Source organism: Salmo trutta, chromosome 40 (genome assembly GCF_901001165.1).
Source record: "Salmo trutta chromosome 40, fSalTru1.1, whole genome shotgun sequence".
Taxonomy (NCBI): domain Eukaryota; kingdom Metazoa; phylum Chordata; class Actinopteri; order Salmoniformes; family Salmonidae; genus Salmo; species Salmo trutta.
The window spans coordinates 18,390,628-18,462,716 of NC_042996.1; the positions used below are offsets into that span (position 1 = coordinate 18,390,628).

The 72,089-nt window shown below is 42.4% G+C and overlaps 3 protein-coding genes across 3 annotated transcripts; all 3 read left to right on the forward strand.

The window, feature by feature from the left end:
* Positions 1-5,974: 5,974 nt before the first annotated feature.
* Positions 5,975-18,185, forward strand: LOC115180261 (macrophage mannose receptor 1-like). Its single transcript, XM_029742205.1, has 6 exons — positions 5,975-6,021; positions 15,651-15,712; positions 16,160-16,245; positions 16,347-16,712; positions 16,875-17,219; positions 17,535-18,185. The coding sequence occupies exons 3-6, from the start codon at positions 16,209-16,211 to the stop codon at positions 17,897-17,899; spliced, it is 1,113 nt and encodes a 370-aa protein (XP_029598065.1). The 5' UTR covers positions 5,975-6,021; positions 15,651-15,712; positions 16,160-16,208; the 3' UTR covers positions 17,900-18,185.
* A 4,346-nt stretch (positions 18,186-22,531) lies between these two features.
* LOC115180262 (macrophage mannose receptor 1) lies at positions 22,532-34,903 on the forward strand. The gene is made up of 6 exons (XM_029742206.1): positions 22,532-22,566; positions 26,074-26,135; positions 26,582-26,667; positions 26,769-27,134; positions 32,671-33,006; positions 34,287-34,903. The coding sequence occupies exons 3-6, from the start codon at positions 26,631-26,633 to the stop codon at positions 34,643-34,645; spliced, it is 1,098 nt and encodes a 365-aa protein (XP_029598066.1). The 5' UTR covers positions 22,532-22,566; positions 26,074-26,135; positions 26,582-26,630; the 3' UTR covers positions 34,646-34,903.
* Positions 34,904-46,203: 11,300 nt separating this feature from the next.
* LOC115180177 (C-type lectin lectoxin-Lio3-like) lies at positions 46,204-55,278 on the forward strand. The gene is made up of 3 exons (XM_029742056.1): positions 46,204-46,470; positions 54,459-54,659; positions 54,920-55,278. The coding sequence occupies exons 1-3, from the start codon at positions 46,383-46,385 to the stop codon at positions 55,276-55,278; spliced, it is 648 nt and encodes a 215-aa protein (XP_029597916.1). The 5' UTR covers positions 46,204-46,382.
* The last annotated feature ends 16,811 nt before the right edge of the window (positions 55,279-72,089 follow it).

The following is a 72,089-nucleotide window of genomic DNA, read 5'->3' on the forward strand; positions in this document are numbered from 1 at the left end:
AGTGAACTGATGTTTGAGATCCGAAAATGCCCGGTCAGCAGCTGGGGACCACGTGAACAGAACCTTGGGTGAGGCGAGTGCAGAGAGGGGGGCAGTCAGGGTGCTGTAGCCCTGGATGAAGCGGCGGTAGAAATTAACAAACCCCAGGAAATGTTGCAGCTGCACTCTGGATGTGGGTTGGGGCACTCCACCACCGCTCTCACCTTGTCCGGATCCATTTTAATGTTTCCGGCAGCGATGACGTATCCCAGAAAGGAGATAGGGGAGCAATGATATTCACACTTCTCAGCCTTGACAAACAACTGGTTCTCCAGGAGGCGCTAGAGGACTTGTCGGACGTGGAGAACATGCCGAACGGGAAAAGACAAGGATGTCTTCATGGTCATGGTGTTCTGCCAATGTGTGGATACGTAGTAACTCCTTGTGTCCAATGTTGGCTCCTTGTGAAGAGACAGTGTTGCAGAGCTGGTCTGAGTCTGCTGGGTCAGCCATGGCCAGTTCATACTATCATGATTTAAGATGAAACCCAGATGCAGACACGTGAGGCAGATGGTTCAAGTCCTAGTGATTTATTGAATATACAGGGGCAGGCAAAAGGCAGAGGTTCGTAATCCAAGGTAGAGTCAATCAGGGACAGAACGGCAGGCGGGATCAGGGTCAGGACAGGCAGAAAGGTCAAACCGGGAAGACTAGAAAACAACACTTGACAGCAGGAGATACGGGAAACACTTTGGTAAGACCTGACAAAACTAGACGAACTGGCTAAAGACAAACAGAAAACGCAGGTATAAATACACAGGGGATAATGGGGAATAATCGAATGAATTAAAATAAAATGATATTTGTCACATGCGCCAAATACAACAGGTGTGGACCTTACAGTGAAATGCTTACTTACAAGCCCTTAACCAACAACGCAGTTTTAAGAAAAATAAATGTTAAGTAAAGAATAGATAAGTAAAACATTAACATTGAACAATTTGAAAATAACAAATAATTAAGGAGCAACAACAAAATAACAATAATGAGACTATATACAGGGGGTACGGTACAGAGTCAATGTGAAGGGGGTACAGGTTAGTCGAGGTTGTTGTGGTAATATGTACAAGTATGTATAGGTAAAGTGAGCAAGCGTAGATAATAAACAGAGTAACAGCAGAGTAAAAGAGGGGGTGAGGAGGGGGGACAATGCAAATAGTCAGGGTAGCCATTTCATTAGCTGTTCAGGAGTCTTATGGCTTGGGGGTAGAAGCTGTTTAGAATCCTATTGGACTTAGACTTGGCGCTCTGGTACTGCTTGCCGTACGGTAGCAAAGAGAATAGTCTATGACTAGGGTGGCTGGAGTCTTTGACAATTTTTAGGGCCTTCCTCTGACACCACCTGGTATAGAGGTCCTGGATGGCAGGAAGCTTGGCCCCAGTGATGTACTGGACCATACGCACTACCTTCTGTAGTGCCTTGCGGTCGGAGGCCGAGCAGTTTCCATACCAGGAAGTGATGCAAACAGGATGCTCTCGATGGTGCAGCTGTATAATTGTTTGAGGATCTGAGGACCCATGCCAAATATTTTCAGGGGGAATAGGCATTGTTGTGCCCTCTTCACAACTGTTTTGGTGTGTTTGGGCCATGATCGTTTGTTGGTGATGTGGACACCATGGAACTTGAAGCTCTTAACCTGCTACACTGCAGCCCCGTTGATGAGAATGGGGGCGTGCTCGGTACTCTTTTCCTGTAGTCCACAATCATCTCCTTTGTCTTAATCACGTTGAGGGAGAGGTTGTTATCCTGGCACCACACGGCCAGGTCTCTGACCTCCTCCCTATAGGATGTGTCATCATTGTCGGTGATCAGGGCTACCACTGTTGTTTCATCTGCAAACTTAATGATGGTGTTGGAGACCCGTCAGGAAGTCCAGGATCCAGTTGCAGAGGGAGGTGTTTAGTCCTAGTGTCATTAGCTGAGTGAGGAGCTTTGAGGGCACTATGGTGTTGAACCTGAGCTGTAGTCAATGAATAGCATTATATGTAGGTGTTCCTTTTGTCCAGGTGGGAAAGGACAATGTGGAGTGCAAAGAGATTGCATCATCTGTGGATCTGTTTGAGCGGTATGCAAATTGAAGTGGGTATAAGGTTGATGTGAGCCATGTCCAGCCTTTCAAAGCACTTCATGGCTACAGACTTGAGTGCTACAGATAGGTAGTCATTTTGGCAGGTTACCTTAGTGTTTTTGGGCACAGGGACTATGGTGGTCTGCTTGAAACATGTTGGTATTACAGACTCTGTCAGGGACAGGTTGAACATTTCAGTGAAGACATGCTCGGAATACACGTCCTGGTAATCCACCTGGCCCTGCGGTCTTGTGACTGTTTACCTGTTTAAAGGTCTTACTCACATCAGCTACGGAGAGTGTGATCATACAGTCGTCCGGAATAGCTGATGCTCTAATGCATTCTTCAGTGTTGCTTGCCTCGAAGAGAGCATAAAAGTAATTTAGCTCATCTGGTAGGCCCGTGTCACTGGGCAGCTCTCGGCTGTGCTTCCCCTTGCAGTCTGTAATAGTTTTCAACCCTGACGAACGTCGGAGCCGGTGAAGTACGATTCAATCTTAGTCCTGTATTGACACTTTACCTGTTTGATGGTTCGTCAGAGAGCAAAACGGGATTTCTTATAAGCTTCTGGGTTAGAGCCCCCGCTCCTTGAAAGCGGAAGGTCTACCCTTTAGCTCAGTGCAGATGTTGCCTGTAATCCGTGGCTTCTGGTTGGGGTATGTACGTACGGTCACTGTTGGGACAACGTCATTGATGCACTTATTGATGAAGACAGTGACTGATGTGGTGTACTCCTCAATGCCGTCGGAAGAATCCCGGAGCGTATTTCAGTCTGTGCTAGCAAAACAGTAATGTAGCTTAGCATCTGAGTCATCTGACCACTTCTTTATTGAGCGAGTCACTGGTGCTTCCAGCTTTAGTTTTTGCTTGTAAGGAGGAATCAGGAGGATATAATTATGGTCAGACTTACAAAATGGAGGGCGAGGGAGAGGTCTGTACACGTCTCTGTGTAAGAAGTAAAGGTGGTATGGAGTTTCTTTGCCTCCGGTTGCACATTTAACATGCTGGTAGAAATTAGGTAAAACTGATTTAAGTTTCCCTGCATTAAAATCCCAGGCCACTAGTAGCGCTACCTCTGGATAAGCGTTTTCCTGTTTGCTTATGGCCGTATACAGCTCATTGAGTGCGGTCTTAGTGCAGCATCGGTTTGTGCTGGTAAATAGACAGCTATGAAAAATATAGATGAAATCTCTCTTGGTAAATAGTGTGGTCTTCAACTTATCATGAGATACTCTACCTCAGGAGAGCTAAACCTCGAGACATTCTTAATATTAGATTTTGTGTACCAGCTGTTGTTTACAAATATACACAAACCGCCACACCTTGTCTTGCCGATGCAGAGAAAACCCCGCCAGCTGTATATTATCCATGTCGTCATTCAGCCATGACTCGGTGAAACATAAGATATTACAGTTTTAATGTCCTGTTGGTAGGATATTCTTGATCGTTGCTCATCCATTTTGTTATCCAATGATTGTACGTTTGTTAATAGGACTGATGGTGGAGGCAGATTACCCACTCGCCATCGGATCCTTACAAGGCACCCCGACCTACGTCCCCGATATCTCCATGTCTTCTTCATTACGAATGAAAGGGATTTGGGCCTTGTCGGGAGTCTGAAGTAAACCCTTTGCGTCCGACTCGTTAAAAAAAAAATCTTTGTCCTGTACGAAGTGAGTAATCGCTGTCCTAATATCCAGAAGCTCTTTTCGGTCATAAGAGAAGGTGGCAGAAACATTATGTACAAAATATGTTACAAATAACGCAAGAAAACACACACAATAGCACGATTGGTTATGAACCAGTAAAATAGCAGCCATCTCCTCCGGCACCATTCTGTTTTTTAGGAGGCACCTGGTGGAGAGTGGAGACAAGCACAAGACACGTGAAACAGATCAGGGTGTGACATAAGTAATGTACTTTATCTACTGGATATTGTAAGGGAAATAGTGAGTTTATTTTATCTCAGTACATGTCATCAGTTGTAACTCAGGTTGTGTGTCTGCTTCACAGTACAGTACTGTTTAGATGGATATAATGGCTATTTGTTGTTGGGCACGGAGGACTCGTACTGTTTTGCCCAACTCAGGCCCAATGTTTTGGCCGTGTACAGTGAGCATGCACTCACTTAATCATTCATCTGACAGCGTTTTGTATTTTTAATAAGTTCCTAGTTCGACAGAGCTTAGCTTTAGAATGCTATTACAAGTGTACAGTATGTGTACATATATGCCTGAGTTCCCACTATACTCCTTCAGTCTGAAAAAGTTATAATCTTATCTTTAAGTGCTTCATGAAGGCTCGGCGTATGTGTTTAAATGTGGTTTTTACCAAACAGCGCAACTCTTGCTACAATGAAGGTACTCACAATACAGTGAAAGTTGGCAATGAAATCCGACACCTCCATATTCTCACACAGGACACCAACCCATCACTGACCTGGTCGGCATCAGGACAAGGGAATGGAGGAGGAGATGAAGAACAAAGGGAAGAACAGCGCCACTCCTTTCTGGATCGGCCTGCTGTATGATGACTTTGTGTGGGCTGATGGTGGGAGATCTGCCTACCGAAACTGTCCCTCTATAACCGATACTAAACACTTGTATGTTCGTAAATGTTTAATATCAATCATTTTTATGATTATTTATTTTAATTGCGCGCCCTCCAGTTTCACCGGAAGTTGTCCCGCTAGCGGGACCCCTATCCCAGAGTTAAGATACCAGCTGCCAAATCACAGTTGGTAGAGCATGGTGTGTGCAATGCCAGGGTTGTGGTTTCGATTCCCACGGGGGGCCAGTACAAAAAAAAAATGCATGAAATTAAATTAAATGTATGAAATGTATGCATTCACTACTGTAAGTCGCTCTGGATAAGAGCGTCTGCTAAATGACTTTCAAGTGTGTTGACGACAAAATGCCGTTGTCTACACCCGTTGTCTACGCCCTACACCCAAACAAGCGCACTGCGTTCATCCACCTCTGGCCTGCTGGCCCCCCTACCTCTGCGGAAGCACAGATCCTGCTAAGCCCAGTCAAAACTGTTCGCTGCCCTGGCACCCCAATGGTGGAACAAGCTCCCTCACGACGCCAGGACAGCGGAGTCAATCACCACCTTCCGTAGACACCTGAAACCCCACCTCTTTAAGGAATACCTGGGATAGGATATAGTAATCCGTCTAACCCCCCCCCCCCCCCCCAAAAAAAGGATATAGATGTACTATTGTAAAGTGGTTGTTCCACTGGATATCATAAGGTGAATGCACCAATTTGTAAGTCGCTCTGGATAAGAGCGTCTGCTAACTGACGTAAATGTAAATGTCTATTTACTACATGGTTGTGTCAACTACAACATGGCTCAAGTGTTACAACATTCATGATTGTAGATTATATGCAACGTTAAATGTACAGTGCTCTGCCCACCCATGGGTACGTCCCAAATGGCACCACATTCCCTATGGGCCCTGGTCAAAAGTAGTGCATTATATAGTGGATAGGGTGCCATTTAGTACCCATCCCACACTACACTTCCTCAAAGTCGGTCTCTGTGGGTGCTACAGACAGTGAACAGATAGACAGCTGCCTGTGAAAGTAAACAAAGATCCTATTTGAAAGTCAAGTTTTTCACTTGGTTTGGATGAAAAGGGGTCTCTCTAATTAGGACCTCTGCACACCTACACACACCTCATCTCACCTGACCTGAAACAACTGATCCCTGTCTCTCTACCTCTCTCTCAAATATAATAATATGTAACAACATAATAATAATAAATGCCATTTAGCAGACGCTTTTATCCAAATCGACTTACAGTCATGTGTGCAGACATTTTATATATCCATCTCTTCCTATTTCTCTCTCTCTCTCTCTCTCTCTCTCTCTCTCTCTATTCAGAGAAGCTAGAAGAGGAAGACATTTGGTAAGACATCTTGATCTCTCATTGGAAAACACATGCAGCACAGTACACAACCTTATTTAATGTACAGTGCTAGGATAGCTTCACTGTTTAAACAAACATCAAGCCTTAGTAAGATAGAAGGACATATGCAAAGATGGTGTGTCAGTGTTATCAGTCTACAGCCTTGACTCAGTGTATTCCTATTTAAATATATATTCCCTGGTTCTCTTTGCAGCTATTCATGGCTAATCATTTACATACCTGGATACAGTAATGTTTGTTTCATTTGAAGACCAATAGCCCTTCATCAACACACAGAGGCTACGTCCCAAATGGCACCCTATTCCCTACATAGTGCAATACTTTTGAAAAGTAATGCCCTAAAAAAGGACAAGGATCTTATTTGGGATGCACCCAGCATCTCTGTGTCTGGCTACTGCCAGGGCCATGACACAACTGGAAGTCTGGTCAAAAGTCCTCTGCTCCACATCAGGATTATGTTCAGTTGGCACAAAACAGGAGAAAACGTTTTCAACATGACAGCTATTCAAGGCAAGCAGATATTCATTAGGTTGTGAAGTAGTTACTATATATTAAGCTCAACATTATCTTAGCGGGGAATGAATGCATGCACAATACAACAACTCTATATTAACCTCCGCTGCTTTTCGCACCATGTATCCTCAACTGTCTCTGAGGACCAAGAGAGTGCCAACTAATACCACATACACAATATACAATATTTACATATCTACAATAAGGCATCTTCATGAATGTGCCGACCTTGGAAGAACAAACTCTCCTGGGGACAATAAAACTCCAAATAAACAACAAAGTGTATCATATTCTGTTGTATGGTGAATCTCTAGGCCTCTGTATCGAGATTCACAATTTTAAAAAACTCCACTCTGTTGTAGATAAACAGATGGGATCTCCTGCCCTGTAGCCTGTACCCATGCTAATATACTTAAAATTTTGTAGTTTGTAGTTTATTTGAAAATACCAACTTTTCAAATACTCGAGGTAGTCGAATATACTGTAGTTTATACATAAAGTCCTATTCGTGTGTTGTAATTTGTGATTATTACAACAGCAAATTCTTAAGTGTTAAGGTCATGAAGAGTCAAAATCATGTTTTTCATGAAATTGGATGATACTTGAAGGAAACCAGATCAAAGTATGAAAAATGACTGTTGCTTCTACATTGATAAAGTTGGATCAAAAAGTTACTGGTCCCCTCCCCCATGTCAAACACTTGGACTCATTAATAAGGGGACAAGGTGACCTTAACTCTCCTTTTAATACACTTGCTGTGTATGTAACAACAATTTTGCTTTTGTAATAATCACAAAGTTACCAAACATGTATAGTACTTGATGTACAGGACTTGATGTCAAGTGTTACTGTATTATGTCTCACTCGTTATGTAAATATATGTTTTAGTCATTTTGAAGCTGCAAAAGTGGTCTGCTCTAATGTTGAGGTGATTCCAGTCCGTCATGTATTTCATACTAGCTATAGGCTATATTAAGATTCATATCTAAGAGCCCTCCAAACCATGTGCTTATGATCATATATTTAGACTATATCAAGATTTGATTGTTCATAAAATATAATAATATATATGTTTTTTCAAATAACTTGCATAATATTATTTGGTTTTCTGAGACCTGTATTTATATTCAAAGAAAATAATTACATTTTAGTTGAACCTCTATATAAACTATATTCAACTACGTTGAGTATTTGGAAAATGTGTATTTTCAAATAAATTACAAAATACAACTATTTTTTGCCTAGGTCTGAAACACACAGAGAACTGGACTCTGATAAAAAACTATTCACATCAAGATATTTTCTCTAAGATTATAGTGATTGATGTTAGGCAGAGTACCTAATATTATATTCCAATATTTCCAATATGACCAAAATGTGTTAAAATGGGACATGGTCAGTGGTTGCCTGTATGGCTCAAAAGCATGATTGTACTCAGACAGACCTAGGTCTTCTCAAACACCTATTTTGATCAATTTTGCATATGCAATGTTGTTCAGAAATGTGGAGTCCAATATGTACCAGGTAAACAAGCTCACATAAATATCCTTTATGATTTTAATTTTGGAGTGTTATTCTTTTGCAAAGCGTTTTACTCAGTTAATGTTTCTATTGCATCTCTCTGCCTAAATGCTAAATTAGACCCAAAAAAGCTGATACAGAGCTTTATAGTCTCCTCTGCTGCATAACACACAATCATCAATGTATGAAGTCACTACAGTAACTGAAGGCTATTACTGGAATCTATTTGCATGTGATGCAGTCATTCAAATGTGTGCTCCAGGAAGACTGGAGGTGTTTCTATGATGGTGAACCAAAACAGTTCATGACCTCTGCATGGTGAATAGACAACGTTATAGTTTGCCAAATACTGCACTATACTAAGCATTTACTGTATACTGTACAAATAATAACAAATAACCATTGGCATCACTGTGATAATTTTAATGTTTTTTTAGTTCTAATAAATCAACTCTTTGTTAAGTGCAACAAAGTTAGTGCAAAGTTAGGGTACCAGAAATGTATACCATAGAAAAAATGTATGTGTAAGCGGTGTTTAACTGGCGGCAGAGAAGTCAGACGCAGGAGAGAAATAACTGTGTTTCCAACGGCGCAGTTTATTACAAAAAAACCCACCGGAAAACATAATAATCAAAATCAATGGGTAAACATAACCCGACGCACACCAGTACAGACGTACACAAACACTTACAATAAACAATCTCCGACAAGGACATGAGGGGAAACAGAGGGTTAAATACACAACATGTAATTGATGGGATTGGAACCGGGTGTGAAGGAAGACAAGACAAAACCAATGGAAAATGAAAAATGGATCAGTAATGGCTAGAGGGTCGGTGACATCGACCGCCGAACACTGCCCGAACAAGGAGAGGGACCGACTTCGGCGGAAGTCGTGACAGTACCACCCCCGAGGTCAGCGCGTCGGCACCGACCTCGGGGACGACCTGGAGGGCGAGGCGCAGGGCGATCCGGATGGAGACGGTGGAAATCTCGCAGCATAGAAGGATCCAACACGTCCTCCACCTGGACCCAGCATCTCTCCTCCGGACCATACCCCTCCCAGTCCACAAGGTACTGAAGGCCCCTCGCCTGACGTCTCGAATCCAGTATGGAAAGAACAGAGTACGCCGGGGCTTCCTCGATGTCCAGAGGGGGCGGAGGAACCTCCCGCACCTAAGACTCCTGGAGCGGGCCAGTCACCACCGGCCTGAGGAGAGACACATGGAATGAGGGGTTAATGCGGTAATCGGGGGGAAGTTGTAACCTGTAACATACCTCGTTCACTCTCCTCAGGACTTTAAATGGCCGCACAAACCGCAGACCCAGCTTCTGACAGGGCAGGCGGAGGGGAAGGTTTTGGGGCGAGAGACAGACCCGGTCCCCCAGTGCGAACACCGGGGCCTCACTGCGGAGACGGTCTGCGACAACTTTCTGGCGCAGTACGGCGTGCTGAAGATGGACATGGGCGGCGTCCCATGTCTCCTCCGTGCGCCGGAACCAGTCGACCACCGCAGGAGCCTCGGTCTGACTCTGATGCCAAGGAGACAGAACCGGCTGATACCCCAATACACACTGGAAGGGAGAAAGGTTAGTGGAGGAGTGGCAGAGCGAGGCCATCTCTGCCCAGGGCACAAACGCTGCCCACTCGCTCGGCTGGTCCTGGCAATAAGACCTCAAAAACCTACCCACATCCTGGTTAACTCTCCACCTGCCCGTTACTCTCGGAGTGAAAACCTGAGGTAAGGCTGAGCGAGACCGCCAGACGTTCCATGAATGCCCTCCAGACCCTCGACATGAACTGGGGACCCCGATCAGACACTATATCCTCAGGCACCCCGTTGTGCTGGAAGACGTGTGTAAATAGAGCCTCCGCAGTCTTTAGGGCCGTAGGGAGACCGGGCAAAGGGAGGAGACGGCAGGACTTAGAAAAACGATCCACAACGACCAGGATCGTGGTGTTACCCTGTGAAGGAGGAAGATCAGTCACGAAATCCACCAACAAGTGCGACCAAGGCCGTTGTGGAACGGGTAAGGGTTGTAACTTACCTCTGGGACGGTGTCTAGGAGCCTTGCACTGGGCGCACACCGAGCAGGAGGTAACATAAACCCTCACGTCCTTAGCTAAAGTGGGCCACCAGTACTTTCTACTAAGACAGCGCACCGTCCGACCAGTACCAGGATGACCAGAGGAGGGTGACGTATGGGCCCAATACATTAGCCGATCGCGGACAGCAGACGGTATGTACAGACGCTCAGCCGGACACTGAAGGGGAGCAGGCTCTGTACACAACGCCTGCTCAATGTCCGCGTCCAGCTCCCACACCACCGGTGCCACCATGCAAGAGGCCGAGAGTATGGGAGTGGGATCCATGGGCCGCTCCTCTGTGTCATACAGCCGGGACAATGCGTCTGCCTTAACGTTCTGAGAGCCTGGTCTGTAGGAAAGGGTAAATACAAAACGGGTGAAAAACATGGCCCACCTTGCCTAACGAGGGTTCAGTCTCCTCGCCGTCCGGATGTACCCCAGATTACGGTGGTCAGTCCAGATGAGAAAAGGGTGTTTAGCCCCCTCAAGCCAATGTCTCCACGCCTTCAAGGCCTTGAAGACAGCCAACAGCTCCCGTTCTCCCACATCATAGTTTCGGACGCGTCCACCTCCACTAAGAACGCCAAAGAGGGATCCGGATGGGCCAACACGGGAGCCACGGGTAAACAGAGCCCTCAGCTGACCACTGCAAGCGCACCGGGCCCCCCTTCAGCAGTGAGGTAATGGGAGCCGCCACCTGACCAAAACCCCGGATAAACCACCAGTAGTAGTTGGCAAACCCTAAGAACCGCTGCACCTCCTTTACCGTGGTGGGAGTCAGCCAATTACGCATGGCTGCAATACGGTCACTCTCCATCTCCACCCCTGAAGTGGAAATGCGATACCCTCTGAAGGAGACGGACTGTTGGAAGAATAGGCATTTCCAAGCCTTGACGTACAGGTCATGCTCCAACAGGCGACCAAGCACTCTGCGCACCAGGGACACATGCTCAGCATGTGCAGCGGAGTATATCAAAATGTCATCAATATACACCACTACACCCTACCCGTGCAGGTCCCTTAAAATTTAGTCTACAAAGGCTTGGAAGACTGATGCCACATTCATCAACCCGTACGGCATGACGAGGTACTCATAGTGCCCAGAGGTGGTACTGAAAGCCGTCTTCCACTCGTCTCCCTCTCAGATACGCACCAGGTTGTAAGCGCTCCTGAAATCTAGTTTAGTGAAGAAGCGCGCCCCGTGCATTGACTCTATCGCAGTGGCTATGAGCAGTAGCGGGTAACTATACCTCACAGTGATCTGATTCAGACCCCAATAGTCAATGCACGGGCGCAGACCTCCCTCCTTCTTCTTCACAAAAAAGAAACTCGAGGAGGCAGGTGAAGTGGAGGTCCGAATGTACTGGTGACGCAGGGATTCGGAGACATATGTTTCCATAGCTTCCGTCTCCGCCTGTGAGAGGGGATACACGGGACTCCTGGGAAATAAAAGCGTCTACCAGGAGGTCTATCACACAATCGCTCCGTTGATGAGGTGGTAATTGAGTCGCCTTCTTTTTGTAGAAGGCGAGCTCCAAATCGGTATATTCAGGGGGAATGTGCACGGTGGAGACCTGGTCTGGACTCTCCACCATTGTAGAGCCAACGGAAACCCCTAAATACCTACCTGAGCACTCTTGCGACCACCCCGTGAGAGCCCTCTGTGGCTAAGAAACAGTGGGGTTATGGCAACCTAACCAGGGTAGGCCCAGCACCACGGGAAGGGTAGAAGAGTCAATGAGGAAGAGACTAATTCTCTCCGTATGACCCCCCTGTCACGGTTGCCGTAAGGATGGACCAAGGTGCAGCGGGAACGTGTATACTTATCTTCTTTATTTATTGAAAAGAAGGAAAAAACTAAAGAAACACGTATACAAAACAACGAACAACACTAAACAGTCCTGTCAGGTGCACAGACACAAAACAGGAGACAACCCACAAATCCCATAGAAAAACACCCTTCTTAAATAAGACCTTCAATTAGAAGCAACTAGGAGCAGCTGCTTCCAATTGAAGGTCAACCCCATTAACTAAACATAGAAATAGAAAGACTAGAACTAACATAGAAATAAACTAACCAGAACATAGCCCAACAAACCCAGAAACACTCTAAACAAACACCCCCTGCCATGTCCTGACCAAACTGCAATAACAAATAACCCCTTATACTGGTCAGGACGTGACACCCCCTGCGTCACATTTACATTTACGTCATTTAGCAGACGCTCTTATCCAGAGCGACTTACAAATTGGTGCATTCACCTTATGATATCCAGTGGAACAACCACTTTACAATAGTACATCTATATCTTTTTGGGGGGGGGGGGTTAGAAGGATTACTTTATCCTATCCCAGGTATTCCTTAAAGAGGTGGGGTTTCAGGTGTCTCTGGAAGGTGGTGATTGACTCCGCTGTCCTGGCATCGTGAGGGAGCTTGTTCCACCATTGGGGTGCCAGAGCAGCGAACAGTTTTGACTGGGCTGAGCGGGAACTGTGCTTCTGCAGATATAGGGGGGCCAGCAGGCCAGAGGTGGATGAACGCAGTGCCCTTGTTTGGGTGTAGGTACTGATCAGAGCCTGAAGGTACGGAAGTGCCGTTCCCCTCACAGCTCCGTAGGCAAGCACCATGGTCTTGTAGCAGATGCGAGCTTCAACTGGAAGCCAGTGGAGTGTGCAGAGGAGCGGGGTGACGTGAGAGAACTTGGGAAGGTTGAACACCAGACGGGCTGCGGCGTTCTGGATGAGTTGTAGGGGTTTAATGGCACAGACAGGGAGCCCAGCCAACAGCGAGTTGCAGTAATCCAGATGGGAGATGACAAGTGCCTGGATTAGGACCTGCGCCGCTTCCTGTGTAAGGCAGGATCGTACTCTGCGAATGTTGTAGAGCATGAACCTACAGGATCGGGTCACCGCCTTGATGTTAGCGGAGAATGACAGGGTGTTGTCCAGGGTCACGCCAAGGCTCTTAGTACTCTGGGAGGAGGACACAATGGAGTTGTCAACCGTGATGGCGAGATCATGGAACGGGCAGTCCTTCCCCTGGAGGAAGAGCAGCTCCGTCTTGCCAAGGTTCAGCTTGAGGTGGTGATCCGTCATCCACACTGATATGTCTGCCAGACATGCAGAGATGAGATTTGCCTCCTGGTTATCAGAAGGGGGAAAGGAGAAGATTAATTGTCTGTCGTCTGCGTAGGAATGATAGGAGAGACCATGTGAGGATATGACAGAGCGAAGTGACTTGGTGTATAGCGAGAATAGGAGAGGGCCTAGAACTGAGCCCTGGGGGACACCAGTGGTGAGAGCACGTGGTGCGAAGACAGATTCTCGCCACGCCACCTGGTAGGAGCGACCTTTCAGGTAGGACGCAATTCAAGAGTGAGCCGCGCCGGAGATGCCCAACTCGGAGAGGGTGGAGAGGAGGATCTGATGGTTCACAGTATCAAAGGCAGCAGATAGGTCTAGAAGGATGAGAGCAGAGGAGAGAGAGTTAGCTTTAGCAGTGCGGAGAGCCTCCGTGACACAGAGAAGAGCAGTCTCAGTTGAATGACCAGTCTTGAAACCTGACTGATTTGGATCAAGAACGTCATTCTGAGAGAGATAGCAAGAGAGCTGGCCAAGGACGGCACGCTCAAGAGATTTGGAGAGAAAAGAAAGAAGGGATACTGGTCTGTAGTTGTTGACATCGGAGGGATCGAGTGTAGGTTTTTTGAGAAGGGGTGCAACTCTCGCTCTCTTGAAGACGGAAGGGATGTAGCCAGCGGTCAAGGATGAGTTGATGAACGAGGTGAGGTAAGGGAGAAGGTCTCTGGAAATGGTCTGGAGAAGAGAGGAGGGGATAGGGTCAAGTGGGCAGGTTGTTGGGCGGCCGGGTGTCACAAGTTGCAAGATTTCATCTGGAGAGAGAGGGGAGAATGAGGTCAAAGCATAGGGTAGGGCAATGTGAGCAGGACCAGCGATGTCGTTTGACTTAACAAAAGAGGATCGGATGTCGTCAACCTTCTTTTCAAAATGGTTGACGAAGTCATCCGCAGAGAGGGAGGAGGGGGGGAGGGGGAGGGGATTCAGGAGGGAGGAGAAGGTGGCAAAGAGCTTCCTAGGGTTAGAGGCAGATGCTTGGAATTTAGAGTGGTAGAAAGTGGCTTTAGCAGCAGAGACAGAGGAAGAAAATGTAGAGAGAAGGGAGTGAAAGATGCCAGGTCATGCAGGGAGGCTAGTTTTCCTCCATTTCCGCTCGGCTGCCCGGAGCCCTGTTCTGTGAGCTCGCAATGAGTCGTCAAGCTACGGAGCAGGAGACCTCGGCTGTGCTGGTGGAGGCGCTGGAAGAACTCCCTCTCTCTCCCAGCAGTCCATTGTCTGGACAATGCGGTCCATGGTGGTGCCAAGGTGGTGTAGTATTGCTGCATGCTCCTGGACGTGCTCCTCCACTCCTATGGCCGGGGTACCGTCTCCTGCTGACTCCATAGTAAGGTCGGAGATTCTGTAAGGGGTGTTTAACTCGCGACAGAGTAGTCAGACGCAGGAGAGAAATAACTGTGTTTCCAACGGCGCAGTTTATTACAAAAAACTCACCGGAAAACATAATAATCAAAATCAATGGGTAAACATAACCCGACGCACACCAGTACAGACGTACACAAACACTTACAAAAAACAATCTCCGACAAGGACATGAGGGGAATCAGAGGGTTAAATACACAACATGTAATTGATGGGATTGGAACCAGGTGTGAAGGAAGACAAGACAAAACCAATGGAAAATAAAAAATGGATCAGTGATGGCTAGAAGATCGGTGACGTCGACCGCCGAACACCGCCCGAACAAAGAGAGGGACCGACTTCGGCGGAAGTCGTGACAGTATGTGAAAACTTTGGAGGTAACTTGTCTGTTTGTTTGGCTAACCAGAGAGGACAGAAAGCCGATGCAGCCCTGTCACACTGTTGATATCCCTCTCTGGTTGTGTCTCAGTCTCTGTTGTCCAACCCATCTAGAGAGCAGACAGACCAGGCCTGACTCACATTACACTATCAGGAAATAAGTCCTCAGGATACCATGATACATGTTTCCTCCAACCCAGAGAGAGATATCCCCTGATATGGATACAAACACAGCTCAATACTTCTCACAACACCTACAGAAAAGTTATATTTCACACATGTCCAGAGTATCCAATAGCCTTACAAAGTGCCATTAATGGGATCTTTATAAATATAAACATCACATTCACTGTATTAGGTCTATTACTATTTTAGAGATGGGTTGGGGCGAGGGGTGCTGGTGAAGTGGGGTTCATGTGTTCAAGTCTTAAGATACAATTGTGAATCTCATTGACAGTACTTTATAAAGGCCATGTGCTGTTTGCGTGCCACCCAGGACATTTTATTGTAGTGGAATAACTTCATGATGTGTTTTATTGCACTGGTCGGCCTTGTGTTTTGAATATGTACATAGTTAGGCAGAGCATAGCTTAACACTGTTTCTACACAGGTCAGACCTCATCATACTCCATTCATACCAGACCCATTTATTCTCTACAAAAGCTACAGCAGGTGAGACAGACTTTTGATACTTTTAAAAGTTTATCAAATTTGACCATGTTTTTGAGTAGTAACTAATCACATGTATTTTAATAAAAGTTGCAGTAAGCTAAGGACCACTTTTAATGTGGATTCATCAAATTGTCTTATTAAACATCCATTTTTTTTAAACAGCATTCTTGTTGAAACTAATAAGGAAACTATTTTAATAAGAATATAACTTAAATGTTAGTCTATTAACCTCTAAATGTGCATATTAAATTAATTAAAGTTTGTGTTATCAGAAAATAATATCAGATGTTGTTTACAGTGCTGACTTTTTTTAATGATCAATCATGCAGCTCAACGCTTGTAATGATGCAGGCGCTGTAGTACTAGTACCTGATTAAATTAACAACTCAAAGCCAAAGTGTGATAACTGTTGAATCCTAAATATGACACCTCTTTATTCTCACACAGGACACCATCCCATCACATCTCCTCTGTCTCTCCTGACCCTGCTGTTCCCATGGAGATGACCTCTCTCCTATTCCTACTCTGTGCAGGTATAGAATTCACCTGACCTAACCACAATACAGTATACTGTATGCACAACATGACAAACCACACTAACTTCTCATCATTCATTAGTTTTATGTGTCCTCAGGTGTCTGCTGCACAGCCGCACTCAGCCGCCTCAGACAGTTCCATCTCAAAAAAAAACCAACATTAAAGTGGACAGCCGCACAGGACTTCTGCCAGAAGAACTACACTGATCTTGTCACTTTGTACAATCAGGAGGAATCTGTGCAGCTGATACAGTTAAAGACATCTCATAGCAGCTATAAAGCCTGGATAGGTCTCCATCGCAAAGAATACAGTCTGAAGTGGTCCAATGGAAACATTGTTAATGACACTGCATGGTTACCACTTCCAAGCCCGTGCACAGAGCCAATGTGTGCAGCCATACTCAAAGATAATACAACATGGGAGAATTGTACAGAGCAGAAATACTTCATGTGTTACAGAAAAGGTAAAACATTCCATGCCACAAAAAACATTAGATTTCCTGGATGTTGTTGCTCCTCATCAACATCTAGTTAATAATATTATAATTCTTCAACAATATCTAGATATCAATTTTTGAGTAGAAAAGTTGAGTAGAGTAAAATGTTAGTCCTTTCTGTGTGTGCAGGGCCTGGTGAATCCTTCCTGATTGAACAGAACATGACCTGGTATAAGGCTCAGAGTTACTGCAGAAAGAACTACACTGACCTGGTCAGCATCAGGAATGAGGGACAGAAGGAGGAAGTGAAGAACAAAGGAATGAACAGCACCACTCCTTACTGGATCGGCCTGCTGTATGATGACTGGGAGTGGTCTGATGGAGGGAGATCTGCCTACAGAGACTGGTCCACAGAGTATGGTCCAAATTACTATCCTCAAGCAGGAGATAATCACACTGTTCTTAACCTGCTTCAAATAGGTATACTCACATTGCCAGAAAATAATGAAGCAGATGATACACTCTGCTCTGAAGGTAAGTTGTCAAAGAGGAACATAGTCAAACTGCTTCTTATTGGTATGAAAGATTGTTACTCTATATGGATAATCGCCTGGTCAAGAGGACTGAACTCGGCACTGCCTTTCTATTCCCTTCACCTGTCAGGTCAAACACAATGCAAGCTAACATGCGATCATGCTGGTTCCACCAGGCTATAATGATATATAACTATTACTGAAATTACTATGTGCCTGCTTATCTTGCCTCTAAAATCTGAGAGTTAAAATGGGTGCTAAAAAAAGCTAATATGAAAAAGTTAAATATCTGGAATACCACATTTATGTCTTTCAGGATCAGTTCGCATCCACATTATCAGTGAAATAATGTCTTGGGAACAGGCCCTGGGCTACTGCAAGAATAATTACCATGGACTGCTGCGTATTGAGACAGCAGAAGACCTGGGGGTGATCAAGCAGAAGTTCAATGGGACTTATTTTACTGGTCCTCTGTGGGTGGGTCTGAGACAGAGCCGTCTCTTTGGGTTCTGGGTCTGGTCCAATGGGCTGCCAGTGGGGTGGAGTAACTGGGAGGGAGACAGACAGCCTGAACAGCCTCTGTCAAACCATTGTGGTGCCATGGCAATGGAGGAGGGATACAAGTGGAGTGATCAGGATTGTCTGTCCAAGCGCTTTTTTATTTGTGAAGAAGAGTTGTAATACATTTCCCCCTTGTTCATTTAATTAACTGTCTTTACCATTTCTCACATTTTGATTGAAACGTGTTCTTTTTAGGTAATTACTGATTGAAATCATCTTGACAAATATGTTTTTATGTTTAAGCTTTCAGCATGCAATGCAATGTACGATATACCTTGTCATTGATATAATGTGTTCTCAAAAATCTTTGAATAAAATTGTGTGATATTTCAGATATATAAAAAATGTTAAACAATAAAATATAGATTATTATGTCATGTTATTAAAATGTTATATTCTCTTGTCATAATACTTTTGCCATTAAGCAAACTCATTTATCCTAGATTTACACACAGTCATCACTATTGTAACTATAGGTTACTGTAATTAATTCTCCAGATAGTCTAAATACAATTATATTTAATTAATAGTATCATGCATGTTAACAATGACTAGGGAAATAAAAATAATAATAAAGTAAAATATTTTATATAATGGATATTGTAAGCATAATATCCCTTCTCTCAATTTCTGTTCTTACTTTAAAAAATAAACAAAATATAAGAAAGAGTTTTTTTAGTCTTCTTTAAAACATATAAAAACACAGTAGATGTTGCAACAAGATGTCCGTATGAGTAACTCAAGGACATAACAGGGAAGAGTGGATGCCACCATCTTGTCTATTTCAAGTTCTCTCTCATTGATCGAGACAGGTGGGTGTCCATCCCCAATGCCGCGTGTCAGGATGACAGACACCTGCCTCAATCAATGAGAGAAGACTTGAAATACAGTAGACATAGATTGCAGCGTACACACTGTTGGATTACTTCATGGAGCAAAAAGTATACATTTATTTTAATAACGGAGCTTTTTCTAAATTCAAATGGACCCCCTACAACTGAATGCATGGAGAGTGGAGACAAGCACAAGACAAGTGAAACAGATCAGGGTGTGTCACAGATTATGTCGTGCTCTTCGGCGAATATGTCATATGGGAGAGAGAAGGACCAAGGCGCAGCGGGTATGTGGATACTCATGTTTATTAAATCAAAAAACAAGTAGAGTATCCACTGGAAAACAATAACCCGATACTCACGACAGCAAACAGTTTTGCAGGCTCACAAATGCAGTGCAAAAACAATTCCCCACAACCCCAAAGACAAACACACACACCTATATAGGACTTCCAATCAAAGGCAACAATACACACCTGCCTTCAATTGGAAGTCCCAATCACCAACACAACATTAAACAAACCCAAACCACCTGCCACATCCTGACCAAGACTAAGCAATACGCCCTCTGCTGGTCAGGACGTGACATGGTGTTTCATAAGTAATGTACTTTATCTACTGGATATTGTAAGGGAAATAGTGAGTTTATTTTATCTCAGTACATGTCATCTGTTATTTTATCCTCCAGCTGATCACTAATACTTAGAGAAAAGTTATCATTCACATCAAAATGTCCAAATCGCTCGTCATCTAGTGCTTCCAAGCCGCACTATTTTTGTTATTTATCTTACATGTACATGTCATTCACTGGGTGTCAACAATAAGCAGGTTGTGTGTCTGCTTCACAGTACAGTACTGTTTAGATGGATATAATGGCTATTTGTTGTTTGGCTCGGAGGACTCGTACTGTTTTGCCCAACTCAGGCCCAATGTTTTGGCCGTGTACAGTGAGCATGCACTCACTTAATCATTCAACTGTCAGCGTTTTGTATTTTTAATAAGTACCTAGTTCGACAGAGCTTAGCTTTAGAATGCTATTACAGTAACTTGATTATGCCATTCTAAGTGCAAATTTAGACAAAATAAAAAGACCTAGCTAGCTAAAACAAAGTCAAACAGTATGTGTACATATATGCCTGAGTTCCCACTATACTTCTTCAGTCTGAAAGTTCTAATCTTATCTTTAAAAAGTGCTTCATGAAGGCTCGGTGTATGTGTTTAAATGTGGTTTTATCTTATTTTTATACCAAACATTGGACATTTTAATTCTAAATCCTAAAACAAAAACATACTCATTAGCAACATTTTTTTTTTTTTTACTTTTAGACAATTTAGAAAATAAATGCAGAAAAGTTGTATTCATCTCTGAAAATCTGGTTTATGCTAATGTTAACCTGCGTTGTGACATGGAAGAGGGTTTGGTTTGACTGTCTGTGAGACATGGACATGCTTGCATGCAGAACAAGTGGCTACCTTATTTGCAGTCCTGACAATTTCTGATCAACCAAACAGTACAACTCTTGTTACAATGAAGGTACTCACAATACAGTGAAAGTTGGCAATGAAATCCAACACCTCCATATTCTCACACAGGACACCAAACAATCACTCACCTGGTCGGCATCAGGACAAGGGAATGGAGGAGGAGATGAAGGACAAAGGGAAGAACAGCACCACTCCTTTCTGGATCGGCCTGCCGTATGATGACTTTGCGTGGGAGATCTGCCTACAGAAACTGGCCTTCTATAACTCAATGTTCTAATAAAAATGAACATACCACAATTCTGTTCATGAAAAGTGTGATGACTGTGGGTAATGGAGGTTCTTACAACACACTCTGCTCTGAAGGCAAGTTGTCAAATAAGAGCATAGATAATGTTTTAAAACGTTCAAACTGCTTCTTATTTGTTTGAAATGTTGTTACTGTAGAATGATATAGGGAACGTTTGAATGAAATATTTATGTGCCTGCTGCTTGTCTTTCCCATAAAACGTGTCATTTAGTATTTTGGGGGTCAAAACGAGTAAAAAAAATATATATATTTAATAATCTCAAATTCACCTATGTGGTTCCTGTTATTCATGTATTTCAGGATCAGTTTGTATCCATGTCATCAGTGAAAGAAAGTCTTGGGAACAGGCTCAGGACTAATGCAAGAAGATCTACCATGGACTGCTGCGAATTGAGACAGAAGAAGACCTGAAGATAGAGATGCAGAAGGTATATGGGAGTGATTTAACTGGCGCTGTGTGGGTGGGTCTGAGACAGAGCCGTCTCTTTGTGTTCTGGGTATGGACCAATGGGCTGCCAGTGGGGTGGAATAACTGGGAGGGAGACAGACAGCCTGATCAGCCTCCGTCCAACCATTGTGGTGCCATGGCATCAGAGGAGGAATACAAAAAAGAAACACTGAAGTTTGTAGAAATGTTCAAATAATGTAGGAGACTATAACACAATAGATACTGTAGCAGAAAATCCAAAGAAAAACCAACCACATTATTTGGATGTTGAGAGAGCCCATGCTCTTCCATTAGAACGTATAGGGAAAACATGTCATCAGGCTCCCAGTGTGCAATTCCTATGGCTTCCACTGGATGTAAATAGTCTTTGTTCAAGGTTTCATGCTCGTTTCTTCCCAAACGAGGAAGAATTATGAGTTTTAGTACTGGGATACATATATGGAAATCAGTCTGTGCGGACGCGACGAAGAGGACACGCACCTGTTAATATCGTTTTCCTGTTGTACATCCTTCTTTCCGTATGAAATATTATAGTTTAATTACATTTTAGGGTAGCTGAGGATTATATAGAAACGTATTAAGACTTGTTTTAACAAAGTTTAGCGGTAGATTTTTGGATTCCTTTCTCTGCATGTTGAACGAATGGATTACTCAAATCGATGGCATCAACTAAACAGACTTTTTGTGATATAAAGAAGGATTTTATCTAACAAAACGACACTACATGTTGTAGCTGGGAAGATTTTCAAAAAGTAAGTGAATATTTAATCACTATTTGTGAATTTATGAAACCTGTGCCGGTGGAAAAATAATTTGATGTGGGGCGCCGTCCTCAAACAATCGTATGGCATGCTTTCGCTGTAAAGCCTACTGTAAATCAGACAGTGCAGTTAGATTAACAAGAATTTAAGCTGTTAACCGATATAAGACACTTGTATGTTTCTAAATGTTTAATATCCATAATTTTTATGATTATTTATTTGAATTGCGCGCCCTCCAGTTTCACCGGAAGTAGTCCCGCTAGCGGGGCCCCTATCCCAGAGTTAAGATACCAGCTGCCAAATTCACACGGTGATGGAATGGATGAGAAGCTAAAGAAAATATGATGAGCCTGTTCTAAACTCTCTTTCAAGAGTGTTGACGACAAAATGCCGTTGTCTATTTACTACATGGTTGTGTCAACTACAACATGGCTCAAGTGTTACAACGTTCATGATTGTAGATTATATGCAACATTAAATGTACAGCGCTCTGCCCACCCAAATGGCACAACATTCCCTATGGTCCCTGGTCATCAGTAGTGCATTATATAGTGGATAGGGTGCCATTTAGTACCCATCCCACACTACACTTCCTCAAAGTCGGTCTCTGTGGGTGCTACAGACAGTGAACAGATAGACAGCTGCCTGTGAAAGTAAACAAAGATCCTATCTGAAAGTCAAGTTTGTCACTTGGTTTGGATGAAAAGGGGTCTCTCTAACTAGGACCTCTGCACACCTACACACCTCATCTCACCTGACCTGAAACAACTGATCCCTGTCTCTCTACCTCTCTCTCAAATATAATAATATGTAACAACATAATAATAATAAATGCCATTTAGCAGACGCTTTTATCCAAATCGACTTACAGTCATGTGTGCAGACACTTTATATCTCTCTCTCTCTCTCTCTCTCTAGAGATATTCAGAGAAGCTAGAAGAGGAAGACATTTGGTAAGACATCTTGATCTCCCATTGGAAAACACATACAGCACAGTACACAACCGTATTTAATGTACAGTGCTAGGATAGCGTCACTGTTTAAACAAACATCAAGCCTTAGTAAGATAGAAGGACATATGCAAAGATGGTGTGTCAGTGTTATCAGTCTACAGCCTTGACTCAGTGTATTCCTATTTAAATATATATTCCCTGGTTCTCTTTGCAGCTATTCATGTCTAATCATTTACATACCTGGATACAGTAATGTTTGTTTCATTTGAAGACCAATAGCCCTTCATCAACACACAGAGGCTACGTCCCAAATGGCACCCTATTCCCTATATAGTGCACTACTTTTGAAAAGTAGTGCCCTAAATAAGGACAAGGATGTTATTTGGGATGCACCCAGCATCTCTGTGTCTGGCTACTGCCAAGGCCATGACACAACTGGAAGTCTGGCCAAAAGGCCTCTGCTCCACATCAGGATTATGTTCAGTTGGCACAAAACAGGAGAAAACGTTTTCAACATGACAGCTATTCAAGGCAAGCAGATATTCATTAGGTTGTGAAGTAGTTACTGTATATTAAGCTCAACATTATCTTAGTGGGGAATGAATTCACAAATGAAAATTAACCCTAACCCCCAATACAGCAACTCTATATTTACCTCCGCTGCTTTTCGCACCATGTATCCTCAACTGTCTCTGAGGACCAAGAGTGTGCCAACTAATACCACATACACAATATACAATATTTTCATATCTAGAACAAGGCATCTTCATGAATTTGCCGACTTTGGAAGAACAAACTCTCCTGGGGACAATAAAGCTCCAAATGAACAACAAAGTGTATCGTATGGTGAATCCCTAGGCCTTTGTGTCGAGGCCACTCTGTGTCCACTCTGTTGTAGATAAACGGATGGAATCTCCTGCCCTGTAGCCTGTACCAATGCTAATATATTTTTATTTACCATCACAAACACACACAATGGTAGGTAACACAATCACACACACGGCTGGTCTTGGCTGGTAGCACCCATGTTTGCAGCCATTGCACATTAGGCTGTCCATCGCTTCAATAACATCATGTGTTCAGTCTCAGAGGTGAACTGGTCCCCTCCCCCATGTCAAACACTTGGACTCATTAGTAAGGGGACAAGGTGACATCACCTTAACTCTCATTTTAATACGCTTGCTGTGTATGCAACTGTAACCGGTTCTGTACCGGTACCTTTCTGCATTGTGTTCTGGTGAGGTGTAGGAGGAAGATAAGGCTTTGGACACAATTCTGCCGGTTGTCTCTCTTTAATGACTGCATAGAACGGATACAAATACAAGGCAAAAGTTAATGCTGCCGTCTGGACTCCATACATGTATATTTGCCTGATAAAAGAAAAAAGACAGTGCAGAAAACCAGTGAGAAAATAATTTAAAAAACTCACGATGTCAGCACCTGAAAGAGACCCTCTCTCGCAACAAAGCTAACGGTAGTTGAGCTAGCATTGAAAAGTTGCACTCGAACATTATCCACATTCACATATATTCCTATAAACAGTAATGCAACACTAAATCAGTGACGATAAAACTTTTGCTTGTCTTTTCTTGTGAATTTGTGAACATTTGTGAACATGTGCATTCAAAAGACCGGAGCATACATAACACCTACCTGCTCTAATGTTGAGGTGATTCCAGTCCGTCATGTATTTCATACTAGCTATAGGCTATATTAAGATTCATGTCTAAGAGCCCTCCAAACCATATGCTTATGATCATATATTTAGACGAATTAAACTAAATACCGTAGTTTTGACTCTTCATAAAAAAATGTTGGCAGCTATCAAATATATATATATATATATATATATATATATATATATTTTTTTTTTAAATAACTTGCATAGTATTATTTGGTTTTCTGAGTCGTATTCCAAAATACTTTCAAATATTATTTGTTTTTCTGAAACCTGTATTTTAATATCAAAGAAAATAATAACATTTTAGTTGAAACTCTATATAAACTATATCCAACTACCTTGAGAATTTGAAAAATTTGTATTTTCAAATTAGTTAGAAAATACAACAATTTTTTGCCTAGGTCTGAAACACACAGAGAACTGGACTCTGATAAAAAACTATTCACATCAAGATATTTTCTCTAAGATTATAGTGATTGATGTTAGGCAGAGTACCTAATATTGTATTCCAATATTTCCAATATGACCAAAATGTATTAAAATGGGACATGATCAGTGGTTGACTGTATGGCTCAAAAGCACGATTGTACTCAGACAGACCCAGGTCTTCTCAAACACCTATTTTAATCAATTTTGCATATGCAACGTTGTTCAGCAATGTGGTGTCCATTATGTACCAGGTAAACAAGCTCACATAAATATCCTTTATGATTATAATTTTGGAGTGTTTGTCTTAAGCAAAGCGTTTTACTCAGTTAATGTTTCTATTGCATCTCTCTGCCTAAATGCTAAATTAGACCCCAAAAAGCTGATACAGAGCTTTATAGTCTCCTCTGCTGCATAACACACAATCATCAATGTATGAAGTCACTACAGTAACTGAAGGCTATTACTGGAATCTATTTGCATGTGATGCGGTCATTCAAATGTGTGCTCCAGGAAGACTGGAGGTGTTTCTATGAAGGTGAAAACAAAACTGTTCATGACCTCTGCATGGTGAATAGACAACGTTATACTGTGCCAAATATTGCACTATACTAAGCATTTACTGTATACTGTACAAATAATAACAAATAACCATTGTGATAATTTTAATGTTTTTCAGTCCAAATAAATCAACTATTTGTTCAGTGCAACAAAGTTAGTGCACAGTTAGGATACCAGAAATGTATACCATAGTAAAAATGTATGTGAAAACTTTGAAGGTAATATGTTTGTTTGTTTGGCTAACCAGAGAGGACAGAAAGCCGATACAGCACGGTCAGACTGTTGATATCCCTCTCTGGTTGTGTCTCAGTCTCAGTTGTCCAACCCATCTAGAGAGCAGACAGACCAGGCCTGACTCACACTACACTATCGAGAAATAAGTCCTCAGGATACCATGATACACATTTCCTCCAACCCAGAGAGAGATATCCCCTGATATGGATGCAAACACAGCTCAATACTTCTCACAACACCTACAGAAAAGTTATATTTCACACATGTCCAGAGTATCAAATAGCCTTACAAAGTGCCATTAATGGGATCTTTATAAATATAAACATCACATTCACTGTATTAGGTCTATTAAACTTTTAGAGATGGGTTGGGGCGAGGGGTGCTGGTGAAGTGGGGTTCATGTGTTCAAGTCTTAAGATACAATTGTGAATCTCATTGACAGTATTTTATAAAGGCCATGTGCTGTTTGCGTGCCACCCAGGACATTTTATTGTAGTGGAATAACTTCACAATGTGTTGAATTACACTGGTCGGCCTTGTGTTCTGAATATGTACATAGTTAGGCAGAGCATAGCTTAGTATAGCTTAACAATGTTTCTACACAGGTCAGACCTCATCATACTCCATTCATACCAGACCCATTTATTCTCTACAAAAGCTACAGCAGGTGAGACAGACTTTTGATACTTTTAAAAGATTATCAAATTTGACCATGTTTTTGAGTAGTAACTAATCACATGTATTTTAATAAAAGTTGCAGTAAGCTAAGGACCACTTTTAATGTGGATTCATCAAATTGTCTTATTAAACATCCATTTTTTTTAAACAGCATTCTTGTTGAAACTAATAAGGAAACTATTTTAATAATAATATAACTTAAATGTTAGTCTATTAACCTCTAAATGTGCATATTAAATTAATTAAAGTTTGTGTTATCAGAAAATAATATCAGACGTTGTTTACAGTACTGATTTTTTTAATGATCAATCATGCAGCTCAACGCTTGTAATGATGCAGGCGCTGTAGTACTAGTACCTGATTAAATTAACAACTCAAAGCCAAAGTGTGATATCTGTCAAATCCTAAAAATGACACCTCTTTATTCTCACACAGGACACCATCCCATCACCTCTCCTCTGTCTCTCCTGACCCTGCTGTCCCCATGGAGATGACCTCTCTCCTATTCCTACTCTGTGCAGGTATAGAATTCACCTGACCTAACCACAATAGAGTATACTGTATGCACAACATGACAAACCACACTAACTTCTCATCATTCATTAGTTTTATGTGTCCTCAGGTGTCTGCTGCACAGCCGCACTCAGCCGCCTCAGACAGTTCCATCTAAAAAAAACAACAACATTAGAGTGGACAGAAGCACAGGACTTCTGCCGGAAGAACTACACTGATCTTGTCACTTTGTACAATGAGGAGGAATCTAAGCAGCTGATACAGTTAAAGACATCTCATAGCAGCTATAAAGCCTGGATAGGTCTCCATCGCAAAGAATACAGTCTGAAGTGGTCCAATGGAAACATTGTTAATGACACTGCATGGTTACCACTTCCAAACCCGTGCACAGAGCCAATGTGTTCAGCCATACTCAGAGATAATACAACATGGGAGAATTGTACAGAGCAGAAATACTTCATGTGTTACAGAAAAGGTAAAACATTCCATACTACAAAACACATCAGATTTCCTGGATGTTGTTGCTCCTCATCAACATCTAGTTAATATTATTATAATTCTTCAACAATATCTAGATATCATTATTTTATATCAAACTAAGTTGAGTAGAGTAAAATGTTAGTCCATTCTGTGTGTGCAGGGTCTGGTGATTCCTTCCTGATTGGACAGAACATGACCTGGTATAAGGCTCAGAGTTACTGCAGAGAGAACTACACTGACCTGGTCAGCATCAGGAATGAGGGACAGAAGGAGAAAGTGAAGAACAAAGGGATGAACAGCACCACTCCTTACTGGATCGGCCTGCTGTATGATGACTGGGAGTGGTCTGATGGAGGGAGATCTGCCTACAGAGACTGGTCCACAGAGTATGGTCCAAATTACTACTATCCTCAAGCAGGAGAGAATCACACTGTTCTTCAACTAGGTATACTCACAGTGGGAAATGGAGGTAATGAAGATTATACACTCTGCTCTGAAGGTAAGTTGCCAAAGAGGAACATAGTCAAACTGCTTCTTATTGGTATGAAAGATTGTTACTCTATATGGATAATCGCCTGGTCAAGAGGACTGAACTCGGCACTGCCTTTCTATTCCCTTCACCTGTCAGGTCAAACACATTGCAAGCTAACATGCGATCATGCTGGTTCCACCAGGCTATAATGATATATAACTATTACTGAAATTATTATGTGCCTGCTTATCTTGCCCCTAAAATCTGAGAGTTAAAATGGGTGCTAAAACAAGCTAATATGAAAAAGTTAAATATCTTGAATACCACATTTATGTCTTTCAGGATCGGTTCGCATCCACATTATCAGTGAAATAATGTCTTGGGAACAGGCCCTGGGCTACTGCAAGAATAATTACCATGGACTGCTGCGAATTGAGACAGCAGAAGACCTGAAGGTGGTGAAGCAGAAATTCAACGGGACTGATTTTACTGGTCCTGTGTGGGTGGGTCTGAGACAGAGCCGTCTCTTTGGGTTCTGGGTCTGGACCAATGGGCTGCCAGTGGGGTGGAGTAACTGGGAGGGAGACAGACAGCCTGAACAGCCTCTGTCAAACCATTGTGGTGCCATGGCAATGGAGGAGGGATACAAGTGGAGTGATCAGGACTGTCTGTCCAAGCGCTTTTTTATTTGTGAAGAAGAGTTGTAATATATTTCCCCATTGTTAATTTAATTAACTGTCTTTACCATTTCTCACATTTTGATTGAAATGTGTTCTTTTTAGGTAATTACTGATTGAAATCATCTTGACAAAGATGTTTTTATGTTTAAGCTTTCAGCATGCAATGCAATGTGCGATATACCTTGTCATTGATATAACGTGTTATCAAAAATCTTTGAATAAAATTGTGTGATATTTCAGATATTTAAAAAATGTAAATCAATAAAATATAGATCATTATGTCATGTTATTAAAATGTTATATTCTCTTGTCATAATACGTTTGCCATTAAGCAAACTCGTTTTATCCTAGATTTACCCATAGTCATCATTTTTGTAACTATGGGTTACTGTATTTAATACTCTAGATAGTCTAAATACAATTCAATTTAATTAATAGTATCATGCATGTTAACGATGACTAAGGAAATAAAAATGATAGTAAAGTAATATATTTGATATAATGGATATTGTAAGCATAATATCTCTTCTCCCAATCTGTTCTTACGTTACAAAAATAAACAAAACATAGGAAAGATAATTGTTAGTCTTCTTTTAAACATATATTAACACAATAGATGTTTCAACAAGATGTCCATATGAGTAACTCCAGGACATAACAGGGATGAGTGGATGCCACCATCTTGTCTATTTCAAGTTCTCTCATTGATCGAGACAGGTGGGTGTCCATCCCCAAGTGCCGCGTGTCAGGATGACAGACACCTGCCTCAATCAATGAGAGAAGACTTGAAATACAGTAGACATAGATTGCAGCGTATACACTGTTGGATTACTTCATGGAGCAAAAAATATACATTTATTTTAATAATGGAGCTTTTTCTAAAATTCAAACGGACCCCCTACAACTGAATGCAGACATTTTATGAGACGGCAGTATCAAATAACCTTTCAAACAGGGATCAACAGTCCCTTAGTAGGAAAGGGCATAAAAAATAAAATAATATGAATAAAAAATATGCAACAATTTCAAAGATTTTACTGAGTTACAGTTCATATAAGGAAATCAGTCAATTGAAATAAATAAATTAGGCCCTAACCTCGCACTCTTCGTCCAGTGCGCCTCCATAGCCCAGTACGTCCTGCAGACCGGAGGCGGTCCGGAGCCTCCGGCGACGTTCCCCAGCCCGGAGCCTCCGGCGACGCTCCCCAGCCCGGAGCCTCCGGCGGCGGTCCGCAGCCCGGAGCCTCCGGCGGCGGTCCGCAGCCCGGAGCCTCCGGCGGCGGTCCGCAGCCCGGAGTCTTCGGCGGCGGCCTTTAGCCCGGAGTCTTCAGCGGCGGCCTTTAGCCTAGAGTCTTCAGCGGTGGTTGGCGGTTTTTTGTTTCTATGTTTAGTTCTTGTTTTTCTATTTCTATGTATGTTGGAGTTTTGGGATGATCTCCAATTAGAGGCAGCTGGTTCGCGTTGTCTCTAATTGCAGATCATATTTAAGTTGGGTTTTTTTCTATTGTGTTTTGTGGGTAGTTGTTTTCCATTTTGTTGTCTGTTGCCTGACGGAACTGTTTGCTGTCGTTTTGTTTCTTTGTAAAAGTGTTTAGTTTTCATTAAAGAATAATCATGAGCAATCAACACGCCGCGCCTTGGTCCCCTCTATACGACGCACATTACAGGAGCTTTCTAACAAGTTCTCAAAATATGAGCGAACTCATTGCCCTTTTAGCCAAATTGAAGCAGCAACTCACCCCCAACCTAAATTAAAATGTCTTTGCACTTTGTTAGGAAAAACAATAGACAGGAACAACACACCCAGATTCTAATCTAATCAACACAATTTAAATGATAGGAGTGCACCCCGTATTTGCTCCTTATTTGAAATGACCGCACCTCTTCGCACCTCTCCTTCTGTCAGTGACCCCAGGACATCTGTGGGAACGTCTCTTCCTAAAGATTGCCACGACAAAGATGTGACTCTCTCCTGTGAGATATATATACAGTATAGCCATCCATGTAAACAATGTCATGAATCCTCAAGCTGGGCCTCGGAGCCAGCAAATTGCAATTTGAGAGTGTCACATTCACTCATTTTCCACTACAGAAGAATTTAAATGTGTACTGTATAATATATCTCAGAGGGTAGTGTGTATGGCCCAGTACATCACTAGGGCCAAGCTTCCTGACATCCAGGGCCTATATACTAAGCAGTGTCAGAGGAAAGCCCAAGATTTTTTTAAAGACTCCAGTCACCCAATTCCTAGACTGTTCTTTCTGCTACCGCACAGCAAGCGGTAACAGAGCGCCAAGTCCAGGACCAAAAGGCTCCTTAACAGCTTCTAACCCCAAGCTATACGGCTGATGAACAGTTAATCAAATGGCCATCTGGACTATTTAAGTTGACCCCCCACCCCTCCTTTGTTTTTACACTGCTGCTACTCGCTGTTTATTATCTATGCATAGTCACTTTACAAATTAACCTGTACCCCCACACATTGACTCGGTACCAGTACCCCCTGTATATAGTCTTGTTATTGTTATGTACATTTCTTGTGTTAAGGAACATTTTTGCGTATGGAACATTTCTGGTATTTTTTATCTCAGCTCATGAAACATTGGACCAACATTTTACATGTTGCGTTTATACCTTTTTTCAGGGTAAATACAGAAGTTTACTTGCCCTGGCCTGCCTCTAAATTCATGTTAACCACTTTACAGTGTATCTAACACAGAAATGAGCAACTCCTCTTGCGCCTGATTGTTTGCTGGTCTTCTATTTTGGCTGATACATTGTTGTAACACTGATTGTTCACAGTGAACATACCTGCTTTTCGAGATATAAACCAGACAACGATTTTACAGAAAGAAGAAATTTCGTTAACCCCATCAATAAAAACATACTCTATAGCTACATGTATGACAACACAAACCATGAAACAAACCTCGGTAACACTTCATTTTAAGCTGTCCTTATTACAGTGTAATTACATGTGTAATTACACTCTAACAAGCATTGCAGTTAACTTTAACAACTGATAGTTACACTGTAATAACAACATGTAAATGGTAGTAAGTGCTGTGATCTATAATTACAAAGGTGTAACAATGAATGCTTGTTATCATGCTTGTTACAAATGGGCAGGTTTCCACTAAATTCACAAAGATAGTGTTTTCTTACTTCTTTTAAACCGTAGTACGTGTAATGTTTGCCTAAGTACAATGTAATGACTAGGTGTTACACAGGATTTAGCTACTTAAAATGAAGTGTATTTTGAGGGGTAATTGTAGTCAATGTGTACATATATAATATATTACCCGTCTTGACCACCTGACCCTCATTTTAAAGTTTATGGAAGTTTCACTTTATTTCTAAACCTTATTGTGAAATTACACAGATGGTACACTTTATTTTGGGGGCAAGTGCTAGCAACAACATGGAGTGGAGATATAGCTTGAAAAGTGGACATTCAAGGGTACGTAATTAGAGCCTATTGAGCATAGGATATAATCTCTCAGACACCCAGCTCATCCACGAGGGGTCAAAACTTTTGTGACAGTTGTTACTTTATGCCTCTGAGAAAAAATGAAACACTAAGTAGGTTAATTTAGGGAAAACCTGGCCATTTGTAACAAGCATGGTAACAACCATTCATTGTTACAACTTTGTAAATACATACCGCAATTACTACTAGTCACATGTTGTTATTATGCTGTAACTATGAGATAATACAGTTAACTACAATAGGTGTGAGTGTAATTACACCATAATAAGGACCCCTTAATTAAGTGTTACGAAAACCTCCTTATTTTGTTGGTCATGTGCATGCTAATGTTGAACTTAATCAAATTGTTTTTGTCCTCAGTTGTCTGCTGCACAGCCTCACTCGGCTGCCTCAAACAGTTCCATCTCATTGAAAGGAGTTTAAATTGGACAGAAGCACAGGACTTCTACCGGAAGAACTATACTGACCTTGTCACTTTGTACAATCGGGAGGAATCTGAGCATCTAATACAGTTAAAGGGATCTCATTGCAACGCTAAATCCTGGATAGGTCTCCATCGCAAAGAGCACAGTCTGAAGTGGTCCAATGGAAACATTGTTAATGACACTGCATGGTTACCACTTCCAAACCCGTGCACAGAGCCAATGTGTGCAGCCATACTCAAAGATAATACAACATGGGAGAAATGTACAGAGCAGAAATACTTCATGTGTTACAGAAAAGGTAAAACATTCCACACTACAAAACACATCAGATTTCCTGGATGTTGTTGCTCCTCATCAACATCTAGTTAATATTATTATAATTCTTCAACAACATCTAGATATCATTATTTTATATCAAACTAAGTTGAGTAGAGTAAAATGTTAGTCCTTTCTGTGTGTGCAGGGTCTGGTGAATCCTTCCTGATTGAACAGAACATGACCTGGTATAAGGCTCAGAGTTACTGCAGAGAGAACTACATTGACCTGGTCAGCATCAGGAATGAGGGACAGAAGGAGAAAGTGAAGAACGAAGGGATGAACAGCACCATTCCTTACTGGATCGGCCTGCTGTATGATGACTGGGAGTGGTCTGATGGAGGGAGATCTGCCTACAGAGACTGGTCCACAGAGTCGAACTATCCTCAAGCAGGAGAGAATCACACTGTTCTTTACCAGCCTCAAAGAGTTATACTCACAGTGGGAAATGGAGGTTCTGAAGAATGTACACTCTGCTCTGAAGGTAAGTTGTCAAAGAGGAACATAGTCAAACTGCTTCTTATTTGAATGAAAGGTTGTTACTCTATATTGATAGTAGCCTACCTGTTTTGGAGACTGGTTTTTGTTAGGAATTTCGGATGACTGACGTGCCCAAACAAAACTGCCAGTTACTCAGGCCCAGAAGCTAGGATATGCATATACTTGGTAGTATTGTATATAAAACACTCTGGAGTTTCTAAAACTGTTAACATAATGTCTGTGAGTATAACAGAACTGATATGGCAGGTGAAAACACAAGGAACATTTTTTTTTAGGTCACAGGCCATTTCAGTGCTAGCCTATGGGAAATACAAATGGATAGGACCCAGATTGCAGTTCCTACGGCTTCCACTAGATGTCAACATTCTTTCGAAAGGGTTTCAGGCTTTTTTTAAAAATTAGCAAGTAGTTGAAAAAACTACAAGGTGTTTCTCATTAGAAAAGTAGTCTTGTTGGCGCATGAATGAGGTGCGCGCTCTTCATTACTTATCTTCCCTATTGAACATACTATTCTCTGTCTTAAATATTATCGTTTATTTAGATATTAGAGTACCCGAGGATTAATTACAAATATCGTTTGACTTGTTTGGACGAACTTTACCTGTAACTTTTTGGATTCGTTTGTATGCATGTTGAACGAGTGGATTACTGAGATCAATGGCGCCAACAAAACGGACAATTTTGGGATATAAAGGACTTAATCAAACAAAATTACCATTCATTGTGTAGCTGGGACCCTTGGGATTGCAAACAAAGGAAGATCTTCAAAGGTAAGTGATTTATTTAATCGCTATTTGTGATTTTGTGACGCCTGTGCTGGTTGAAAAAGTATTTTGATGTGGGGCGCTGTCCTCAGACAATTGCATGGTATGCTTTCGCCGTTGGATTAACAAGAAGTTAATAAATGATGTATGACACTTGTATTTTCATGAATGTTTAATGTTACGATTTTTGTTTTTTAAATTTTGCGTTCAGCAATTTCACCGGATGTTGTCGTAGGTGTCCCACTACCGGTTCATGCGCCCAAACAGGTTAAGCGGACTGAACGCTGCTCTCCCTTTTTCCTTCACTTGTCAAGTCAAACACAATGCAAGCTATCACGCTATCACGTTGGTTTCACCGGGCTCTAATGTTATTGAACTATTACTGAAATTATTATGTGCCTGCTTATCTTGCCCCTAAAATCTGAGAGTTAAAATGGGTACTAAAACAAGTTCATATGAAAATGTTAAATATCTTGAATAACACATTTATGTATTTCAGGATCAGTTCACATCCACAACATCAGTGAAAGAATGTCTTGGGAACAGGCTCTGAACTACTGCAAGAATAACTACTATGGACTGCTGCATATTGAGACAGAAGAAGACCTGGGGGCGATCAAGCAGAAGTTCAATGGGACTTATTTTACTGGTCCTCTGTGGGTGGGTCTGAGACAGAGCCGTCTCTTTGGGTTCTGGGTCTGGACCAATGGGCTGCCAGTGGGGTGGAGTAACTGGGAGGGAGACAGACAGCCTGAACAGCCTCTGTCCAACCATTGTGGTGCCATGGCAATGGAGGAGGGATACAAGTGGAGTGATCAGGATTGTCTGTCAAAGCGCTACTTTATTTGTGAAGGATAATTTATATAAATTTCCCCCTTGTTAATTTAATTAACTGTCTTTACCATTCCTCTCATTTTGATTGATATCTGTTTTTTAGGTAATTTCTGATTGAAATCACATTTAAAAGTATTTTTTTATGTTGAACCTTTCAGTATGCAATGCAATGTACAATACACCTTGTCATTGATATAACTTGTTCTCAAAAATCTTTGAGTAAAATTGTGTAATATTTCAGATATTTTAAACATTTAAAACAATAAAATGTAAATAATTATGTCATGTGGTTAAAATATGATATTCTCTCGTCAAAACATGTTTGCCATTAAGTAAACTCGTTTATCCTAGATTTACCCATAGTCATCCCTATTGTAACTATGGGTTAATGTAAATAATACTCTAGATAGTCTAAATACCATTATATTTAATTAATAGTATCATGCATGTTAACGATGACTAATGTGGCGGATGAATCAGAATTAGTTGGGTAACATGGAGAATTAAGATGTTTTATTTGCAAACATTGTCTTCATATGTGAATGTGTCTTTACCTATTCTTAAACCATGTGAAGGGATGGCGTGATTAATGGGGAACCAATTAATCGTCTCCACAATGTCTGTGCGCAAGTCACTCCCCTCAGTGAGCTTGTCCAGGAGTGGGAACAAGAGGTGTCTTACTGAGGATGGGCCTCTATGAGATAGCACTGACAAAGGAGATTTATGGTGTATTTTGATAAGAACGACAAAAAAGCATTCCAGAGGACATGCGCTAAGAGTTCTGTTCTATACCGTACCAGTGAGGGACGGTTCTAGGGAGACCAGACACTGGTCTATACAATGACTCTGTGGATATAGCAGTTGCTGTCTGCTGTGTTTTATAGATATCTTTTCATACAAAACTTAACCTTGTGACCCATTCTATGTATCTGTGGTTCGTCATGTACGTTGAGAGGGGTGGACCTTGAGTATAAAAGCTCTTTGTATTGAAGGTGTAGTCACCTTATCAATGGCACCATTGAAGGTCAAGTGCTTTTGCAAAAGTATCTTAATAATTAAAGATGTAGTTAACTCGGACTGGTGTGTTTGAAACTCTCCTCATTTGGTAATGCAGAAATTAGCTACCACACTAAGGAAATAAAAATGATAGTAAAGTAATATATTTTATATAATGGATATTGTAGGAATAATGGAAATACTGAGATTGTTTTTCTATTGTATCTCTTCTCCCAATTTTTGTTCCCAACTTGAAAAAAATAAACAAAACATAAGAGATTTTTTTGTCTTCTATTAAACATACATAAACACAGTAGATGTTGCAACAAGATGTCCATATGAGTAACTCCAGGACATAACATGGATGAGTGTATGCCACCATCTTGCCTATTTCAAGTTCTCTCACTGACTGAGACAGGTGGGTGTCCATCCCCAAGTGCCACATGTCAGGATGACAGACACCTGCCTCGATCAATGAGAGAAGACTTGAAATACAGTAGACACAGATGGCAGCGTACACATTGTTGGATTACTTCACGTGGAGCAAAAAATATACATTTATTTTAATAATGGAGCTTTTTCTAAATTCAAACGGACCCCCTACAAGTGGACGCAGACATTTTATGAGACTGCAGTATCAAATAACCTTCCAAACTGGGATCAACAGGCCCTTAGTAGGAAAAGGCATTCATACTAAATGAAGAATATGCAACAATTTCAAATATTTCACTGAGTTACAGTTCATATAAGGAAATCAGTCAATTGAAACAAATTCATTAGGCCCTAATCTATGGATTTCACATGACTGGGCAGGGGTGCAGCCATAGGTGGGCCTTGGAAGGTATAGGCCCTCCACTTGGCAGCCAGGCCAATCCACTAATGAGCCAGACCCAGCCAATCAGAATGAGTTTTTCCCCACAAATGTGCTTAATTACAGACAAAAATACTTCTCAGTACCCACCCTAAGACGATTCCGCAGGTGAAGATGCCGCATGTGGAGGGCCTGGGCTGTCGTAGCTACACAAGGTACTAGCTTGTGTGGCCAAGATAAAGCAAAGCAGTGCGACAAAAACAACAACATAGAGTTACACATGGGATAAACAAACGTACAGTCAATAACACACTAGAATAATCTATGTACAGTCTGTGCAAATGTAGTAAGATTAGGGAGGTAAGGCAATAAATCGGCCATAGTGGCAAAATAATTACAATTTAGCATTAACACTGGAGTGATAGGCTTGCATATGATGTTTTGCAAGTAGAGACACTGGGGGTGCAAAAGAGCACATAAAATAAATAACAATATGACGATGAGGTAGTTGGGTGAGTTATTTATAGATGGGCTGTGTACAGGTGCAGTGATTGGTAAGCTGCTCTGACAGCTGATGCTTAAAGTTAGTGAGGGAGATATAAGTCTCCTGCTTCAGTGATTTTTGCAATTCGTTCCAGTCATTGGTAGCAGAGAACTGGAAGTAAAGGCAACCAAAATAGGTGTTGGCTTTGGGGATGACCAGTGAAATATACCTGCTGGAGCGCATGATACGGGTGGGTGTTGCTATGGTGACCAGTGAGCTGAGATAAGGCGGGGCTGTCAGGGAACTCAGAGCATTAGGAGGGGTGAAGTCAGGCGCAGGAGACCAAGGTCCGTGAACACACGTTTTTTAATAGGCAACAGTCCAAACTGCCAACCACATGTAAGGCAGGGCAAAAACACCAACACAGTAAGAGCCCGAAAACCAAGTAGGGGCGCAGCCCAGAAAAACTCGTAGCCTTAATACACAAAATGCAGAGGGAATGCCTAAAACCCCAACCTAACCAAACTAGACAAAAACAATCCTGCACAATCCCCAAACCTAAACAGAGAGACTAAATAACCCCCCCACTAACGATCTAACACAATACAGGGGCACACATAAACCAGACCTCACCAAAAGAAAATGAAAAGAGGATCGGTGGCAGCTAGCAGGCCGGCAACGACGACCGCCGAGCGCCGCCCGAACGAGGAGAGGCGCCACCTTCAGTCGACGTTGTGACAGGGGCTTTACCTAGCAAAGACTTATAAATTACCTGGAGCCAGTGGGTTTGGCAACGAATATGTCGCGAGGGCCAGCCAACAATAGCATACAGGTTGCAGCGGTAGGTAGTATATGGGGCTTTGGTGACAAAACGGATGGCACTGTGATATACTACATCCAATTTGCTGAGTAGAGTGTTGGAGGCTATTTTGTAAATGACATCGCCGAAGTCAAGGTTCGGTAGGATAATCACTTTTACGGGGGTATGTTTTGCAGGATGAGTGAAGGAGGCTTTGTTGTGAAATAGGAAGCCGATTATTGATTTAATTTTGGATTGGAGATGCTTAATGTGAGTCTGGAAGGAGAGTTTACAGTCTAACCAGACACCTAGGTATTTGTAGTTGTCCACATATTCTAAGTCAGAACCGTCCAGAGTAGTGATACTAGTCGGGCGGTTGGGTGCGGGCAGCAATCGGTTAAAGAGCATGCATTTAGTTTAACTAGATTTAAGAGCAGTTGGAGGCCACGGAAGGAGTGTTGTACGGCATTGAAGCTCGTTTGGAGGTTTGTTAACTTCTCTTGGGTAGGGGGCAGTATTTTCACGGCCGGATGAAAAATGTACCCAAATTAAACGGCCTACTACTCGGGCCCAGGAACTAGAATATGCATAGTATTATTAGATTTGGATAGAAAACACTCTGACGTTTCTAAAACTGTTTGAATGATGTCTGTGAGTATAACAGAACTCATATGGCAGGCAAAAACCTGAGAAAAATCTAACCAGGAAGTGAGAATACTGGTGCTTGTAGTCCTTTCAACTCATTGCCAATCGAACACACAGTGAGTTAGGGTTCATTTTGCACTTCCTAAGGCTTCCACAAGATGTCAACAGTCTTTAGAAAGTTGTTTGAGGCTTCTAGAATGAACAGAGAGCGAAGAAGAAGGCTGGGAAGTTGGTGACCCAGGGAACGACATCAGTTCATTGGCACGCATTCACGTGAGAGTTAGCTGTGTTCCAAAATGTTTTTTAAGACACTGGAATCATCCGGTTGGAATATTACTGAAGTTTCACAACGTTTGACATGTTTGAACGAACGTAAATATAACTTTTTTACTTTTCATCGTGACATTTTCCACGCGGATCCTACACTTGGAGTAGCTAACTGAACGCGCTAACAACAAGGAGCTATTTGGACATAAATTATGGACTTTATCGAACAAAGCAACATTTATTGTGGACCTGGGATTCCTGGAAGTGCCTTCTGATGAAGATCATCAAAGGTAAGTGAATATTTTTAATGCTATTTAATATTTTAGATGACTCCAAAATGGCGGGTATCTGTATTGCCTAGTGTATTTTTCTGAGCGCAGTACTCAGATTATTGCAAAGTGTGCCTTTCTCTTGAAGCTTTTTTGAAATCTGTCACAGCAATAGCATAAAGGAGATGTTCATCTATAATTCTTTGAATAACAGTTTAATATTTTATCAACGTTTATGACAAGTATTTTTGTAAATTGTTGTGCTGATCACCGGCAGTATTGGAGGCAAAATATTTTCTGAACGTCACGCGCCAATGTAAAATGGGTATAAATATGAACTTGATCGAACAAACAATGCATGTATTGTGTAACATGATGTCCTAGGAGTGTCATCTGATGAAGATCGTCAAAGGTTAGTGCTTCATTTAGCTGTGTTTTGGGTATTTGTGATGCATCTAGATGCTTGGAAAATGGCTGTGCGGTTATTTGTGTCTATGTACTCTCCCAACATAATCTAATGTTTTGCTTTCGCTGTAAAGCCTTTTTGAAATCAGACAACACGGTTCGATTCAGGAGAAGTGTATCTATAAAATTGTGTAAAATAGTCCTATGTTTTAGAACTTTGAATTATGACATTTTGTGGTTTTGAATTTGGTGCTCTGATTTTTCACTGGCTGTTGAATAGTGTGAACCATGGGTGGGACGATAGCGTCCCACCTGCCCGAGAGAGGTTAACACAGTGTCCAAAGAAGGGCCAGAAGTATACAGAATGGTGTTGTCTGCGTAGAGATGGATCAGAGGATCACCAGCAGCAAGAGCGACATCATTGATATATGCAGAGAAGAGAGCCGGCCCGAGAATTGAACCCTGTGGCACCCCCATAGTGACTGTCAGAAGTCCGGACAACAGGCCCTCCAATTTGACACACTGAGCTCTATCTGAGAAGTAGTTGGTGACCCAGGCGAGGCAGTCATTTGAGAAACCAAGGCTATTGAGTCTGCTGATAAGAATGCGGTGATTGACAGAGTCGAAAGCCTTGGCCAGGTCAATGAAGACGGCTGCACAGTACTGTCTTTTATCGATGGAAGTTTTGATATCATTTAGGACCTTGTGCATGGCTGATGTACACCCATGACCAGCTTGGAAACCAGATTGCTAGTTGAGAAGGTACGTTGGGATTCGAAATGGTCGGTGATCTGTTTGTTAACTTGGCTTTCGAAGACTTTAGAAAGGCAGGGCAGGATGGATATAGGAATGTAACAGTTTGGGTCTAGACTGTCTCCCCCTTTGAAGAGGGGGATGACCGCGGCAGCTTTCCAATCTTTAGGGATCTCAGACGATACGAAAGAGAGGTTTAACAGGCTAGTAATAGGGGTTGCAACAATTTCGGCGGATAATTTTAGAAAGACAGTGTCCAGATTGTCTAGCACAGCTGATTTGTAAGGGTCCAGATTTTGCAGCTCTTTCAGAACATCAGCTGTCTGGATTTGGGAGAAGGAGAAGCGGGGCTACATGACGATGCAAATTTCTGTTTGAAAAAGCTAGCCTTTGCTTTCCTAACTTACTGTGTATATTGGTTCCTGACTTCCCTGAAAAGTTGCATATCGCGGGGCTTTTCGATGCTAATGCAGTATGCCACAGGATGTTTTTGTGCTGGTCAAGGGCAGTCAAGTCTGGAGTGAACCAAGGGCTATATCTGTTCTTAGTTTGACATTTTTTTAATGGGGCTTGCTTATTTAAGATGGTGAGGAAAGCACTTTTAAAGAACAACCAGGCATCCTCTACTGACGGGATGAGGTCAATATCCTTCCAGTATACCCAGGCCAGGTCAATTAGAAAGGCTTGCTCGCTGAAGTGTTTTGGGGAGCGATTGACAGTGATGAGAGGTGGTCGTTTGACCGCGGACCCATTACAGACGCAGGCAATGAGGCAGTGATCACTGATCGCAGAGGTGTATTTAGAGGACAAGTTGGTTAGGATGATATCTATGAGGGTGCCCATGTTTACGGATTTAGGGTTGTACCTAGTCGGTTCTTTGATGATTTGTGTGAGATTGAGGGCATCTAGCTTCAATTGTAGGACGGCCGGGGTGTTTAGGTCAGCTAACAGTACGAACTCTGAAGATAGATGGGGGGTAATGAATTCACATATGGTGTCCAAGGCACAGTTGGGGGCTGAGGGGGGTCTATAACAAGCGGCAACAGTGAGAGACTTATTTATGAAAAGATGGATTTTTAAAAGTAGAAGCTCTAGCTATTTGGGCACAGACTGAATAGCATGACAGACCTCTGCAGGATATCTCTACAGTAGATTGCTACTCCGCCCCCTTTGGCAGTTCTATCTTGACGGAAAATGTTTAGTTGGGGATGGAAATGTCAGAATCTTTGGTGGTCTTCCTAAGCCAGGATTCAGACACGACTAGGACATCCGGGTTGTCAGAGTGTGCTAAAGCAGTGAATTAAACAAACTTAGGGAGGAGGCTTCTGATGTTAACATGCATGAAACCAAGGCTTTTACGGTTACAGACGTCAACAAATGAGAGCGCCTGGGGAATAGGTGTAGTACTGGGGCTACAGGGCCTGGGTTAACCTCTACATCACCAGAGGAACAGAGGAGCAGCATGATAAGGGTACGGCTAAAGGCTATAAGAACTGGTCTAGTGTGTTGGGAACAGATAATAAAAGGAGCAGATTTCTGGGCGTGGTAGAATAGATTCAGGTCATAATGCACAGACAAGGGTATGGTAGGATGTGAGTACAGTGGGGTTAACCTAGGCATTGAGTGACGATAAGAGAGGTTGCATCTCTGGAGGCACCAGTTAAGCCAGGTGAGGTCTCCGCATGTGTGGGGCATGGGATAAAAGAGCTATGTAAGGCATGTTGAGCAGGACTGGGGGCTCTGCAGTGAAATAAAACCATAAGAACTAACTAAAACAGCAGTAGACAAGGCATATTGAGATCTCAATATGCCTATAAGCAGGAGGATGTAAATACATTTGTGGAGAACAATTGAGAGAAATAAGCTTTTTGTGCGTCTGCAAAATGTCTTCGATTTTTAATTTCAGCTCATGGGACCAGCACTTTATGTTTATATTTTGTTCAGTTCAGCATGTTAGCATTAACTTATACCAGTAAGACTCTCGATAGAGACACCACAGAACATAAATGTACCTCATTGTTAGGTAGTTAATTCAAAATAGTTTCAGGTACCAATCTCTGACCCCATACACACTCAGTTTGTGCAACTGATTTAGAAGACATTTGACACAAATCTGTTGATACAACAGATAGTTTTTCTGCACAAAAATATTTCCACAATGATCGCCGAGGCGCCACAAGATGGTTGTGTAATCATTTTTGTGCAGACAAACTATGTTGTGTCACAAACATGTCTGTTGCAACTTGTATCACAAGTGTTTTGTCAAATCTGTTGTACATCAGTTGTAAAATCTGAGTGTGTTGTCTATGTCTATAGATGTATGTTTTCTATATAGATGGGTTGGCTGACAACATCAAGAACATGATGCTCATGCATCGATGAGCCAGAAGGCCATGTGGTGTTATGATTCTGAATGGTCAGATAGCTAGCAACAAAGCAAGAAGCTGCCGTGTGACTCATTTCAGCTCATTGCATCTTGTTATTGATACATGTCTTGTATTGAGGTGTTTTGACTCATGTCATTTCTATGCTACAGTGGCTACAATTCGTTAGCTAGGTGACCAACAACTGAAATGATGTATTTGAGAGCCAACATGTGCTCATTGTGCAAACTTATTTGTCTTCAATAAACTTTTGGGGATGAAATAAAGATTACGTGTTGTCAACAATCTAAACCAATCCTGTCTGTTTTGCACCATACCTGCTCACGTCATTTTGTTTTGCTAAACAACCAACCTGTCTATCAGATACAATAACTTTAAAGACATGCTCCGGTACTTTGGTGACTAAGAAAGTATTTCATAACCTTCCAACTTTGGGCTTGATGTGTCAAGGAAGCAGCTTGGAATCGAATAAAGCACTGGAACCACAGCAAAATCTGTGAGATCTCGCATTTTGCAACACACAGTTTGAAAAAGCATGTGATCAAACTAAGCTTCTGACATCATTGATGACATAGACACTTGAGGAGCTCATACTCTTGTCATAACTCTCATGTGACGATCTGAAGGATCAGGTTACAGTGGGTCCGTTCTACAGCGTGCTCTCTCTCGTAGACGGGGAGAGCGGGAAGTCGGCTGTTTTATGGTCGGTCATAAAATACGCTGCCCCTATGCTCTGTAGTGTTCGAGATTGGAATGTAAACTGTGGAACACAGAGAGACCCTTGGACATCAAAAGTTAGAATAATTAAAAAATATTTTTGAGAATGTGGAAGTGGTCCTTATAGACACTTAATGTACAGTCATGATGAAGTTGTTTCATGTGGTGACCTCATGAAAGACAGGAAACCCACATTACTGTGTCTCTGTTTGTGTACACTTTTCCATTATCAGATTTACATCTAGATGTTGGATGAAATGAATGAGTAAATATGAAACTATTTGTGAAAAGATGTAATGTGATGTTAGCCTTCTAAATTAGAGTATGGAGTTTCATATAAAGTTGATCTAGTCAGAAGCTACACCACCGTGAGCCAGACAGTACATCAGGCATCATGAAACCTTCCTTTTTTACTCCAGAGTATAAAACCACCCATGACAAATGTACATTTCATGCCAAAGAGACCCACGGTAAGATGGACAACTCAAATGGTTAAGAAGACAAGAAAACATGCAGCTGACACTACGTGTGAAATGGTTAACAACTGTAGGACACGGAGACCATGTAGCGTTGCCTACACGGCTGGAAATGGTTAAACTCTGAGACTATCGATCACTACAGAATAAGAGCAAATCCTAGATGTAGAATTACTTGTCTGCAGCTGGAAATTATGTTGTCTAGTATGAGAATAGTGACAACCGCGGAAGCATCTATTCTATGCAACGACCATCCGTACGCCTGACGTACACATTACAACTTGACACTATCCAGAGCCGCTGAGAAAGCGACAACTACGAAAGATAGTGACTTCTAGGGATGTTAAAGACTCTCTGATGAACTGACTCTCCAGCAGACGGACTGGTGATTCCAACAGAGAGACAACAATGACATATGGGCGTAAATATACTGCTCAAAAAAATAAAGGGAACACTTAAACAACACATCCTAGATCTGAATGAAAGAAATAATCTTATTAAATACTTTTTTCTTTACATAGTTGAATGTGCTGACAACAAAATCACACAAAAATAATCAATGGAAATCCAATTTATCAACCCATGGAGGTCTGGATTTCGAGTCACACTCAAAATTAAAGAGGAAAACCACACTACAGGCTGATCCAAATTTGATGTAATGTCCTTAAAACAAGTCAAAATGAGGCTCAGTAGTGTGTGTGGCCTCCACGTGCCTGTATGACCTCCCTACAATGCCTGGGCATGTTCCTGATGAGGTGGCGGATGGTCTCCTGAGGGATCTCCTCCCAGACCTGGACTAAAGCATCCGCCAACTCCTGGACAGTCTGTGGTGCAACGTGGCGTTGGTGGATGGAGCGAGACATGATGTCCCAGATGTGCTCAATTGGATTCAGGTCTGGGGAACAGGCGGGCCAGTCCATAGCATCGATGCCTTCCTCTTGCAGGAACTGCTGACCCACTCCAGCCACATGAGGTCTAGCATTGTCTTGCATTAGGAGGAACCCAGGGCCAACCGCACCAGCATATGGTCTCACAAGGGGTCTGAGGATCTCATCTTGGTACCTAATGGCAGTCAGGCTACCTCTGGCGAGCACATGGAGGGCTGTGCGGCCCACCAAAGAAATGCCACCCCACACCATGACTGACCCACCGCCAAACCGGTCATGCTGGAGGATGTTGCAGGCAGCAGAACGTTCTCCACGGCGTCTCCAGACTCTGTCACGTCTGTCACGTGCTCAGTGTGAACCTGCTTTCATCTGTGAAGAGCACAGGGCGCCAGTGGCGAATTTGCCAATCTTGGTGTTCTCTGGCAAATGCCAAACGTCCTGCATGGTGTTGGGCTGTAAGCACAACCCCCACCTGTGAACGTCGGGCCCTCATACCACCCTCATGGAGTCTGTTTCTGACCGTTTGAGCAGACACATGCACATTTGTGGCCTGCTGGAGGTCATTTTGCAAGGCTCTAGCTGTGCTTCTCCTGCTCCTCCTTGCACAAAGGCGGAGGTAGCGGTCCTGCTGCTGGGTTGTTGCCCTCCTACAGCCTCCTCCACGTCTCCTGATGTACTGGCCTGTCTCCTGGTAGTGCCTCCATGCTCTGGACACTACGCTGACAGACAGAGCAAACCTTCTTGCCATAGCTCGCATTGATGTGCCATCCTGGATGAGCTGCACTACCTGAGCCACTTGTGTGGGTTGTAGACTCCGTCTCATGCTACCACTAGAGTGAAAGCACCGCTAGCATTCAAAAGTGACCAAAATATCTGCCAGGAAGCATAGGAACTGAGAAGTGGTCTGTGGTCCCCACCTGCAGAACCACTCCTTTATTGGGGGTGTCTTGCTAATTTCCTATAATTTCCACCTGTTGTCTATTCCATTTGCACAACAGCATGTGAAATGTATTGTCAATCAGTGTTGCTTCCTAAGTGGACAGTTTGATTTCACAGAAGTGTGATTGACTTGGAGTTACATTGTGTTGTTTAAGTGTTCCCTTTATTTTTTTGATCAGTGTATATCAACCCCTACAAAATTGTCCATTCATTCACATAATAATTCACATTTCCTATTGGTGCAGGAGTATTTTAAACTGGCTCAAATTAAAATCCTACATATGTAGATACACTACTGACCTTCAGTCTCGTTGAGAGGTTAGGGGGGTGGGAAATTAAGGAAATAGGCTTCGTGCCATCTGTGGTTACCAACTATTTTGCCTACCAGTGTCCCAATGTTTTTCCCATGTACAGCATGTGTCATCGCTTTCTCCAGGATTTACATTATATGTTTATAGGTAGGAAAAACAAGAATACTATTTCAACTGTATAAATACCCAAGTTATCATTAGACTCCTCCATTCACAAGGATCAAACCCCTTCATTCTACACAGGCCAGAGACAGTCATACTTTAGAGACAAGACCGTATCATACTCTACACAGCCCACAGCAGGTAAGAGAGACATAACAACAATTTATCTGAGATAATGATAACACTGTAACAGTTTGTGAGGTTACTAAATGCATGTAACTCATGCAACACTATAGTCAGTTTTCTAGATACAGCTAGATTTGGAATTTGATTGACCCATTGTAGTATTGCTCTAATATAATTGTTCTGTTGATAAAGTGGAGAAGAAGATTTTAGGGAATTGGAATTTGGAACTTTCAATGTGTTACAGTGTTCTGATCTTGATTTCTTGATTGAATATACTAATGGTCAAAGTGTGAAAACTTAAACTCATACATTTTACACATATCCTCATACATGACAGCATCCTATCACTTCTCCGCTGTCTCTCCTGACCCTGCTGTCACCATAGACATGACACCTCTCCTGCTCCTACTGTGTGCCGGTAAGGATTCGCTCAACCTACTGTAAACTGTAACGGAAAACACATTTATTTGGGAATTTTAGGTATTGCCAACAGTAAAAAAAACTATGAAATGTTTTACTGCAGCATACTGTAAATGATGGTGCATTGTGGGAAAATTGCTGTATTTTGAGTGGTACACTGTTTTTACGGTAAATTACTGGCAGCCAATTTCCTGTAAATTACTGTAAAAAAAGTACAGTATGTTTCCATAAATTCCAAAGAAACTTTGTTTTAACAGTACATTACTGAAAAGTTTACTGTAAAGTTCAGCCATCCTTTTTGCACCAATCCCTTATAATTCCAGTAAAATAATGTGAAATACATTCCCCTCCTCTCAATGAATTTCATTCATTCTGATTACGGTAGTGTAGTTTGGTGAAAATCAACGCTTATGTAGAAATTATTAATCTGACTTTATTATTATGTGAATAAATGCAACAGGACCTTTGCGTCTCTGGAGGATCTAGTCAAGGTAGCGAGCCTTGCATCACCACTCAGTATGACCATAATAAACATGTGTCTAACCTGCACAGTTATGCAATTATTAATGGTGTTTATTATTAATCTGATTAGGAACAATAAGGGGTTTTGTTCTACTCCTCCAAGCTATCTGATTACGAACAATAAGGGTCTCTCTATCTCGGTTACACCCAACACATCTTTTCTATGGAATGCCAGCTTATCTACCATATACACACAAGAGCTTGCTAACACGTTCTCAAAATATAAGCGAAGTCATTGCCCTTTTAACTAAATTCAAGCAGCAATTCACCCCCAACCTAAATGAACATTTCTTTGCTAGTAAAAACAATAGATAGGAACAACACACCCATATTCCAAGATGGCGTAGCAGTCAGACGTCTTTGTCTTGTCTTGTGTATATATCTTTTATAGCTTTTTCCTCGCATTCTTTTTTTATATTTTTCTTAAACCTCAAATTCAAAATACTCTCCTGCAACCTGCCTCACACAATGTGGTGTGGATCTGTTTTTTTTCTTAAGTATTTCTATTTTCCTCGGAACTGGAATACCTCAACTGAAGCTAGCTAGCTAACTAGCTACCAGCTATCAGCCATCAGTCAGCTAACCACTGCTAGCGGTCATCAGCTAACCTTTACCTCGGAAATCTCTCGCCAGTTCGTACAACACATTTCGAACCAGAGCATACCGGACCTATTTTTCTCTCCATATCCCTGGATACCTACCGCAAACTTTGAACCTTTTCATCTGGATCATCACAGCTAGCTAACCGCAACCCGGGTTGACCACTCCTGGCTAACGTTTCCATCCCGGAGCAAGCACCAATTAGCCTGGAGCTAGCCCATGCTAGGCCCATCTCCCGGCTAGGGCTCCTGGGCTACTCCTGAAGCACACTCCTGGGCTACAAAATCCGGACGCCTTCTACTGCCGGTACGGGACATGGAAACCCGCCGATCCTTCACGACTGGAATACCGACATAATCTGCCCGAGGATTCCAACAGGCCCCTCAGGCGTGATGCCCCCTGAAGGCCCATTCTGCTAACCGCGGCCTGCTAGCTATCTAGAGCATATTGGACTGTTAGCTGATCCATCGGCCAGTTTCATGGACCACTAATCCACGACTGGTCTATCTACGTCACCGCACGATGAGGCAGAAACAGACTTTCCCCCATCTCGACGTCCCTCTAAGGCCCTTCTGCTAGCTTGCTAGCCCCGGCCTGCTAACTGCTAGCCTGCTAGCCCCGGCCTGCTAACTGTCTGAATCGCCGTGTCCCCAGCCAGCCCAACCACTCACTGGACCAATACGATCACTTGGCTACGCATGCCTCTCCTTAATATCAATATGCCTTGTCCATTACTATCCTGGCTAGTGATTACTGTCTTATTTCACTGTAGAGCCTCTAGCCCTGCTCAATATGCCTTAACCAACCATGTTGTTCCACCTCCCACATATGCGATGACATCACCTGGTTTAAACGTCTCTAGAGGCTATATCTCTTATCATTATTCAATGCCTAGGTTTACCTCCAATGTACTCTCTTCCTACCATACCTTTGTCTGTACACTATGCCTTGAATCTATGCTATCGTGCCCAGAAACCTGCTCCTTTTACTCTCTGTTCCGAACGTTCTAGACGGCCAGTTCTTATAGCCTTTAGCCATACCCTTATCCTACTTCTCCTCTGTTCCTCTGGTGATGTAGAGGTTAATCCAGGACCTGCAGTGCCTAGCTCCACTCCTACTCCCCAGGTGCTCTCATTTGTTGACTTCTGTAACCGTAAAAGCCTTGGTTTCATGCATGTTAAAATTAGAAGCCTACTCCCTAAGTTTTCCCTGTAGCTCAATTGGTAAAGCATGGTGTTTGCAACACCAGCATGGTGTGTGCAACGCCAGGGTTGTGGGTTCGTATTCCCACGGGGGGCCAGTAGAAAACAAATGCATGAAATGAAATGTATGCATTCACTACTGTAAGTCGCTCTGGATAAGAGCGTCTGCTAAATGACTAAAATGTAAAAATGCTTTATTCACTGCTTTAGCACATTTTGCCAACCCTGATGTCTTAGCCGTGTCTGAATCCTGGCTTAGGAAAACCATAGTTGTCTAAAACCAATTTAGACAACTAACTTTACATTTCATCTTTACAAAAACATTCCCTTTGATCTGGATATTTTCCACACAACGTACAGTATGCAAACAGCAGGTACATATTGTGAAAACTCTTCAAGTTACAATGTTTTCATTATAACGTTGACATTTAAGTTTTAATAACATAACAAAAACGACATTAATTTTCATATCCCATCTATCTTCATTACTACAATTTTGGCTGACGGAACATATTGTCCCAACGTTCATTTATTGCATGTTACTGTTCTGAGGATGGTTCTCCATAGGCCCATCATACATTCCATTCCTCCACAGTGAGAGGAAAAAGGGATTTTGTCTGCTGCCTTAAGATTTACAATGGGCGTGAGGTGTCATAAAAAAAACACCTCCATACCTATCAATCTCTCCCCCTCTGGCAGGTGTGAGAGATGTCTCTTGTAGAAGTGTGGTCCACGGTAACCTGACCCGAACAGGCCAGTCATGACACTGTGTTATTAACCTGTTGGGGATAGGGGGCAGTATTTGCACGGCTGGATAAAAAACGTACCCGATTTAATCTGGTTACTACTCCTGCCCAGAAACTAGAATATGCATATATTGGATAGAAAACACCCTAAAGTTTCTAAAACTGTTTGAATGGTGTCTGTGAGTATAACAGAACTCATATGGCAGGCAAAAACCTGAGAAGATTCCAAACAGGAAGTACCCTCACTGACCATTCCTTGGGCTTCTTGCCTCTGTTTATTGAACATTTAGGATCTTTGCTGTAACGTGACACTTCCTACGGCTCCCATAGGCTCTCAGAACCCGGGAAAAAGCTGAATGATGTAATTCCAGGTGCTGGCTGAAACACATTAGCGCTTGTGGCAAGTCCTCTATCAGAGGGCCATCAGACTGAGGCTCGTGCTTGAGGGGATCCCATGCTTTTACTTTCGCTCTCTTTGTAATAAAAAACGATTTCCCGGTTGGAATATTATCCCTTTTTTACGAGAAAAATGGCATAAAAATTGATTTTAAACAGTGGTTGACATGCTTCGAAGTACGGTAATGGAATATTTAGAATTTTTTTGTCACGAAATGCGTTGTGCTCGTCACCCTTATTTACCCTTTTGGATAGTGTCTTGAACGCACGAACAAAACGCCGCTATTTGGATATAACAATGGATTATTTGGGACCAAACCAACATTTGTTATTGAAGTAGAAGTCCTGGGAGTGCATTCTGACGAAGAACAGCAAAGGTAATAAAATTTTTCTTATAGTAAATCTGACTTTGGTGAGTGCTAAACTTGCTGGGTGTCTAAATAGCTAGCCCTGTAATGCCGGGCTATCTACTTAGAATATTGCAAAATGTGCTTTCACCGAAAAGCTATTTTAACATCGGACATAGCGAGTGCATATAGGAGTTCTGTATCTATAATTCTTAAAATAATTGTTATGTTTTTTGTGAACGTTTATCGTGAGTAATTTAGTAAATTCACCGGAAGTGTTCGGTGGGAATGCTAGTCACATGCTAGTCACCTGCTAATGTAAAAAGCTGGTTTTTGATATAAATATGAACTTGATTGAACAGACATGCATGTATTGTATAACATAATGTCCTAAGATTGTCATCTGATGAAGATCATCAAAGGTTAGTGCTGCATTTAGCTGTGGTTTGGGTTTATGTGACATTATATGCTAGCTTGAAAAATGGGTGTCTGATTATTTATGGCTGGGTACTCTGCTGACATAATCTAATGTTTTGCTTTCGTTGTAAAGCCTTTTTGAAATCGGACAGTGTGGTTAGATTAACGAGAGTCTTGTCTTTAAAATGGTGTAAAATAGTCATATGTTTGAGAAATTGAAGTAATAGCATTTCTAAGGTATTTGAATAACGCGCCACGGGATTCAACTGGCTAGCCCAGAGAGGTTAAGGCACATAAGAGTTCACATGTCCAGAAGGCATTTCTTTCCATAAAAGCATTTTGATTAACCTCTCTTGGGTAGGGGGCTGTATTTTCAGGGCCGGATGAAAATGTATCCAAATTAAACGGACTACTACTCGGGCCCAGGAACTAGAATATACATATTATTAGTAGATTCAGATAGAAACCCCTCTGAAGTTTCTAAAACTGTTTGAATGATGTCTGTGAGTATAACAGAACTCATATGGCAGGCAAAAACCTGAGAAAAATCCAACCAGGAAATGGGAAATCTGGTTCTTGTAGTCTTTTCAAGTCATTGCCTAACTAACACACAGTGACTTAGGGTTCATTTTGCCCTTCCTAAGGCTTCCACTAAATGTCAACAGTCGTTAGAACCTAGTTTCAAGCTTTTGCAGTGAACAGAGAGCGAACAAGAAGGCCGGGAAGTTGGTGACTCAGAAAATGACATGAGTTTTGTGGCGCGCATTCAAGTGATGAGGTATCTGTGTTCCAAAACGTTTTTCAAAACATTGGAATCATCCGGTTAGAATATTATTGAAGTTTTCTGTTAAAAAGGCCCTAAACATTGATGCTATACAATGTTTGACATGTTTCAACGAACGTAAATATGACATTTTTTTTACTTTTCAAATTTTGGGCTCGCTTCCTACATTTGGAGTATCTTACTGAACGCGCAAACAACAAGGAGGTATTTGGACAAATTATGGACTTTATCGAACAAAACAACATTTATTGTGGACATGGGATTTCTGTAAGTGCCTTCTGATGAAGATCATCAAAGGTAAGTGAATATTTATAATGCTATTTAGGATTTTAGATGACTCCAAAATGGCGGGTATCTGTATTGCCTGGTGTATGTTTCTGAGCGCCGTACTCAGATTATTACAAAGTGTGCTTTCCCTGTGAAGCTTTTTTGAAATCTGTCACAGTGGTTGCATAAAGAAGATGGTTATCTATAATTCTTTGAATAACAGTTTAATATTTTATCAACATTTATGATGAGTATTTTTGTAAATTGTTTTGCTGATTCACCGGCAGTATTGAAGGCAAAATATTTTCTGAACATCACGCGCCAATCTCAAATGCTGTTTTTGGATATAAATATGAACTTTATCGAACAAAACATACATGTATTGTCTAACATTGAGTCCTAGGAGTGTCATCTGATGAAGATCGTCAAAGGTTAGTGCTTAATTTTTGCTGAATTTCTGGTATTTGTGACCCCTCTGCTGCTTGGAAAATGGCGGTGTGGTTTTTCTTGTGTTGTACCTGTCCTAACATAATCTAACTTTATGCTTTCGCCGTAAAGCCTTTTTGAAATCAGACAATGTGGTTACATTAAGGAGAAGTGTACCTTTAAAATGTTGTAAAATAGTCATATGTTTGAGAACTTTGAATTATGACATTTTGTTATTTTTGAATTTGGCGCCCTGATTTTTCACTGGCTGTTGAATAGTGTGAACCGTGGGTGGGACACGAGTGTCCCACCTGCCCAAGAGAGGTTAAGAAAAAAAGCTTATGTTCTAATGCCTCTCCTGTGAAGTAGAACTAGAAGGTCAATAAAGATACAAGGTAAACTCAGTCCATGAACCTATTTTGTTAGCTATTTATCAGTCATATTGCTTGGGAATAGAAGCTGTTCAAGAGCATGTTGGTGTCAGACTTTGCACCGGTACCTCTTGCATGTGGCAGCAGAAAAAACGGTCCATGGCTTGGGGGGGGGTTGGCATTTGTAAAAAATATTCCGGCCCTTCCTTTCACACCGCTTGATATAGAGGTCCTTGTACGGCAGGGAGCTCGGCCCAAGTGATGTAATGGGTTGTCCACACAAACGTCTATAGCACTAGGCATTCGAGGGAGGTGCTATCGCCATACCAAGCAGTGATGCAGACAGTCAATATACTCTCAATGGTACAGGTGCATAACGTTTTCAGAATTTGAGGGACCATGCCAAACTTTTTCAACCTCATGAGGGGGAAGATGCACTGTCGTGCCTTCTTCACAACTCTGCATGTGGACCATTTTAAGTCTTTAGTGATTTGGACATTGAGGAACTTGAAGCTGTCTACGTAATCCACTGCCACCATGTCGATGTCTGTGTGCTAGACCCCGTTTCATGTTGTCCACAATCAGCTCCTTGGTCTTGCTGACGTTGAGGTTGTTGCTCCGGCACCACACTGCCAGGTCACTGACCTACTCCCTGTAGGCTGACTCATCTTCGGCGGTTATCAGGCCTACCACTGTTGTGTTGTCAGCGAACTTGATAATGGTGTTGGGAGTCATGCATGGCCACACAGTCGTGGGTGAGCAGGGAGTACAGGAGGGGACTAAGCACACACCACTGTGGGGCCCCTGTATTAAGGGTCAGCATGATGGAGGTGATGTTCCTACCCTCATCACCTGGGGTTGGCCCGTCAGGAAGTACAGGATCCAGTTGAGTACATTACCCATCTTGGCAACCTGGCCCTAATTTTAAAGTTTCTGGAAGCACCATCCAAGTGGGAGGATAGGCACACTAGTACATTACAGAGTACATGTAATAGCTGCATAAGTACAATGTAATTACTAGATGTACACAGGATTTAGCTAGTTAAAATGTGTTTATTGAGGGGTACTTACTTGTGTGTACTTATACTGTACATTACACATCCTGTCAACCTGGCTCTTATTTTAAAGCTTCTGGAAGTTTCACTTTATTTCTGTACCTTACTGTTAAATGACCCAGATGTTACACGCAACAACACTGAGTGGAGATATAGTTTGAACAGTGCACATTCAATGTTAAGTAATTAGAGCCTATTGAGCATAGGCTATAATCTCTCAGACACCCAGCACATCCACGAGGGATCAAAACCTTTGTGACAGTTGTTACTGTATGAATCTGAGAAGAAGCAAATCACTAAGCTGGTTAATTTAGTGAAAACCTGGCCAATTGTAACAATCATGGTAACAAGCATTCATTGTTACACCTCTGTAATTACATACTGCAATTATGACCAGTTACATGTTGTTATTACACTTTAACTATGAACTGTTACAGTTAACTACAGTAGTTGTTACTGTAAATACACGTTATTACACTGTAATATGGAACCCTTAAAATGAAGTGTTACCCAAACTTCTTAGAATGTATGTTTCTTTTGTTGGTCATGCTAACATTGAACTTAATCAAATTGTTTCTGTCCTCAGGTGTTTTCCGCACAGCTGCGCTCAGCCACCTCAGACAGTTCCATATCACTCATGGAGATTTATTTTGGACAGCGGCACGGAACTATTGCCGAAACCACTATACTGATCTTGTCACTGTATACAATCAGGAGGAAGCTGAGCAGCTGATAGAGTTAATGAGATCTAACAACAGCTATATCGCCTGGATAGGTCTCAATCGCAAAGAGCACAGACAGAATTTGTCCAATGAAAACCTTTTTGATGAAGCTCCATTGTCACCACCTACAGGCGAATACACAAAGCCAAACTGTGCTCCTTTCTTGACCCGCCTGCTGAATGATGACTGGGAGTGGTCTGATGGAGGGAGATCTGCCTATAGAAACTGGTCAAAGAACCCAGGAGATGACCAACCCTATGTAAAATTAACTACACCTGGAAGTCTGATAGCTCTTGAGAGTGGAAACCAAGGAGATTCATTATGCTATGAGGGTGAGTGAAAGTCCAAATAGAAAAGTCCAACCATGAATAGGATACAGGATAACTTTACGCTATTGATAATAAGGGTAAAATTACTATCCAAATCATTTTTTATTATTTCTGCCAATATTCCAACATTGTTCGGAAAAGATAGAGTTAGAGTAAGATGGTTCAATATGCATATTTGACATGTATCAGTGCAAGGTTATAAAACTGTTAAAAATGTAAAAAAGAAACCTTTATTTTCCCCTTTATTAATTGAACTCCTTCAGACTTGGTGAAGATCGTTGAGGAAAGAAAGACCTGGGAACAAGCTCTGAACCACTGCAATAATAAGTACCGTGGACTGCTGCGTATTGAATCTGAAAAGGACCAGAGGGTCGTGGAGCAGAACCTGAGGTGTGCTGGTGTCCCTGGTCCCGTGTGGGTGGGTCTGAGACAGAGTCGTGTCTTTGGGTTTTGGGTCTGGACCAATGGGCTGCCACTGACAGAGTACTGGAATAACTGGGAGGGAGACAGACAGCCTGAACAGCCTCTGGCCCACCACTGTGGTGCAATGGCAACTGTGGCGGGATACAAGTGGAGTGATAAGGACTGTCTGTCCATGTTCTATTTTATCTGTGAAAAGTGATACATTTCCTTATTGTCTATCACTGCCATTCTACATGTTTTGATTGACATGTTGAATTTAGGTAAGTGATCATTGAAATAATTTTTCCAATGTTGTTTTACGGCATGCAATGTAATGTACACCTGGTCATTATCAATATAATATATTATCAATATACAGTATATGAGCAATATTTGAGTAGAATTGCGTTATATTTCTGATATTTTAAATGTTTAGAACAAAATATATAGATTATATGATGGTGATTAAATGATGATAGTCCTCAGTCATTAAATGTACAGTTGAAGTCAGAAGTTTACAAACACCTTAGTCAAATACATTTAAACTCAGTTTTTCCACAATTCCTGACATTTAATCCTAGTAAAAATTCCCTGTATTTGGTCAGTTAGGATCACCACTTTGTTGTGGTCAGAATAATAGTAGAGAAAATGATTTATTTCAGCTTTTATTTCTTTCATCACATTCCCAGTGGGTCAGAAGTTTACATACACTCAATTCGTTTTTGGTGCATTGCCTTTAAATTGTTTAACTTGGGTCAAACGTTTCGGGTAGCCTTCCACAAGCTTCCCACAATGAGTTGGGTGAATTTTGGCGCATTCCTCCTGACAGAGCTGGTGTAACTGAGTCAGGTTTGTAGGCCTCCTTGCTCACACACACTTTTTCAGTTCTGCCCACACATTTTCTATAGGGTTGAGGTCAGGGATTTGTGATGGCCACTCCAATACCTTGGAGTCCATTTGGAAGACCCATTTGCGACCAAGCTTTAACTTCCTGACTGATGTCTTGAGATGTTGCTTCAATATATCCACATAATTTTTCCTCCTCATGATGTCATCTATTTTGTGAAGCGCACCAGTCCCTCCTGGAGCAAAGCACCCCCACTACATTGTGCTTGCCACCCCTGTGCTTCATGAGTTCTTCGGCTTGCAAGCCTCCCCTTTTTCCTCCAAACATAACAATGGTCATTATGGCCAAACGGTTCTATTTTTATTTCATCAGAGCAGAGGACATTTCTCCAAAAAGTTTGATCTTTGTCCCCATGTGCAGTTGCAAACCGTAGTCTGGCTTTTTTATGGCAGTTTTGGAGCAGTGGCTTCTTCCTTGCTGAACAGCCTTTCAGGTTATGTCGATATAGGACTAATTTTACTGTGGATATAGATACTTTTCTACCTGTTTCCTCCAGCATCTTCACAAGGTCCTTTACTGTTGTTCTGGGATTGATTTGCACTTTTCGTACTAAAGTACGTTCATCTCTAGGAGACAGAACGCGTTTCCTACCTGAGCGGTATGGCGGCTGCGTGGTCCCATGGTGCTTATACTTGCGTACCATTGTTTGTACAGATAAACGTGGTACCTTCAGGCGTTTGGAAATTGCACCCAAGGATGAACCAGACTTTTGGAGGTCTGCAATTTTTTTCTGAGGTCTTTGCTGATTTCTTTTGATTTTCCCATGATGTCAAGCAAAGAGGCACTGAGTTTGAAGGTAGGCCTTGAAAGACATCCACAGGTACACCACCTATTGACTCAAATGATGTCAAGAAGTTTCTTAAGCCATGACATAATTTTCTGGAGTTTTCCAAGCTGTTTAAAGGCAGAGTCAACTTAGTGTATGTAAACTTCTGACCCACTGAATTTGTGATACAGTGAATTATAAGTGAAATAATCTCTCAGTAAACAATTGTTGGAAAAATGACTTGTGTAATGCACAAAGTAGATGTCCTAACCGACTTGCCAAAACTATAGTTTGTTAACAAGAAATTTGTGGAGTGGTTGAAAAACAAGTTTCAATGACTCCAACCTAAGTGTATGTAAACTTCCAACTCAACTGTATGCCATTTAGCTGACAGTTTTATCTTAAAGACACAGTGCAGTCAAAATGCAGTTTTACTAGGTTTTGTATGTCACGTCTACACCTGCTCCCTCTTTCCAGTACTCGACGTCACCGGTCTACTAACCACCGGCCCTTGCAACAATTATTATGCACACCTGCTCCAAATCATTACGCACACCTGGTCATCATTAGCTCCTTGATTATTTCCCCTTTTTTTTAGCCCTCAATAGGCAGTGTTTAGGTAGTATTGTTTTCTCTCATGTTCTGTATGTGGCTCATGTTTTGTTCATCTGCAGTGATTCATTATTAAACTCTTCTTCTGCATCTGACTCCCAGCGTATTACGTTACATTGTATCATATTGTACAACAGTTGATGAAACTAACAATGTGATACTGTGAACACATTTTATCAGTGTTATTTCCTGATTGTTGCCGGTTGAAAATACAATCTACACAGGACCTTCCAATCAGCAGGTCTACATGTGCGGGAGTTTTGGCTTTCCATCATGATATTGCTATGCGGTAAATTGGTTAGATTTGGTTATGTCATTTTAGGTGAAAATGTAAAAAAAGGGTCCGATCCTTAAGAGGTTTTTAACAGACCAATAACAAAGAAAGTTCCAAACCTCTCGGCCAGTAACAGCTAGTTTTCAGTTTTCTCCTCCCCATTCAGACCACTCCCAGACAATCCGAGCAAGATTCTTGTTCGATAGTTTTTTGCAAAAAAGCTATTTTTAAAAATTGTAATGGAAATATATTACAGTAAGGTACATTACCCAGAAATGATATGATAATGATATAAAAAATGGCTGCATTGGGCCTTTAAGTTTACCCATAGTCATCAACGTTCCACACCTATCACTATGGGTTATTTGTGACAAACTATAATTATCAGTCAGAAGTTGCAATGGCTAATTTGCACATAAATTATGTTTTTATCAACATTTAGATTTTTTGCTGTTTGGGGATTTCATCTGGTTTTAACAAAACAATGTCTTTGCTTTCATAGTATGTATGTATTATTGCTAAACTCAGAGGATAAATATAGTTTTTAACCTTATAAACGTAGGAGGAGCACTTTCACATTGGTTTGGTGGATGCCAGCTTGTAAAACTTGCCGTCACATCAGGCTGTCGCAGCACTATCTTATATACTATCTTATATGCTGCGACTATTAAAACCCTCCCCTCTTCCGAAATCATAAATTAATTACAAACTATTTAGTGACTGTATATACACTATATAAACAAAAGTATGTGGACACCCCTTCAAATTAGTGGATTCAGTTATTTCAGCCACACCCGTTGCTGACAGGTGCACACAGCCATGCAATCTTCATAGACAAACATTGACAGTAGAATAGCCTTTCAACGTGGGACTATCATGGGATGCCACCATTCCAACGAGTCAGTTCGTCAAATTTCTGCCCTGCTAGAGCTGCCCCGGTCAACTGTAAGTTCTGTTATTGTGAAGTGAAAATGTCTAGGAGCAACAACGGCTCAGCCGTACAGTGGCCACACAAGCTCACAAAACGGGACAGCCGAGTGCTGAAGCCCGTAGTGCGTAAAAATCGTCTGTCCTCGGTTGCAAAACTTATTATCGGGTTCCAAACTGCCTCTGTAAGCAACGTCAGCACAAGAACTGCTGGTCTGGAGCCACACACAAGCCTAAGATCACCGTGTGCAATGCCAAGCGTTGGCTGGGGTGGTGCAAAGCTTGCCAACATTGGACTCTGGAGCAAGTGGACCATCTGGTGGACTATCTGGTAGGCCATCACGCTTCACCATCTGGTAGTCCGACAGACAAATCTGGGTTTGGTGAATGCCAGGATAACACTACCTGCCCCAATGCATAGTGCCAGCTATAAAGTTTGTTGTAGGAGGAAAAATGGTCAGGGGCTGTTTTTCATGGTTTGGGCTAGGCCCCTTAGTTCCTGTGATAGGAAATCTTAACGCTACATCATACACTTACATTTTTGACGATTCTGTGCTTCCAAATTTGTGGCAACAGTTTGGCGAAGGCCCTTTCCTGTTTCAGCATGACAAAGCCCCCGTGCACAAAGCGAGGTCCATACAGAAATGGTTTATCGAGATCGGTGTGGAAGAACTGATTTTCCTGTTTTCCAAATCAAAGTTACCCTAGTGTATCATCCGCAGGAAAACAAAAAGTGTACCTCAGGCTACACTCTCTCACACTTCAAAACCCATCATACATGATTGATTCCCGGGAGAGTGAAATCGCTAGATTTTTAAATCGTAATGTTGTGCTGGGAGCTGGTTCAGATGATCAGTGGCATGAACTTATTTGCGACTACTTTTTTACCCTAAGCTGGAGAGCGTCGTCACCATCAGCTACTCTGCAAACATCACAGACACCGACACAGACGAGCTCACCGATGTCAAGGCCAGGGCACCTTGAGGAGGCAACCGAGGACCACCCATTAATGGTGTATCCGCCAATTACGGTGCTTCAGTAGATCGAGGGGGGAATTTGTCAGTGTTGCTGGGCAAGAAATTGAAATGGCTCGCACGTTCAGGTGCAAGTCCAATGAAGGGAAGTCCTCATATCTGCCTTTTATCTCTGAAGAGATGGTCAAGAGATGTGACCAGATTAATTAACTCACCAATGGTAAGTGCTTGCCATTCAACTGTTAGTCAAGTTTAGTTGGCTGTGAATGTGTAATGTGTGCGTGTTTCTTACCTTGTCTATTTGTCAGTGTTTGTGTGTGTGATGAGGCACAAATAGGCTGGCTAGCTAGTGTATTAAAGCCGTGTGTGTGTGTGTGCACGTGAGTGGATGTGCTTAACTATACTTCTGGTCCCAATTAGCAGTGGCGGATTTAGGTATAGGCGACATAGGCAGCCGCCCAGGGCGGCGTCTTGACGGGGTGGCACAGGGCACCCGCACAAATAAATATGAATGGTGACATTGCACAATCGTTTTTTTATCGCTCATTTGCACGTCACCTTGTCAGAGTGGACACCCTGATTGTAGTTTGTGAGCTAGGCAGGCTACTGCCTGGGAAGGTCTCCCACTCAGAAGTAGGAGAGGTTGACCTCAGGTCTCCCCACTGGAAGCCCGAGGTAGGGGGAGCGGGGGAATTTATCAAATAGCGCACCTCTAACTTTGTACAGTACTAATACAGTTAGTAAAATCAGTCACACTACGAAATGCTACCAAATAAACCACAATTCATTCATAATACTGTACTGTATATAGTTTCACAGACATTTTGTTGCATTTTTTTTTTCCTGGTTTGTGCGAAATTGTTAAGAATAATATAAAACCAGTCTGCACACCACCAAGGTGAATTGGTTTAGTCTAGACTCTTGGTTGACAGTTTTGCGGGATGGGTAATGTATTGATGCTCGAGTGCCAAATCAACACAAATGGATAAGAAAAGCACCATCAGGTGCCCAGTTTAGGAAAAAGAGGAAAGAATGTGCAAAAGATAAAGGTATGCAGCTGTCATGTCCTTATGATGCTCCAGGACACCTACATCACCCAATGTCACAGGAAGGCCAAGAAGATCATCAAGGACAACAACCACCCAAGCCACTGCCTGTTCACCCCGCTATCATCAAGAAGGTGAGGTCAGTACAGGTGCATCAAAGCTGGGACCGAGAGACTGAAAAACAGCTTCTATCTCAAGGCCATCAGACTGTTAAACAGCCATCACTAACATTGAGTGGCTGCTGCCAACATACCGACTCAAATCTCTAGCCACTTTAATAATTAAAAATAGGATGTAATAAACGTATCACTAGTCACTTTAAACAATGCCACTTTATGTAATGTTTACATACCCTACATTACTCATCTCGTATGTATATACTGTACTCTATACCATTTACTGCATCTTGCCTATGCCGTTCGGCCATCGCTCATCCATATATTTATATGTACATATTCTTGTTCATCCCTTACACTTGTGAGTATAAGGTAGCTGTTGTGAAAATGTTAGATTACTTGTTAGATATTACTGCACTGTCGGAACTAGAAGCACAAGCATTTCGCTACACTCATTTCGCAAATTTGATTTAATTTGATTTATGAGTATAATATTATGCATGTGTAGCGGGCTTTATATGAGCCACAGGAGAACCAAGAAATGAAGAGCGACACCACAGCTGTCTTTTAGGCTTTTATGTTGATCTGCAATAGTATTGTGAAAAGACAGGACAGGAACACATCAGTCTCCAATGCAACGCCTGACAAGTTGTTCTTTCTCTCTCAGTGTTTTCTCGGACTCACACAATCACACTCATACATAAAGCCATAATGTATAGTATAAAATAATAACCAGTGAGTAAGGGTTCACTACTTTTTTGAGAACTTCAGGAAGTGAATGGTGGGATGTGAACGATGATAGACTACACACCCCTTCAAAATGCATACTATAAACAGACCAAACTCATCTTGTCTTCTCTTATTATCTTTCGTTTCTGTGAGGAAAAAAAGCATGGCGGCACGCTGAAACTAATCGTCGGATTACTTTTGATTTTTAGAAATTGTTTTACTCAATTATTTCGATCAATGATGAGCTCACCCGTAATGTGATTAATTATAAATAGTAATTGCTATTAGCTAATTCATATTGTAGTTTGTCAGCGGAGAGTTATACAAATATGACCGCTTGTGTTGTGTCAATCTTTGCTCAGTTAGCGCTAGGACAAATGTAGCCTACATTTTTCCGGTTTGGATGATTGTGTTATGCTATAGATACTTCTGTGAATATCTGAACATTGCGCCAAAAGATAAACTGCTCACATTCTGGACATAACTTTGAAAGGACTGTGTTTGTGTAAATAGTTTCTGAAAAAAGTGTGGCCAGCTCAAATGCTGATTTGTTGCGTCATTCGAAACTGGCCTTTCTAAATAAGCATTCTAATCACACGGGTGTGATCGTACGCTTCAGGGACCACTGTAGAATGATCACACCGGTGTGATGGTACATGTGAAAGGGTTAAGAGCGGGTGAGGTGGCGATGACGGGACTGGCTTCCTCTCTTACATAAAAACATACCTGCAGAGGAGTGACAGATGGATAGAGAGAGAGCATGATTAAGCCTTGTTTTTTTTATTCTAATATTTTCAGTCATCATAATCAGTAGGTGAAATACAAAACTGACCTTGGATCATTAACTCTGGGACTACAACATCTCTGTCTGTATTTCAATGTAAAGCATCTCTTTAATAATACTTCCTGTTGACCCGACCAAGTGATATCTCACCTATGATCATGCTGTGCCCTCAGTGTCAGCAAGTTCAGATGTGGGAGGGGTTCACCAAAACAGCTGATATAACCTAGAGGATTTAGGGAGAAGGGGGAGAGGGATGAAGTGAAGAAGAGAGACTGTTATTGTGTGTGTGTGGTCCCACCTGGTGTCCACACTAAGTGGCTACAGAGCACTTTATGCTGAAAAACTGACACATGAGGACAAACAACAGAAGATAATGTCAATAGAAGATACTGTATGTGACGCAGACACCTATCGGAGTGTACCTGAAACATTTAAATATAGAGGGTTATGTGTCTCACCACTTGGTGATTGCAAGGTTAACCCCCAGGGAAATCAGGACTTGGCAGCAACAGATAGCAACAGATAGTCCAGTGAAAATGGCTGTGTTTGTGTGGTGTAAATCGGAAAATTAGCAGCTGACATCTTATGTTTTTTTATTTTTATTAATGCATGTGAGACAGGTTCCATGTACAACAAGACAGGCGTTAGCTTGGGTGCTTGACTACCGTTGTAAGGCCAGAACGCTCAAATCAACCCTACTCCTCGGCCCGAAAGTCCAGTGTGTGCTCCGAGAGCGAAACTGAATTTACAAACTGACAATCTGACAATGCTCTGAATTTATGGACGTGAGAGGTGCCAGGACAGCGTCCATGCACTTTGTGAAAGTGTGGAGTGCCAAGGAGAGGCCAAAGGGAAGAACCATGAATTCATAAGCCGTCCCTTCGAAAGCAAATCGGAGGTGCTGCCAATGAGCTGGGCGAACAGGAACATGGAAGTATGCATCCCTCATGGTCCCTGCAACACAGGGGCTGGGGACAGCATGTGGAACCTCAGTACCTTCAAGTACCTATTGAGGTTGCAGAGGTCCAGAATCGGTCGAAACCCTCCGTCTCTTTTTGGGACTACAAAATAAGTGGAGTAGAACTTAGCCTAGCCATTCTGACGTCCGTATGGCGGTAACGGATGACAGGTTGTTGCTCCACTGCATGCTGTGCCCCTCCCCACTGTCATCCCTCAGCACGAGGCAATGGGGCAGGGAGGAACCCACCGTTGTTCGGGTGCAGATGTGTGGCGACGGTCCATCAAACCTTGGACCCAGGGCCTGAGGAGGCGGCATGAACCATCTCAGGGTCTCCTGGTCCCTGTGAACCTTATCGGTCTGCTCCAGAATGTCCTCAATCCCTGGGTCAAACATCCGCCCTGGTTTGATGGGGAGAGTGGCAAATGTGCTCTGGAGAGCAGCTGGCAGACGGATTGGGCCAGCCAGAGATGGAGCTGAGAGGTAACCACCTGTGCCATGGCCCGTCCCTTGGCGCGGCCACATCCCTCTGGAGCAGGGAAAGCAGGTGAGACACCTCCATTGCTTCCCAGAGGAGCTTTTCTGTGCCCTCTTGCAGCCAAGGAAACAGAGTCTGCAGGTAGGCCTGCAGCAGCACAGAGGGACCAATAAGTGGCTTTCAAGTCCACATCAAAGACTCTGGGGGGTCCCGGAGCTAACATGGTGTCCATGGTCGGGTACTCCTGGAGGCCGAGTGACTCTGTGCCCGCAACATAACTCCATGGCCCAGTCTCTGCTGTGAGTCGGAAGCACCCCCTGGCAGAAGCCCAGCTCTCCTGCAAGGCCTTGCGGAACTCAGCAGCGATGGGACAGATGGAGAGTCATCACTGTACACCAGTTTGATGTCCAGTGCAATGGCTACCCAAGTGAGTAAGCTCCTCATAGGCTCTTAAGCCGCTGGGAGGAATGTAGCCCCGCTGCCGGCTTCTGATGGCCTGTCTGCCTGGTAGCCCCGCTCACGGTGATGAACAGTGCCATCATCGTCCCCCAGAAACAGCCTATCACTGGCCAAAAAGCCATCAAAGCTATCAACCTCCTGACACAGGGCCCATCACACCTGTCACAAATGGAAGCCATAAGCTCAGCCAAGCCAACAAGGCCACGGAGCAGGGGTCCGCCTGGAGGAATAGGAATCCGGTGAGGGATAAATTACCCACTACCTCTCCAAACACAGGGGGAGACCCGTGTGGGAAAAACAGGCAGACAAAAAACAGCAACAGGTAATAGATTAGATTTTTTTTATAGATTTTTTTTTATAGACATTTTACATTTACATTTTAGTCATTTAGCAGACGCTCTTATCCAGAGCGACTTACAGTAGTGAATGCATACATTTCATACATTTTTTTTTCTCCATACTGGTCCCCCGTGGGAATCGAACCCACAACCCTGGCATTGCAAACACCATGCTCTACACCATGCTCTGAGCCACACGGGACCATACACCATACTAATGGATGCACACGGAGTCGTAGTGTAACGCTAACGAAACACAAGTACGACAAACCAAGGCGGAAGTTACAGATCAACCGCATGCAGTATTCAAGAGGAGGGGCTGCTAACAGCCAGTGAGTATACTTCCACACAAGATATTACACTTATCAGTGACATACCAACCAAACTTCAGAAAGTTTGTACCTCAAACCATACGGACATCCGCCGAGAAAATGAAAGAGAACGTGTGTCGCGGCCATGGGGTCTATATATAGGGGCGGACCCCAGCCGTGGCACAGGTGCACACAGGAGTAAATCTGTAAATCCTCACCTCGGATGTATCCCTCCGCCACAAAGTGATACCAATATATTGGAGTGATCCAATGTAGTGTAACATAACAACCCAACTATGTGACCCAATGCCTGCAACCCAGCCTTTGGGTCAACCAAACAACCCAGCAGTTGGGTAAACCAAACAACCCAGCATTTTTTAGAGTGTAGGGTGCCACTTGAGAAGCTTCCTACAACTCATAGAAAATCTCCTCTCCAATGTCTACATCCATCTCTCAGCACCGCAGAGACAGTACTGAGCAGATAGAGTACTAAGCTAATATTTCCACTACACACTGCAGAAGCAGCAGTCCATCTCAGCACCATCCGCTCCCACACTTTACCGCCGTACAATGCTGACTAACCACAATGGGATGAACTAAACCACAAATCCTCACAGTACCCCGTAGCGTGCAGGACATATACCAGGAGAAGTTATGGGTTATGTGAAACCACAAATTTACAAAACCCCAAATGTTGGTGTCGCGGGAGATATGGCACTGTATGTCAGCCCAAACTCTGTGGAACTTCAGTGTCATTAGGTGTTACATTTTCCCAGACCCATGTAAAAATCAATCAATGGAAAAATAATACTTCCATGCTGTTTGTTTCTTCAATAAGAAATAAGCACTCATTATATCAATTGATTTTATACAGCTGTATTACAGTTCTCTAACTTTTAAATCATTATCTAGATACTTGAAGGATAATAATTATGTCAAGCCAAATAACTTTGGAACTACAGTTAATATAGTTAGACTTCTTCTACTGTATAAAGACAGCAGCAGCTCTATGTGTAGAAGACAGTGTCTGTGGACAGGGTTAGCACCCTCCTTCAGGCGCACAGCCAAACAGTTTTTCCCACTCCAGCTCCACTGCCAACAGGCTACAGGGAGTCCAGTGTTAGGGTCAGCCATTCACACACACAAACACCCACCCACACACTCACACACTCTCTATCTATGCGTCACTCTCTATCTATGCGTCTCTCTCTATCTATGCGTCTCTCTCTATCTATGCGTCTCTCTCTATCTATGCGTCTCTCTCTATCTATGCGTCTCTCTCTATCTATCTATGTGTCTCTCTCTCTATCTATCTATCTATCTATCTATCTATGTGTCTCTCCCTCTCTCTATGTCTCTCTCTCGCACTCTCTCTCGCCCCTGGGTGCCATCTTCCTGCCTTATTGCTGTACCCTGTCATCTATGGAGAGGGCTCAATGCCATCATTATCTTTTTCTGGCCTGATTAACTAACACAGCCACTGCTTTAATACAAGTCAACATTACAGCTACATCAGAGCCTGCTCCATAAAACAAATGTACTGTTATTAATAGAAGGGGGATGACAGATTTGTATCTGTGCAATCATACCAAATTAATCAAGTGCTCTTTTGTAAGAAAGGAATCAAGTCAACGTGCAGCAGTGGAGATGTTGGGGCGAGTAGTGTCGAATTTATTACACTCTTTAAAATTCTTGGTTAAAAAGCAACCCAGGTAAATAGTGGACAGAACACATGTTGGGTTATGGAGCTTGTATTTGAAATACATATTTGAATTACGTCTGAGAATTTTGAATTTTGTATTACACTGGGCTGAACTACACTCCAATGTATTTTGTTACAAGATACATTCAAAAGATGTAATTTTTATTTATAAACAATATTGTGGCCCCCTTTCACCCTGTATTGGTAACAAAAGTCTGATGGGACTATGGTGTGATAACAGCATCTTCTAAATAAACTAAATGTACTGGATATGTGAAATTGAATAATTGCAAAGCATGCTGAGTATTAATATTTTGAGCTCCGCCCCGAAACAAGGTCAATACCCAGTATGCATCGCAGTAGTTCATTTTCACATATACCTTTACATTTTTGTCATTTAGCATATGCTCTTATCAAGATTGACAGTGTATTCAACTAAGGTAGATCAACAACAACATATCACAGTCATAGCAACTAAGAAGTTTCTGTAACTATTACTGAGAATGTTGTTGCTGTTCGGCCAGCTAATTGCATGCAGTAAAATCATCTCAAGCAAATTTGGTGAAACAGAAAGCAACTCAAACATCTTTGGAATTGCATCAGTGATGTTGAATTTTTTCATACATCGTCCATTTGGTTGTTTCTTGTGACACTGTTCACAGCAGCACTGACAGATGTGTTGACATGACAACTGAGTCGGGAGTCAAAACCCTTCCTCCCTTTTGTTTCATGCTGGTTGAAGACCTAGCTATGTGGAAACATATACTGTGAGTATATTTGCTGTAGATGAATAGCGTAAACTTTAAATTATATTTGCTGACATACAAATTATATTATCCACACTGAACAAAAATATACTGCTCAAATGTATGCATTCACTACTGTAAGTTTCTCTGGATAAGAGCATCTGCTAAAATGACAACAGAAAAACAACAGTTTTGACAGGTAATCACTTTAAAAAAATAAAGGGAACACTAAAACAACACAATGTAACTCCAAGTCAATCACACTTCTGTGAAATCAAACTGTCCACTTAGGAAGCAACACTGATTGACAATAAATTTCACATGCTGTTGTGCAAATGGAATAGACAACAGGTGGAAATTATAGGCAATTAGCAAGACACCCCCAATAAAGGAGTGGTTCTGCAGGTGGGGACCACAGACCACTTCTCAGTTCCTATGCTTCCTGGCTGATGTTTTGGTCACTTTTGAATGCTGGCGGTGCTTTCACTCTAGTGGTAGCATGAGACGGAGTCTACAACCCACACAAGTGGCTCAGGTAGTGCAGCTCATCCAGGATGGCACATCAATGCGAGCTGTGGCAAGAAGGTTTGCTGTGTCTGTCAGCGTAGTGTCCAGAGCATGGAGGCGCTACCAGGAGACAGGCCAGTACATCAGGAGACGTGGAGGAGGCCATAGGAGGGCAACAACCCAGCAGCAGGACCGCTACCTCCACATTTGTGCAAGGAGGAGCACTGCCAGAGCCCTACAAAATGACCTCCAGCAGGCCACAAATGTGCATGTGTCTGCTCAAATGGTCAGAAACAGACTCCATGAGGGTGGTATGAGGGCCCGACGTCCACAGGTGGGGGTTGTGCTTACAGCCCAACACCGTGCAGGACGTTTGGCATTTGCCAGAGAACACCAAGATTGGCAAATTCTCCACTGGCGCCCTGTGCTCTTCACAGATGAAAGCAGGTTCACACTGAGCATGTGACAGACGTGACAGAGTCTGGAGACGCCGTGGAGAACGTTCGGCTGCCTGCAACATCCTCCAGCATGACCGGTTTGGCGGTGGGTCAGTCATGGTGTGGGGTGGCATTTCTTTGGGGGGCTGCACAGCCCTCCATGTGCTCGGCAGAGGTAGCCTGACTGCCATTAGGTACCGAGATGAGATCCTCAGACCCCTTGTGAGACCATATGCTGGTGCGGTTGGCCCTGGGTTCCTCCTAATGCAAGACAATGCTAGACCTCATGTGGCTGGAGTGTGTCAGCAGTTCCTGCAAGAGGAAGGCATTGATGCTATGGACTGGCCCGCCCATTCCTCAGACCTGAATCCAATTGAGCACATCTGGGACATCATGTCTCGCTCCATCCACCAACGCCACATTGCACCACAGACTGTCCAGGAGTTGGCGGATGCTTTAGTCCAGGTCTGGGAGGAGATCCCTCAGGAGACCATCCGCCACCTCATCAGGAGCATGCCCAGGCGTCATAGGGAGGTCATACAGGCACGTGGAGGCCACACACACAACTGAGCCTCATTTTGACTTGTTTTAAGGACATTACATCAACGTTGGATCAGCCTGTAGTGTGGTTTTCCACTTTAATTTTGAGTGTGACTCCAAATCCAGACCTCCATGGGTTGATAAATTGGATTTCCATTGATTATTTTTGTGTGATTTTGTTGTCAGCACATTCAACTATGTAAAGAAAAAAGTATTTAATAAGGTTATTTATTTCATTCAGATCTAGGATGTGTTGTTTAAGTGTTCCCTTTATTTTTTTGAGCAGTGTATAAATGCAACATGTAAAGTGTTGGTCCCATGTTTCATGAGCTGATAAAAAAAGGAAATTTTCCATGTGAAAAAAACTTTTTTCTCTCAAATTTTGTGCACAAATTTGTTAACATCCCTGTTATTGAGGATTTCTCCTTTGCCAAGATAATCCATCCACCTGACAGGTGTGGCATATCAAGAAGCTGATTCAACAGCATTATCATTTCACAGGTGCACATTGTGGTGGGGACAATAAAAGGCCACTCTAAAATGTGCAGTTCTGTCACACAACACAATGCCACAGATGTCTCAAGTTTTGAGGGAGCGTGCAATTGGGGTGCTGACTGTAGGAATGTCCACCAGAGCTGCTGCCAGAGAATGTAATGTTCATTTATCTTCCATAAACCGCCTCCGTTGTTTTAGAGAATTTGTCAGTACATCCAAACAGCTTCACAATTGCAGCCCACGTGTATGTCGTCATATGGGCGAGCAGTTTGCTGATGTCAACGATGTGAACACAGTGCCCCATGGTGGCGGTGGGGTTATGGTATGGGTAGGCAGGCATAAGCTAAAGACAACGAACATAATTGCATTTTATTGATGGCAATTTGAATGCACAGAGATACCGTGATGAGATCTGGAGACCCATTGTCGTGCCAGTCATTCGCCGCCATCATATCATGTTTCAACAAAATGCAGAGCCCCATGTCGCAAGGATCTGTACACAATTCATGGAAGTTGAACATTGTTGGGATGCTCTGGATGGACATGTATGACAGCATGTTTCAGGTCCCACCAATAACCAGCAACTTTGCACAGCCATTGAAGAGGAGAGGGACAACATTCCACAGGCCACAATCAACAGCCTGATCAACTCTATTTGAAGGTGGGCCTCCTGAGTGGCGCAGTTGTCTAATGCAATGCAATGCTCTACATTGCAGTGCTAGCTGTGCCACTAGAGATCCTGCTTCAAGTTCAGGCTCTGTCGCAGCCGGCCGCAACCGGGAGACCCATGGGGCAGTGCACAATTGGTTGTCCGGGTTAGGGGAGAGTTTGGCTAGCCGAGATGTCCTTGTCCCATTGTGCTCTAGCGATTCCTGTGGTGGGCTGGGCACACTGGCATGGTCACCAGGTGTGCAATGTTTCTTCCAACACATTAGTGTCGGAGGAAACAAGACAATATATAAAAATCAAACTCTATGCAAAGGATATGTGTCACGCTGCATGAGGCAAATAGTGGTCACACTATTTGGCTGGTTTTATGACTGGTTTTATGATCCACAACCCTACTTTTTTTTAAGGTATCTGTGACTAACAGATGCATATCTGTATTCCCAGTCATGTGAAATCCACAAATTAGGGCCTGATGAATGTATTTCAATTGACTGATTTCCTTATATGAATTGTAATTCAGTAAAATTTTTGAAATTGTTGCATGTTGCGTGTATATTTTTGTTCAGTATATGTAAGCTTGTGAGATCAGTGTGGCTCGCAAAGCTAAGGAGTTGCTATAAAGGAATATTTCCTTTGATGTTTACAGATCTCCACAGATCTTGGATCAGCTTAACCTCTCCAAATCCTAACCATGAGTGTGGAAAACAGTTCTGCGATCAACCTCATCATTCTACTGAGTTGGTGGGCTAATGAAATTGAGACTGACTTGGGTTGACCTGTCTCTATGAGCACCATACTGTAGCTCTCTGCCATGGCTCTGCTTTCTCGTTCTATCTCTCTGCTCTCTCACCTCCCAGCTGGATCATAATGTGAAGCCATTACCAGACTGATTACATTCAGACACAATGTGTTACTGTAGTGCACCAGGGGTCAAAGGTCAGGTCTGATACAATTACCTGGTTCAAACACACACGCACGCACGTACGCATGCACGCAGGCATGCATGCACATGTTTAATTGAAATAGATTAAGATGTATTATAAAATCGTGTGGGTCATTAACCTGTTATGGATAGGGGGCAGTATTTTCACGGTCGGATAAAAAACGTACCCGATTTAATCTGTTTATTACTCCTACCCAGAAACTAGAATATGCATATAATTGTTTGATTTGGATAGAAAACACCCTAAAGTTTCTAAAACTGTTTGAATGGTGTCTGTGAGTATAACAGAACTCATATGGCAGGCCAAAACCTGAGAAGATTCCAAACAGGAAGCGCCCTCTCTGACCATTTCTTGGCCTTCCTTAGCCTCTTTATTGAAAACAGAGGATCTCTGCTGTAACGTGACACTTTCTAAGGCTCCCATAGGCTCTCAGAAGGCGCCAGAACGTTGAATGATGACTTTGCAGTCCATGGCTCAAAAACAGTAGCGCATTTGGATAGTGGTCGATCTGAGAACAATGAGATGGGTGCGCATGTGCATGTGATTAGTCCATTTTACATTTTCAGTCTTTGAACGAAAACAACGACTCCCGGTCGGAATATTATCGCTATTTTACGAGAAAAATCGCATAAAAATTTATTTTAAACAGCGTTTGACATGCTTCGAAGTACGGTAATGGAATATTTGATTTTTTTTGTCACGATACGCGCGGGCGCGTCACCCTTCATTACCCTTCGGAGAGTGTCTTGAACGCACGAACAAAACACCGCTATTTGGATATAACTATAGATTATTTGGAACCAAACCAACTTTTGTTGTAGAAGTCCTGGAAGTGCATTCTGATGAAGAACAGCAAAGGTAATCCAATTTTTCTTATAGTAAATCTGAGTTTGGTGAGTACCAAACTTGGTGGGTGTCAAAATAGCTTGCCTGTGATGGCCGGGCTATCTACTCAGAATATTGCAAAATGTGCTTTCACCGAAAAGCTATTTTAAAATCGGACACCGCGATTGCATAAAGGAGTTCTGTATCTATAATTCTTAAAATAATTTTTATGTTTTTTGTGAACGTTTATCGTGAGTAATTTAGTAAATTCACCGGAAATGTTCGGTGGGAATGCTAGTCACATGCTAGTCACATGCTAATGTAAAAAGCTGTTTTTTTATATAAACATGCATGTATTGTATAACATAATGTCCTAAGATTGTCATCTGATGAAGATCATCAAAGGTTAGTGGTGCATTTAGCTGTGGTTTGGATTTATGTGACATTATATGCTAGCTTGAAAAATGGGTGTCTGATTATTTCTGGC

Bases quoted from the DNA above. Each gene is read 5' to 3' on its own strand.
- LOC115180261 (XM_029742205.1), top strand. From the start codon at position 16,209: ATGGAGATGACCTCTCTCCTATTCCTACTCTGTGCAG. The intron at 16,246-16,346 runs GTATAGAATTCA...ATGTGTCCTCAG, and splicing joins CCTATTCCTACTCTGTGCAG to GTGTCTGCTGCACAGCCGCA. The intron at 17,220-17,534 runs GTAAGTTGTCAA...TATGTCTTTCAG, and splicing joins TGATACACTCTGCTCTGAAG to GATCAGTTCGCATCCACATT.
- LOC115180262 (XM_029742206.1), top strand. From the start codon at position 26,631: ATGGAGATGACCTCTCTCCTATTCCTACTCTGTGCAG. The intron at 26,668-26,768 runs GTATAGAATTCA...ATGTGTCCTCAG, and splicing joins CCTATTCCTACTCTGTGCAG to GTGTCTGCTGCACAGCCGCA. The intron at 27,135-32,670 runs GTAAAACATTCC...CTGTGTGTGCAG, and splicing joins CTTCATGTGTTACAGAAAAG to GGTCTGGTGAATCCTTCCTG.
- LOC115180177 (XM_029742056.1), top strand. From the start codon at position 46,383: ATGACAGCATCCTATCACTTCTCCGCTGTCTCTCCTGACCCTGCTGTC. The intron at 46,471-54,458 runs GTAAGGATTCGC...CACCACCTACAG, and splicing joins CCTGCTCCTACTGTGTGCCG to GCGAATACACAAAGCCAAAC. The intron at 54,660-54,919 runs GTGAGTGAAAGT...GAACTCCTTCAG, and splicing joins AGATTCATTATGCTATGAGG to ACTTGGTGAAGATCGTTGAG.